The sequence below is a fragment of the Ovis aries genome, chromosome 22 (assembly GCF_016772045.2).
Source record: "Ovis aries strain OAR_USU_Benz2616 breed Rambouillet chromosome 22, ARS-UI_Ramb_v3.0, whole genome shotgun sequence".
In the NCBI taxonomy this organism is placed as follows: domain Eukaryota; kingdom Metazoa; phylum Chordata; class Mammalia; order Artiodactyla; family Bovidae; genus Ovis; species Ovis aries.
Window position 1 is genome coordinate 21,655,794 of NC_056075.1, and position 69,789 is coordinate 21,725,582.

A 69,789-nucleotide genomic window follows, 5' to 3' on the forward strand; every position below is an offset into this window, starting at 1 on the left:
CCGCGCAGCTTCTGTAGGCTGCTGGGAGCAGGCCGGGGCGGGGTCTGGCAGACCCCGGGTACCGCGGGCAGGCCTCCAGGAATGCTCTCTTCCCCGCCCCCAGCCCAAAGTGCCACGTTGGCGCTAGTGGCGGCCTCGAGACCGAATGCCTCTGGGGCTGCCTGCCTCGCAAGCATAACCTGTAATTCCGACCCGGAGCGCTGCCCATTGGGGTGTTGCCCCGCCCACCTCTCCCTGCAGCCGCTAGTCGGCTGGAACTTCTAATCACCCGGCTCCTGGGGTTGAAGCACCTGCCGGATGTGGGGAGGGAGGAGGCGGCCAGATGTGAGGAAGCAGAATTAAGCCCCGAGTCTCTTGGTGACTTGGTAGGATAGTGGAGTAGACAGGCCTGCAATCTCCCTTGGACGGCGGGGAGACGTTAGTTGGCTTTGCCCTGCAGGAGCGCTCGACTTGGCACCAGAATTCCTACTGCTTTGCCATTATGCAACTCTTCTAGCGGATGGGACTGTAAAGTCAGATGCTACAGGGCCTAGCCTTTCAACCAACTCTAGCTTCTCAACTACTGTCTTCTCCCATCCTACCCGCCAGTCCCTACGCCCAGCCCAGCCCAGCCCACCCCACCCCAACTCTAGTCCTTTCCCAGCTTGGGTGTCCGGTTACTGCTCTTCTGTTTTGTGACTTTGGCCCAGGCTAGGGGAAGTGGCCCAGGAGGGTCCCGTGCGGCTGCATAAAATTGGCAGCTTCAGAACAAGGGGAGGGGGTGGGGTGAGCGACGTCGAGGGGGCGGGGAGAGGGGGCGGAGGAGCTGATCTCCGAGTGCAAGTCCGTGGGCTCTGTCAGAGATTCTCAAGTCGGAGCAGAGGTGGCTGACCGGCCCTTTCCACTGCCTGCTTTTTTTGGACAGAAGTCTCGGCTGCTCTGAGGAGCGCAGTCCCGGACACTAGGTGAGCCGCTCTGGGCCCCAGGGCATCACCCCCCGCAACACACACCCCTCAGCCCTACTTCCTTTCCACCCTTGTTAACAACTCCTCCTGGGACCATCCGTCCGCATCCACCCCTGGGGCAGGAAGCTTCAGAGTTGGATGGGTGGTGGTGGTGATGCCTGTGTGTGCTTGAGCTTTACCACTCCCTCCTCTCACCTCTCCCTAACCCTCAATTACCACCCAGCATAACTGACGACCCCTTCAGGGTCACTCTGCCTCCGTGTCCAGGGTCTACTTGATTCCCAGGTAGCAGAGGAGGGGACAGTGCCAGGGTTCAAGTTGGTAAGAGAAACAGGGAGGTTGCTTCTGACCTTCCTGACCTGGCTTTCCTTCCCGGCAGGGTGCCACTCACGCGCTGATGCCCCGAGTGCTCTCGGCTTCCAGCTAATCATGCCACAGCCGCCCGCCGCTGCCTTGGCGCTGCCCGTGCTGCTGCTTCTGTTACTGCTGGTGGTGCGGACGCCGCCTCCGACTGGCGCGCGGCCACCCCCAGTTCCTGATTACCTGCGGCGCGGCTGGCTGCGGCTGCTGGCGGAAGGCGAGGGCTGCGCTCCCTGCCGGCCAGAAGAGTGCGCCGCGCCGCGGGGCTGCCTGGCCGGCCGGGTGCGCGACGCGTGCGGCTGCTGTTGGGAATGCGCCAACCTCGAGGGCCAGCTCTGCGACCTGGACCCCAGCGCCCATTTCTACGGGCGCTGCGGCGAGCAGCTTGAGTGCCGGTTGGACGCAGGTGGCGACCTGAGTCGCGGAGAGGTGCCCGAGCCGTTGTGTGTCTGCCGCTCGCAGCGCCCGCTCTGCGGTTCCGACGGCCGCACCTACGCCCAGATTTGCCGCCTCCAGGAGGCGGCCCGTGCTCGGCCGGACGCCAACCTCACCGTGGCGCATCCTGGGCCCTGCGAATCGGGTACGCACGGCTCAGGGCCCCGACCCCCGGCACTTGGGGCTCCTTGTGGCGTTGCTCCCGGGCCCCGGACGGCGTGGATGTCTGGCCAGCGGAGTGAAAAAGATGAGGCCAGGGAGGCCTCGAGTCCATTATGAGTTTACTCTCGGGGGTGGTCCGCGGAGACCGCCGCCTGAAGGTGCGGGTCCGGGGCTTTGTCAGCAAGCGGCGTGCGCTGGGGTGCGTGCAAGCTCTAGAGCCGGCTGGCAGAGACCAGCCCTCTGAGAGAGCAGGCACATAGTTGACGCTTGGCCTCAACTTTGAGCTAGTGAAGGGAGACTCAGACTGCCCAGGCCTCCGGAATCCAGGCAGGGAGACGGGTTCCTGTGAGATGCAATCAAATTTCGTTTGAGCAGCTTCCTAAAGCCAGTGCTTACTTAACCTAGGCTCCGAGCCTCTCGTTTAGGGATTAGTGTAGAAGGGGGGCTCTCCCAGCTTCTCCTCCCCCATCCCAGGGGGCTGAGGGCCATTCAAGCCTCAAGTTTTCTTTGGCTGCTTTAGTAACCTTCACTTCCTGAGGGGTCTGGTTTGGCTGGGGCTGCTGGGAAAACAAACGCTCCGCAGGAGCTTCCCCCCACAACTCTAGGCTTTCTGCCTGCTGCCCAAATTGGTTTCAGTGTCTTTGCCTCTGCCATGTGGCTGCCCCACCTCCCAGGGGGTGGGGGTGGGGAAAGGGCTGCTTCTCGGGCCTTTGGCAGCTGGCACCTGGTAGGGAAGGGGAGGATGTGGGGGAGGGAGGTGTTGGTTACAACACATTAGGATAGGGGCCTGGAGGGTAGAATGAGGACAGGGGAGCAATCAGGGACAGCCTGTGGCTGCCAGGCTGAGGTGTGGGTCTCTGTGCTTGTTCATGCGTTCTGTGTCCCTGTACATTTCCATCTCTGCGTTCCTACCCTTGTGTGTATCTGCAGTTACATTTGTATGTACTACCTGTGTGTACCTGTCATGTTTATGCATGTGTATTTACCTCAGCACATATTGTGTTCCTTCACAAACACATTCAAAATGGTTTGTTATATGGGGTCCTTGCTGGGCTGGGTGTGCCATTCTATTCTTAGGCCTCCCATCTCTACCTCCAGCACCCCAGATCCTGTTGCACCCATATGACATTTGGAATGTGACAGGGCAGGATGTGATCTTCGGGTGTGAAGTGTTTGCCTATCCCATGGCCTCCATAGAGTGGAGAAAGGACGGCTTGGACATTCAGCTGCCAGGGGATGACCCCCACATCTCCGTGCAGGTAGGGGCAGGGAGCTGAGGCCTCCCCAGGGCAGCCCAGGGTCCTCCTAGAAGAATACTGCTGACTCCTCCTGGCTCCAGTTTAGGGGTGGACCGCAGAGGTTTGAGGTGACGGGCTGGCTGCAGATCCAGGCTGTGCGTCCCAGTGATGAGGGCACCTACCGCTGCCTGGCCCGCAATGCCCTAGGCCAGGTTGAGGCCCCAGCTAGCCTGACAGTCCTCACACCAGGTAAGGGAAAGCCCTGAGCTCTGGGGGCTGGGGGATGGTGGTGGATTCAGGCCCTTGACTGTGTGTCCAGGTGTGATGTGCATGTGGGTACACACACAAGCATGGCTTTCCCACAGACTGGGATACGTGGGCACTGACAGCACCTCTCTCCTGTTCTCTCCCCTTTGTCTATATGTGTTTGCAGACCAGCTGAACTCCACAGGCATCCCCCAGCTCTCATCCCTGCACCTGGCTCCTGAGGAGGAGGCTGGGAGTGAAGAGGGCGAAGATTACTACTAGGTGCAGAGCTGTGGCCCGTGGGGGTGGGTGAGTGGGGGTAGTTTTCATTCCCGCTCTTGAAAAGATCTGGAAAGGCAGAGCACGGCCCCTTCACAGATTGATTTAATGCCTTTAGTGGGAGAGATGTGATGATGATGGGAGAGACAAAAATTGAAGGATGGTAAGAGAATCAGAGACTAGGGGAGGTGGGATGCAAAGGGGCCCATGCAGGAGATGCTCTGACCAGGACAGTCTTGTGTGGACCAACTGGGCAGAACGTAACAGTTGCCTGCTGGTCTGTAGGCTAAGTGGGTGGGTGGCTGGCTGGGTGGGGAGGAGCAGAGCTGAGACAAAGGCGTGGAAACACCAGGATCGTCTACTTCTTTTTAGCAGCCCTCCCTCCAACCCTGCTCAACCAGTCTTCTGACTGCTTTTCTGCATAGATCCTGGTCTTATTTTCCTAGAGCATAATCTTTGCCTAACCTCAGTTTACGCTTCCTCAAAACTCACCTTCTAGAAAATTTCCCTCTCATAAATCCCAGTTCACTTACTAAGTGTTTGGCATTTGCTATCTGCTGTCCAGGAGAGCCTGATAGAGCATAGTTTATTTAGCTCAGTGCAGTAAGATGGGCATTTGGTCATGTCTAATTTTTCTGTCATTCTAGAAACTCTGTGAGGGCAGCACCATATCTTATACCACTTTGTACTGGACAGTGCCTAGCACAGAACTAGGCACAGTAGGCATACAATAAAGACTTATGAAACAAACTGAGCCACACAGATGGTTCATGCAGATCTGCACACAGAGACCACATTTCTTTAAGAGGCCTTCCAGGGTACTAGGAATCTGGCTTCCAGAAGTTGTAGGTCCTGCTCTCTAAGCACGTGCCTGCCAGATGTAGAGGAAGCTTGAGCTGCACACCCCCTCACCCTCCTGCAGGGGCAGGAAGGCTGGAGCCATCAGATTGGGAGGGAGGGTATCCTCCCATTCTGCACTCCACTGGGGCTGATCTAGAGACAGATTGCCTGTGCCTCTGTCCCCTCCCCAGGCAGTGCGGGGAACCAGATCTATGTGGGTAAGACCGAGTATGAAAGCATAAATTGGATGGAGGAGGGGAGAAATTTGGTCACATGTATGAGCCGCACCCTAGGACTTCCCTATGAATCCGCCCATTTTCCAGCTGAACTCAGACAAAGTCATATAAAGTCTGTTTTCTTATCTGCCCCAATTGACATGTCCTCTCTCTGGAGGTCCCTCACAGAGCCGTACTCTTTCGCTCCCGAAAGCTCTCTCCATCCTTTCCAGGGACACTGGTGAGGCGCAGTGTTTACTGACTGCTTGAAGGAGAAAATGAAAGCTTAAGTTCGAGAGGCCAAGACCCTGTGTGTGGATGTCAAGGGCCTCCTACGCGCCTGGGCTCCGCCCGAAGCCTGGCGCCACAACGGGAGAAGTCGTGGTTGGCTCGGTGTCTGAGCTTGTCCTCTGAGGCCCAACACAGGGAGCCCGGCCTCTTGGGAGGGGTGTGGCCCAGACCCCAACCCAAGGGCTTGGCTGCACCTCCCGTGGAACCACATTGCCGAGTCCTGACTAGAGTCCGGCGTTTCCTGGAGCTGTGCTCAACAGCTCGAGCGGGTTGAATGCATACTTGGGGCAAATTCTAAGTTGACAGCGAAATCAGGAATAGGGATGTTAGCGGCGTGGCGGCGATTGAGGGGAGGAGCAGGCCGTTAAGAGTCTGGACCAGAAGGAGGTCTGCTCTGCGATGGAAGAGGGGACGGGGGTCTGGGTCCCCGAAATCCGCCTGGGAATCCGCCCCTGACTTGTTCTTCGCTACCGACTTCTGGGCCAGCTGGGCTCAAAGACGCCCCCTGGCGGGCCCATCAATCCTACTGAGCCCGCTTGGAGACCACAGGCTCTACTAGATCCTGGAAGGGCACACGCGTCCGCAGAACCTGTACTCCCGGATTGGTTTTGCAGACTTTACAGGATGTTCAGGTGCAGTCTCCTTCCAGCCTCAGTTTTCCCCTCCGCGGCGCTGCAGGTTCAGGCCCCACAGCCTTGACTAGGAGGAACCCCTGCTGCCTCCCCCGCCACCTCCAACCCCCTTCCCCCGCCTCTGCTCCAGCGGACCGGCTTTAATAACGTCGCTGGAAAGTGACACGCGATTTATTATTAAAGTAATGCTGGGATGGGAAAGGTTTAATAAACGCGCTGCATTGCTGAGGATTATTCTCCGCAAATAAATGAGAGCGCGGGAGGCGTTTTAATAAATAATTTCCCGCCGCTCCCAGGGGAGAAGAGGGAATGGGGAGGAGGAAGGGGAAGCCGAGCTGCTGTCAGAACTCCCGGCTTCGCTTCCCCACGGGTTTCCAAGCCTTTCTCGCGGCTTTCGTCCTAGGTTGCTCACACCCGACATGTGAGGTTCCAGGAGAGCTGACTCTCAGTGGTCTAGGTCTGAGGCGGGAGAGGCTCTGTCCCTTCCTCCCCCCTCCCCCCTCCCCCCATCCCTGGGATTTTAAGTAGTTTGCCTAAGATGTGGAATGCACTTCTATTCAGCCCTCAACCAGAGGTCTGGAGTCAAGACTGGACCAGAGCAGGAAGGGTTAAACCGAGACCCGCCCCTCCGTCGGTGAGGGTACTAAGTCTCAGGGCCTGGCTACTCCCCTCCCGGCTTTCGGCTGACCCGGGCTGGGTGTCCAAGCAGGATATGGGAGTAACCTGTGGAAGGCAGTTGTGTGTACAGGTGTGTAGGTGCTACACGTGTTCAAATGACCCTGGCTCACTCCTTAGACCATCTGGGGAATAGAGCCACTGAAACCAGTTGCTGGTTGTTAGCTCCAAGGCTTCAAGGAAGTGTCCTTGAGCCGAGCTGGTCTGAACAGAGGGAGTCCAGGTGAAGCCCAACTCTAAGCTCTCTGGTGAACTCGTGTGTGTGTGTGTGTGTGTGTGTGTGTGTGTGTGTGTACACTCGAGGGCTGAGCAGAACTGGAGCCCCAAGGGGGAATCCACTTCTCCAACAGAAGCCTGGAGGCACGAGAGGATGAATCTGATTTCAAAGAGGGCCTAGACTGCAGACCTTGGAGACCAAGGACAAGTCCTTGGCGTTGGTAGGTAGGGGACACCTTGGAAAGACGTCTCTGGCGACACCTCTGGCAACCCGGCGGGGGTCGGGAGGGGGGGGCCGGGGGTGGTTGGGGGGGATGACGGGTACAGGAAGTAGTGAAAGAGTGCCATCTGGTGGTTACTTCTGGTTGCGGCAGCCAAACTTGGGTCTAGGGTCTTGAGACAGTTAATTTGGAAAAATTTGAGTAAAAAGGTGCTTGGATTTGTGTTTATATATGTCTGTGAAGGTGCACATGTATATGTGGTATATATATGATATCTATAATATGGTTGTAGTAGTTATGTGTATATGTGTGTCTACATGTACACATGTGTATACATATATGTATGTACCAGCTTCCTTTTGTGGCTCAGCTGGTAAAGGATCCACCTGCAGTGTGGGAGACCTGGATTTGATCCCTGGGTTGGGAAGGTCCCCTGGAGAAGCGAAAGGATACCCACTCCAGTGTTCTGGCCTGGAGAATTCCATGGACTGTATAGTCCATGGGGTCGCAGAGTCAGACATGACTGAGCAAGTTTCACTTTGATATGTGTGTACATCACAGTATGTTATGTATGTAGATTATATAAAGACATATATATGTATTCGATAACCATGTAGGTGCATATATGTATATCTGTATATAAGCACTGTATATATGGATGTGCTATTATATGTGTTTTTGTTGCTTTTTAGTTGCTAAGTCATGTCTGACTCTTTTTGTGACCTGCCAGGCTTCTCTGTCCATGGAGTTTCCTAGGAAAGAATACTGGAGTGGATTGCCATTTTGTCCTCCAGAGGACCTTCCCAACCTAGGAATCAAACTCTTATCTCCTGCATTGGCAGGCAAATTCTTTACCACTGCGCCACCTGAGAAGCCCCTTGTTATATGTATATAGCTGTATACATACATGTATTGGCAAATACATATTCCATTATATGCCATTCTTTCACCAAATATTTATGTGCCAACACTGTTCTTAGGGCTGCAGATACACCACAAAAAAGCACATTGTCCTTGCCCTCATGGAACTTAACATTCTATTCTAAGATGTGCATGTGAATTAATTACATACACGTATGTTTACAGGATTGCATGTGCATGTTTGTGTAGCTATGCTTACATATATATGTGTGAGGAATAGACGGTCTTAAATTCTCTGGTGGGCTTGGAGATTCCCTGTTTTTTCGCTTAAACATTCAGGGCCCGTTGCCTAGGACTCTCAAGTATGTAGGCAGTTGAAGGCAAAGGGAAAGAGGCTGGAGACACAGGCTGATAACCTTCTAGGATAAGTTTTGGATAGTTCCTCTGAATGACTAGGTTCTTTTAAATAGGGAACAGCTATGTAAGTTCACTTAGAGTGATGGAATGTCAATGAAGATCAAGTCTCACCTCTACGCAAAGCAGAGCAACTTAGGAGGAAGGAAGATGGGTTGGGAGGGTGGGTGAGAATGGAGTCTGGGAGACTAGAGGTAGGAATAGATTCTTGGAGGACAGAGGGAGGGGCATTTAGAGACTGGAAGGGATCTGATCTGGGAGGTAGTGATGGGAGCTCTGGGACTCAGTTGTAGATAATGAGGGTGGTTTGAGAACTCTTGAGGAGGGATGAGCTGGTGGACAGAGATGGCGTCTGAGGGGAGTAATGAGGTCAGGATAAGGGATGGGCTTGGGGAAGGGTACAGAAGCAGAGGCTCTGGTGGCAGGGAAAACCAGTCTTGGGGTGGAATTTGGAGGCCAGTTCTGATGGAGTCATCCTTTCCTTTCTCCCACCCCTTCCTTTTCTATGTGGGAGTCCCTAATATTCTTCTCTAGTCCTCTCTTCTCAAGCTGAGTCCCAGACACGCTGTACAGAGGAGAAGAGCTCAGGCTCCAGAACTCTGCCTGCCTTAGGTAACTCCCTCGTGGCTGAAGGAGGCAGAGCTCACAGCACCACTGTCCCATGAAGCTCCATCCCTGCCCTCTGGGCCATTGCCTGCCCCACTGCCATTACCAGCTTCCAGACTGGGCTCAGCCCAGGGGTTTCAAACAACTGTGACCTGGCAAGGTCACAGAACCTCCCCTCGCCACACACACATTCTGAGACTGAACTAGGAAAGGTACTTCCGAATCATTCCTTCCTTCCCTCCTTTTGCTGGATGTTATCCAGACACAGTCGAGGCCAGAAGTCTTCAGGTGCCATCCTCACTCTTGGTCTGTGGTAACACCTCATGCCTGATCCTTACTTCTAAGCCTCCTGTGCTTGCCTACTTCATCCTAAAGCCAGAGTTTATGTCCCTTCATTGCCTCTCCTCCCCTTCTTCAGCCCTTTTCTCCCCCAGAGTTGAGATCTTAGGTCCCTAGATTGTGACCCCAGGGACTAAGACACAGGCTGGTTCCTGGCCTGGCTTTATTTTCAGTATTTTCTCTGCCATCTGGGCAACTGAGAGCTCTCAGAACAGGGTGAACAATTATGAAAATCAGTTTTGGTGACAAGTGCTACCCCACAATCAAGGTCTACCCTGTCCTGATGGGCAGCATCATGGGAGGCGGGATGGACTTGAGGGTGCTGAAATGGGGTCATGAGAAGTGAAGAGGTCTGCCAGGATGAAGGTCGGGGGCTCTAGGGACGATTACTTCCTGCTTCCCCTCAGATCCCCCTTCCCCAACCCCAGATCATTAGGGCAGAGCTGGAGAAGGCCCCGTAGGTCTTCTGGATGCAGTTGGCTCTCACAGGGGCCCAGGTTCCAACTCTGGCTTCCCTGCTTCCCATGCCCCTCCCCTGGTACCAGAAGGGGTTAAATTCTTGGGGCAGTAGTGAGGATCTCTAGTGGAAGTGATCTCTGAAGGGTAATGATGATATCGTTTCTTAGCCTTTGGGCTAAGATCAAGTGAAGGGTAATTTTAGGTCTTTGGAACAGAAATGGGGCTCTGTGGGCAAGGACAGGCTAGCGAGGGAACATGAGGTATGTGGTACTGCTTTTTAAGTGCATACCTTGAGCAAGTTTCTAAGTTTCCCTTCTTCCCAGTCCTTTGCAAAATACTGATAAAATGTCCCCTATAAGTGCTGTGATGAGATTAGAGATCTTGTAAGTAATATCTGAATCACAATAGGTATTCAACAAATGGTCAATTTTACTATCACTTTTTCTGGGTGGGGGAGTTGCATGGAGGTGGAGCAAAGTACCTAGTACAGAGATCCCTGCTGAGGTGTGTGGGTGATCACAGTCCCGTGCCTGCCCATAGGAGGCCTGAGGAATTTGGTCTTAGGAGGAGGGGAAGGGCTATGACAAGGTGGGGATGGGTAGGGACTGGGCTTCCAGAGAGCTTGGCAGTCTTCACCCTCACCCCCACCCCCTCAGGGACCCCCTGTCAGAACCCAGGGCTCTAGATCTGTGCTTGGAGGGAGGGGCACCCTGGAAACTCACTTCCATCCATCTCTTTTATCAGGGTTGCTGAAGGGCTGGAGCTCCAGTGGGGCCTTTGATGGGGAACAGATACAGACCAGGCGGAAGCAGCCGGAACAGTGCTGAGTTGGAGCTGAGGACCAGGCCAGGGGGTCAGTGAAGACAGATAAAGCTCAGAGCAGCTGGGGACTCAGGAGACCTGTGGGGAGGGGCAGCAGGGGCTTAGGGCAGGCTATGTCCTGTCCTGGGAGGAGGCAAGGTCCGGAAGCTTCTGATGAGGGAGATGTCTATTAAGGACTTCAAATGGCCAGCGGAGGCCCTTAATAACTCTTTGGGAGGAGGGAAGGGACCCCCTGCCCTAGATGTGGCTGCAGGAAAGCCAGGGTGCTTGTCCAGGATGAGGGTCGGTCCCAGAAGAAACAGCCTGGGAACAGGGTCCAGCCCAGAGGCAGGGCTTCTGGGGGCTGTCTTCCCCTTAAGGCGAAGATGGGGAAAAGGTTAGTAAGCAATCCTGTGATTTTAGTTCCTGGTTTAATTAACTTTGAAGGGCTTGGGGCCTCCCTGAACACCAGGGAAAGGAGCAGAGTAGACGTTTATTTTCCTCCTTCCCTTTTAAAGACAATTTTATTAAATCACTTTGTTTTCATTCTGGCTCAAACATGGGGCATTTAAATGGAAAAGTAATTATTTTACCTTGTTTGCTTATGGTGAGAAGAGAGTCAGGAAAGGGAGGGATGCCGATAAGAGGAAGAGGTTGGCAGCTTCGGGCTGGCACACATGTGCGTGTGCACACAAATACCCTACAGACAGGCCTGCACAATCAGGCTCCCACTCACAGCAGCCTCGATCACCACCCAGAGCCCCTCACACTGACACACATTGTGTACCTACAGAAAGACATGCCTTGCCCACATACCCTCCCGAATGTAGGCAGCTCAGTACTTGCAAGCTTGGAGCATCCACCCTCCTGAAGATAAATTCCTTTACCACCTCCAGAGCTACAGGCGAACGCTCTCTGTCCTACACAAACACTCCTGACACATCAGGCTCACAGCACAGGCCCCCTCACACCTCACAGGTACCCCCACGTACCCCTTACAGGCATCAGGGGGTATGCACACATGTGCACACACACACACCAAACATATCTAGACCTTTTCAAGACAGCTGAGTGGTCTCATCATCAGTACCTAGATTGAGACACACAATTCTCAAACACACAAGCCCGGCATTTCCCTGGTGCCCTAGTCCTGCCAGCCTTGTGAGGCTGAAACAAACAAACCGAAACCCAAGGACACCTGGCAACAAAGCTGGGGGTGAGGTGGGATGCTGTCATAGAGAAAGAGGGCCCCCAAATCGACCTACCCGCTGGGCGACTCCGTGTGCCCGCTTCTCTGTGCCTGTAGCATTCTTGGACGGATCTCTCCTTCTCTCCTGACCTGGATTCTGCAGCCTCTGAGACAGTTCCCCCTGCCTCTCACCCGTTCTCCACCCCAGGCGTGTGAGAAGGCCAACAGGTCTCTTGGGCTCAGCTGCCCTGGCCAGGACCGGGTTCTAACTCAGGTTTCCCCACCTCCTGCCTCCCTCCCCCACTGTGTGGACCGGCGTCAGAGGGGTTAAAACTTGGGTAGCGCACCCCCTCTCCACTCCCACCCCTGGCTGATACTTCGAGGGCCGGGTTCGCGGGAGGGAGCCGTACCTGTACTTTGTCTTCATCTGTCACCGCTTCTGACAGTCAGATACATCTTGTGGGGGGGCGTGGGGGGCGGGGGAGCAATAATTAACCTCTCCCGCCTCATACCCAAACGCGGCTGCCTGCCTGCCTGCCTGCCTGCCTGGCCGGCTGGCCGGCGGAGATGACTGCAGGGTCTGAAGAGTGAAGAAAGGGGGAGCGTGGAGGAGAGGGAGGGGGCGAAGGGAGAGCGCGGGAGAAGCTGGAGAAGCTGCTGAGAGGAGGGACCCTGACGTTTTTATTGCCCCGCCAGCCTCTCTTCTGCACCCTTCTCTCCATTCTCTTCCTGGGGAACTGCGGGAAGTTGGGAGAAGTGATCAGAGGGAGAGGAGAGGGAGAAAGCCACGTGCACGCGCCTCTTCCCGCTGGGGAGTTCAGGAGCCTCTTGAAGGCCTGGGGGGTGGTTTGGGAGCACAGCAGTGTGAGCGGGAGTCCTTTATACACTAGTGTTGCACAGGGACAAGGAAGGAAGAGAGTGCTGGGTGGTGTAGGGGGGAGCAGAGGATGCCACGCTGGTTTTTCTCATTTGTGGCAGGTGACTCATGCTTGTGTTAAGGATGAATTATTCTTCCAATCAGTAAACAGGGATCAGTCTCATAGGGGCTACCGTTGAAAAGGATTCCAGATTCGGAGTGAGGGGTAGAGGATGCTTCTTAAGTCAAGTAAGGCTGTGGGGGTGGGGATGGGGGTGGCTGGACTCAGAGCTTGTACAGGAAGAAGACAAATTTGGGCTGGGTCCTTGGGTGGAGCAAGTGGGACTCAGGGTCAGGCAAGAATCACCTGCAGCCAAGGAGGCGAACGTGACTACAGCATTCCCAGCAGCCAGATTGCCAAGCGCTGGGGTCTGTCCAGGGAGTAGGGAGGAGACCGGAAGGAGGGGTGTTGTTGTCACTGCTGGACTCCCAGGGGTGGGGTGCAGAGGGAAAGGGCTCTGCCTGTCCCCTGAGCAGCCTGAAGGCCAAGAGATTCTAGCTTTCTCTATCTCTTCGAGACGATGTTACTCAGTCTGTCATCTGCAGTGTCTGAGAAACAGGACCTTTGCTCTAAGGTCCCTGACTGAGTCGTGGGCACAGTGTTGTTCAAGAGTCAGGATCCCTGGTTCTCACCCTGATTCTGCCATTGGCTAGCTGTGTGACCGAAGATAAGTCATTTAACTTCTCTGGACCTCAGCTTTCTCATTTATAAAGTGGCAGGGGTAGGGGTTGAGGGGGGACTGATGAGAAAAACTCTATAGACATTGTCAAGACTCATGTCCCATAATCTAGTAAGATCTGAGGAACCTTAGCAGGCTCAGCTGTGCCCCCACTGCCTCTCACACGTGCTGTGGACCCCTCCCACCCTGGAGCAGCGCAGACACAGCCCCAGAGTGCATTTCTCTCTCTTTCTCTCTCTCTCACACACACACAGCCTCCTTGCCCCTTGTACTGTGCATCCCTGGACTTCCAATCATCTATGAAATGTGCTGTCGTTGGGCAGGAGCCCAGAGCCAGGGCACCCCACCAGAAAAGCTGACTCTATACATTTCTGTTGAAAGGAAAACGGACATGCCTCTGCAGAGAGTGGAGAGTGAAGCACTGGAGGCAGAAAGCTAGCTCCGGAAAGGACTTGCAAGTGGGGAGAGGGATTGCTGGGAGAGGGAAGAGAGCCCTGGAGAGATGAGGAGAGATAAAGAAGCAGAAGCCTCGGCTCAGCTGCAGGGACTCACGCTGAGAGTGTGGAGTGAGACGCTGACAGCCCTGTCAGGAAATCACCTCGAAGCGTCCCACACCCTGGTCTGCCAGGCTCCATCTCCCCAGGGGAGGAACCCCAGTGAGTCACGCTGCTGTCTGTCCCCTTGATTCTCCTCCCTGCCCCCAAACACACAGCCCTGCTTCAAAAGAAAGAATTCATTTCTGGCTATTATTTTCTTCACCTGACGAAACGCTGTGCATTTTGACAGCACCAGGGGAGAGGAGAGAAGCAGGAAGAAGCCAAGACCGCCTGCGTTGGGGTCACCTAGGATGGCTCTGTGTTACCCAGAGCAATGTGGTGCCTAGGATGGAGCTGATCTCCTAGGCAAGTGTGGCATTTAAGAAAGAAATGGACTTTTCTCTAACAGCATGGAGTCTGGAGCAGCAGTGGGTCACCTGGGACCCATTGCTGCTGCTGCTGCTAAGTCACTTCAGTCGTGTCCGACTCTGTGACCCCATAGATGGCAGCCCACCAGGCTCCCCCGTCCCTGGGATTCTCCAGGCAAGTACACCGGAGTGGGGTGCCATTGCCTTCTCTGGGGACCCGTTAGGGGCCCTGGAACAAATCTAGGCTCTTGCATAGGCTCAGCCCTGGTGACGGAGAGGCTTGGAGTTTGGAGAGAATGGTTCAAGCAGCCTTATTTGTGGAGTGGAGAGTCTATCTCAGCCTTGGAGGTCAGAAATGAGTTCCAGTCATTTGGGGAATATTCCAGGCTTTCTTCTCTAGCCCTGCCTCCTTTCTCCCAGCTCCCCTTCTGTGGGAATAGGTCTCAAATTCCAGCCCCAACCCTCACTTCCCCCACTCATCCCCTTCATAACTCCCTAGTCTGTTTTTCAAGAATTCTTTTTCTTGTTCTTTACTTTTAAAATATAGTACATGAATATATGCTTATGAAAATTTCAAACAATCCAGAAATGTGTAGACAAGAAGCAAAAGCCCGTCTTCCCTCCTTGCCACTAATTCTACTCTCTTCTCCGTAAGTTACTGGGGTTAACAATATGGTATGTATTCTTCTAGGTCTTTTACATATTCACTACACACAAACACACACAAATTAGATTTTAAAACAATTATTGCATTGATTTATGTCATACAACTATTTTACTATTTGCTCATTTCACTTAAAAAATGTCAGACATATTAGCCAGGTCAGCACATAAGGATATATCTTGATCCATATAGGTATATTTCACATAGTACTCCATAATAGATTTAACCAATTCCTTAGTGCTTGGCTTATATGCTGTTTTGAAGTTTTTTTCTTACAAACAATGCCACAGTAAACCTCCATAAACCTATGTCATTTTGCACAAGAATGAGCATACCTGTGATTCAGATTTCTTAAAGTGGCACTGTTGGGTCAAGAGATATGTAGTGTGTGTATATCTAACCCTGACTTTCTCTTTGAAGCTTGAAACCCACATTTCCAAGCAAGAGTCCACAGATGCTTGACAGACAGGCCTGCTGAGTATTTACAGGTGAATGTCTCCCAGCACTTCAAATGCAGAAAGCCCAGTCCCAAGCTCCTGATCCCTTCCTCTTCCATCCTGCTCCCTGCCTCCCCGCCTCCTTGCTTTGGTCAGCATCACCCTACACAGGCTATTGCCCAAGCCCCACACCTTGGATCATCTTCACCAAGGTGTCTGTGTGTCCAGATTTGCCCAGAGTTGTCCACCATATGTGTACTGCCCAGGTAAAATGATTGATAGTATCTCCTTGTACTCAAAACTGTTCTGGACTGGGCAATAAATTAAATCACCACTCTATTCCTCTTTGGGCTTCCCATGTAGCTCAGCTGGTAAAGAATCTGCCTGTAATGTGGGAGACCTGGGTTCAATCCCCGGGTTGGGAAGATCCCCTGGAGAAGGGAAAGGCTACCCACTCTAGTATTCTGGCCTGGAGAAGTCCATGGACTCTATGGTCCATGGGGTCTCAAAGAGTTGGACACAACTAAGCGACTTTCACTTTCATTCCTCTTTATCTCTGATTCCTATTCAATCCATCACCAACTCCCACCAACTCTCCCCTCATTCTTCTTTCTGTTGCATGGCTGTGGACCCCATCATCAGGCTTGAGTAAAAACAGCTTCCTAACTAGCTTCCCCACTCTTCATCTCTCCTCCCTTCAACCCATCCTTTCACTCCATTGACCATCATGTCTTTTTAGGCCACTTCTTGTATCACAGAACGCTCTTGCTTCCCATTGCCTACAAGACTGAGTCCACTCAAGATCCATCATCGCGCTATAGTCCACCAGAACAGGTATCTCCCATCTCCATAGGTCAGGAATCTGTATCACCTTAGCTGGAGGAGGAGCAGGAGTCAGGCACTGGAAAAACTGTTCCATACCCCCACAAAATGATGAAGAGAAAGACTCCTTGTGGTTGGGATGAAGTCTAGAAGGTGACTTGGTGTCTCTCTGAATTCAGATCTGGGGTTGTCCAAAGAGGGAAGCCCTCTTGGGCATTCTGTCTCTCCCTGCTCACCTGCTTTGTTCCCTTGTGCCTCAAAAACTCCAGCCAGTTTCTCCTCCGTCTCTTGTTCCAGGCCTGGAGTCTTCAGGGACGTCTTTTCATGTTTGGCTCTCATCCAGCTGCCACCTGCTTGCTGCACTCCATGCCACCTCTGAGCAGTGTCATATGTGATCAGAGATCATGGGAACTTGCAGTCCTTGAGTGAGAGTGGTGATGTGTATATGTAGTGTTGTTAATACACTTTAAAGCTACTTTAAACCCCACCCTGGGGAGAGGACTCTCAGGAACCTTCAGGGCACACCCGGTTGGAACTCCCTATTCCTCCCCCACCATGTTAACTCCCTCTCACCTGAGCCTTTGGGATAAACCTCTGGAGTGCTTAACCAAACTTCAGGGCACCTGCAGCCTCCCCACTCCCTTTCCTGGCATCCCTCCCCTCACTCAGATGTTGCCAAATGGATGGCGAGCTTGGATGGGTCCTGGTGGCCAAACTCCAAGCAGAGGGGGAGGCATCCTGGCCCCCTGCCAGCATTCCGTCCGCAGTAATTTGGCAGGAAAGCACCAGCTGCATATATCTGCACATCTGTTTATGCCTCTGGCTTGTTATTTATTCTCTGCCTTTCATGGGCAGCGGAGCCAGAGCACACCTCAACTCTTCCCAAGTTAGATTAACCAAGAAAGAAGGCTGAGACACTCAGTCACGACAATTGCTGATGTTCATTGAAGGGTATGCCTTCTCTGGCAGCTGCTGCCACTTTTAGTAGAGACAGAGGAGCGGAGCAGAGAGTAAGGGAGGGGGAGGGAAAGGGTGGAAGGAGAAGAGAGGGGAAAGCTGTGGAGTTAGAGCCTTAGTCATGCTGGAGTACTTAAATCAGGTGGGCTGATCCCTGACTGCACTGGGGAGAGGGAGAGTTGGCCATTCTTTCAAACACAATCTCTGCTGTTCCTTCCTGCTAGACACCAGACTTCAGCGTGTGTGTATGTCTTCTTGGATGGTGTGGCTGAGAGTCAGTCATGGGGATAAGGTCTTTAATAGAGGTTAGGTAGGGTGGTCTTCTTTGAGGTACTTAAATAACTCTTCTTGAGGGATTTCTAGGGCACAGACCTGGTGGTGGAGAACCACAAGCCAGGCTCTGTCCCTGGGCTTAATAAGGAGAAGGAGTGAGAAGAGGAGGAGGAGGAGGAGGAGGAGAAGGAAGAGAAGGACAAATAAGAGAAAGGGGAGGAGAAGGAGAAGGAAAGAGAATGGTAAAGAATGGAGAAACATGATTGGCAGGGAAGAAAGAGAAGTGAGTGGAGGGACCTGGAACTTTGGAGATCCTTGAAATGACTGGGGTGCTATCCTTGGTCCTGACCAATAAAGGACCCAGGAATTGCCCAGAGTCTCTGTCCTGGATGGGGCTCCAAACTCCCTACACTTTCTTTTGAAGGCAACTGGATAATTCTGGTGTAAGGACAAACAGCTTGAGCCTCATGTGGTGGTGAGAACTGAATCCATAGGTCTGACTTCTCCCCCTCTAACCCCTTCTCCCTCTCCTGCCTTTACCCAAAGCAACTGCCTGTGCAGCCAGTGCTCCTTGCAGGGGCCAGATAGATGTGGGCTCAGAGAATCCTGGGCAGGGTTCATGGGTAAGGGTGCAGGCACCTGAACCCATGGCATAAGTAGGGGAAAGTAAGTGTGCTCTGGGGGAAGGGAGTGCTTGCTTGATCAGATTAAAAGCAACTAGACCTTGCCAAAGCTCTAGACAAACACTTTTTTTTCCTGCTCCTTTGCAGAACTCAAACACCAACATCATTCCCAACCCCCTCTCAAAAATTTTATGTAACGAGCTGTTCATAATCAGGCCTTGCACAGATGGGGGTTTAATCAGTTAGAGTCTAAGCACACGGGCACTCCAACCTAATCCAGTTCCCATCAGTTCATTAGGGGAAATATTCATCACCCAGAGATTATAGTGGGGCCAAAACTGTGAAAGGATTCTAAAAAGCTGTCAGTGGAGCAGTAACCGAACCAGCCAAGACAGGAGGCCAGGCTGTGTGGAGGGTGCTTGTCAACCCCTGACTGTGTTCTGAGACCCCTGGTCCTTACCAGACTATGTCATAGTTTTTTTTGTTGTTGTTGTTAAGAATCACTGTTTATTAACCTTGGGGCCAGACTCTGGTCCCCTGTGTCTAGGGAACCTCCAGTCTGATGGGAGGGACATGGCTCCCACCCCTGTGGACTGCTTTCTGAGCTCTCTGAAGAGTGCTAATTTGTAAGTGATCATGCATTTTTGTCCTAAAATCTCTAGCAAGAGGCAAGAAATTGCCACCTCATGAAGGCACAGGTAGGAACACGACTTCTAACAGTTCCCACAACAAATGAGAAACAGAAGTTGGGAATACAAGGCAGGGTACAGACTCCAGACCAAGGGACACTGTTACTTTCCTTCTGTCATGGGGGGCTGGGCAGAGTGAAACAAGGGAGAAGAGGTAAGGGCTTTCTCCAAGGTTGACTTCTCCCAAATAGACAGGACCCTCACTGATATTAAGGGATCTTCACTGCCTGCATTGAGAATCTTGAGCATTTCCCTGTAGTTCCTGCCCACATCCTCATGTGAAGTTTGGGAAGCATGTTTGTTTACCACCTCTGGCTTTCCTGATGCCATCCTCTGCCTACCATTTTCCCTCTCATCCTCCCTGGTGGTGGTGGAGGAGGTCTGTCTTAGGTGGTTCACACTCATCCCAGGGTGTTTCTGACCCAAGGGCAAGGCATTTACAGGGCTAGACTTTGGTCTCAAAGCCTCTAGTGCTTCCTACCACCTTTAGTCCTAGATACGGTCCTGTGGGCTGAGGAGAGCTGCTCCTCTGCAAAGTCTATCTCCTCTTCCCGGGCCCTCTGCCTCCCTGCTCACCTGGCCCAGAGCAGAAGTATAGGAGAGGGAGATCATGGGGCATGAGGCCAGCCCTCCTCTAGGGACAAGGAAGAGCTTCTTTGAGGAAGTACACTGAAGCTGAGACCTGAAGGGAAGAGGGAGGTACCCAAGTGTGGAGAGGGTAAGGATTCTCACCCTTGTTGGTCCCTTCTGCTCCCTTCACCTCTTATTTCCCAGGCTCCTGGGACCCGTTCTTGGCTCACCGCCCTTCAGTCCAGTCTCCAGAAGTCATCCTCCCCTTACTCATACTCCATCCAGCATCCAGACTTTGGAGGTGAACTCTCAGCTCTGGGACCACCAGGACACTATCCTCCAGGGATTCAGTTGAAAGATTTCCGACCTGGAGGAGGAGGGCTCAGAGGCAGTGGAGTCTAGATGTATCTCAAAAAGAACAACCAGAGCCTCAAAGACACATAGGTGCTACCACTCTCAGACTCGTGGGCTTAGGTAGGAATCAGACAGCATCAAGAATCTGGGACAAAGAGCCTGGAGCTGAGGTAGAGAATAAGATTCAGATAAGACATGAAAACTCAGCTTAACCACAGTGATACCTGTGAGTTATAAAGTGGGGGATACATGAATACTGTCTCACTTGCGCACAGGTATAAGCTAATTGAGACTTAGGACCTCAGGCCAGGTCTATGGGGGTCCAGGTTCAAACCTTGTTTTCCCATTTAACAGCTATCACATCTTTGGTCAGCCACTGTTTTGTGTCTGATTCCAGTTTCCCAACCTCTGAAAAGGGGTGTATCGCTCAGGTTGAGGATGGATTGTCTGGTGTGATTATGGGGGTTGACATCCTGGGTTCTTTATTGCTCTGACTCTTTCCTAAGGAGGTAGGCCTGAGAGGGGCAAGCCCAAAATCTGTAGGTCAGACAATCAGGAAGGAAAGATCAGGAACAAGCTGGACACCACCACCCCTCCGCCCCGAGCACTGACAAGTCTGTTGTCCCCAGACAGTAGGGAAGGGAAGATATAGTGATTGTACAGCGAGCAGGTGTCAGCCCAGCTGCTGTTTGCAGTCTCCTCCATTAAGAATAGTCAGTCCCTTCTAAGGACTCACCTGATTAGGTCAAGCCCACAAAGGATCTCTCTAGTTTAAAGGCAACTGCTTAGGGACTTTAATTACATCTTCACAACCCCTTTTCAGCAGGACCTAGATTACCCTTTGGTTGAATAACTGGGGGAAGGTGTGTGTTTGCTACCAAATAACAGCAGCCTTCTCTTCCATTCTCATAGCCTAGTTGACACATCAAAAATCCATCACATGGTGAAAATGATTTTTATGAAGATTATCTTTTAGATACTCTTTGGGAAAGTCCCCAACATCTAGGAATCTCAGTATAGGTTAGTCAAACCCACCTAACAAGAATTTATACATCGAGGAGCTGGGGCTCCTCTTCCTAAGCAAAGGGAAGCTAAAGAGGTTCTGTCCTTAGTTGTTCTTGGTCAGAAGGAAGGGCAGCTCTTTAAGGTCCTGGGATTTGTGGATGTGGTACAGAGTGGAAAGATGTCAAGATCAACAAGCACTCTAGGGATGTCCTTCCCTGGCTGTTTGGGCCACCAGAGCCAGAGTCACAGCAGCAGGTGATGGGAACCTTCTCAGTGACCAGTGAGGTTTCAGCAGGTAATTACCCGGCAGAAGCAAGGAACTGACAGGGTAATTATTAGCTTCTAATTGCAGGGCAAACCCAGGCCGAGATCCTCTTCTCCAAAGCAGAGGGCATTACTATTTGCATAGCAATTAATTACTTTGGGATCTACGGAATTTAATTACCCACTAGTCCATGGGAGCCAATAATTAAATTACTCTCAGAAACAGGGTATTTATTTCCCAGTTAGGCTGAGCAGGTAGCTTCTACCTTGGGGAGTGAGCCTGGGTGGTGACCCCTGAACCAATGGTTGGCCCTCGGCCTAAGCAGACGTGAGTGGCAAGCTCAGTGTCCCAAGGAGGGAGTGTCCACGCTCCAAGGCGGACAGATGCCTGACACTCACAGAAGCGAGCCCTTGCAGAACACTCAGGCCCATGGCATGCTCAGCCCCAGGGCAGGCGGTTAGACATGGGGTAGCCCATGGAGCTAGGCACACTTGCCCACATGGAATCACAAACACAGTAAAGAGCAGTGCCAAGAGACCAGCCAGGGCATTTGGAGCTCACTTTGCCATAACTGTTCAGCCTAACTTGCGTCAAAATATGGAGTTCCCAAGGTGGCTCAGGGGTAAAAACCCTGCCTGCCAGTGTAGGACCCACAGGAGATTTGAATTCTATCACTGGGTCGGGAAGATCCCCTGAAAGAGGAAACGCACCCCACTCCAGTGTCCTTGCCTGGAAAATCCCATGGACAGAGGAGCCTGGCAGGCTCCAATCCATGGGGTCATGAGGAGTCAGACATGACTGAGTGACTGAGCGGGCATGCAAGCGTCAAAATCTTTTTTAGTACCATGTATTTTGGTCAACAGAATATTTGGGTTCTGAGCCCATCCTGGAGTCTCTTTTCATCCCTGGTTCTTCTCATGGATAGGATCGGGCTGGTAGAGGCTCAGGACAGAGTGGGGCTTAGGGAGGGGCTGCGGAGTGGCTGTTTTGAACACTGTTTGATAATAATTAGTGAAAGTTTAATGTTCCTGTGTCAAAATGGCCATGTTGAAGAGTCATATACTTCAACATGAAGAGATCCTTCAATAGAAAGGGGGCCCTTGGAGCAGAGCTGTGCCACGTCCAGCCTTCTCCCTCCTCAGAGAAAGCAAGGCGGGGGCTGGGGCATGGAGGTAAGAAGTTGCTGAGAGTAGGAAGCCACCTGGGAAACCAGGACGCTGGATAGTGTTGGCCTCCCAGCCCCCACTGCTCTCCCCGGAGTCCTCCCCCCACTACTCCCACTGCTCCCCACTGGCTGCCTGGGAGGTCAGCAACTGCCAGGTAGTTGAGGCAGTGTGGCTTTCTCCTCCACTCTGTCTTCAGAGTGCGGGGTGGTATCTGGCTCCAGCACCGAGGATTCTAGAGTTAGAGAAGCATGCAGCCCAGGGGTGGTGGGCCAGTCCTTGGGGCTGGTGAACCAGGGGTCTTTGGACATGTCCCACTCTGAGGGACGATGGAAGGAATAGCGCTCACTTTCCTTGCTCTTCCCTCCCTTCATCGTGGGCAGATCAAGCGGATCCTGGTTTTCTGTTCTCTTAGCTTCCTCCCTCCCTTTCCTCCAGGTGACATTAAGGAGCCCTGATGTGTGCAGATCTGGAGTCAGGCCACCTCCCTGCCCTGTTGCCTTTGGAGTTCCCAGCTGATAAGAGCTGCCAGCTCCCCAGCCCTTGGAATTCCCTCCCAAAGCCTAGAGTTGAGCCCCTGCCCTCACCCCTCCAGGCTCACCTCAGGCCTCCCTAGGTGGGACCCCATAGGCTCCTCTAATGAAGTTCTCTCTGACTGTTCCGGGCACCCACCACCGAGGGTAGAGCGGCCGGCCCTCAGCCCAGGCTGCTGACAGCAGCAATCCATCTCCATCACAGTAATGGCGTCCCCATTAATCGGCCATAAACTAATAAAGCAAGCACTTTCCACCCCTCACCCCCCCCCCCAACTTCATTAAGTCTTTAGTACATTAATATGTCTTACTTAGTGTCAGCTAAGCCTCTTTCTCCATTTGGGGTGGAGCATGGTGGGGTGGGCGCATTGCCCAGTGGGTGGGTGAACATGACCCCTCCCCTGGCCTGGGTAGAGGGGCTGCTGACTCAGGGCCACCCACTCCCATCTCCCTCCTCCACCACTGCCCCCGGGAGGGGCCTGAGAGGTGGAGAGAGAAGCAGAGGCAGGAGAACAGGAAACGGTGGAGAAGTGGAAGAAAGAGGAGAAGGGGAGGCTGGAAGGAAGGAGGAGATGGGATGGGGGAGGAGCTGTACACCTCCAAATTAAATTTGTGATTCAGGCATCAGATGGGCCGACAGCCAGAGATTAATTCGACTGATCGAGTTATAAAGAGCGAGAGGTCTGAGTAATCAATCTTGGAGCTGTCAGGCCGACAGGCAGGAGTATTAACCTGGCTAGACGGCACATACCGAGGACTTTTTCATTTCATTCACCCAACCACATCCCTGACCACCTCTGGCCCGTCTCTCCAAATAATAATAATTGTGACTGTTAACGATGACAGAGACAGGTTGAGAGGACTGCCGGGCCCTTCTCTCCCAGACTTCCCACCCCTCGCTCGGTTTGACCACTCCTAGAAAGCAGAGCAAGTAACAGCTCTTGGCCCTCTTTAAGAGGTGGGGAAATAGAGGCAGGGACTGCAATGAGATCTTCAGACAGGCCAGCGGTGGGGCTGTCATGGAGATCATCGTCCTAGACTCCTCCTGCCTCCTGGAAAAGAGTCGCTCCCCAACCAGCTGGCTCATCCCCTGGCGCTTCTGGCTCTGCTCAAGGAAGCTGTGATCCGGAAGGTCATCCTGATCAGGGCCTCTTCTGGCCCTGGCCACAAATCTGAGTCCTGGTGGGGGTTGTGTGGGGGCCCCAGCTCTGGCTCAAGCCCCTGGGCTGGGTAGCTGCTCTTCCTGGCAAGCTACCTCCTCTCCTGCTCACTCTCCTCCTCGCCTGACAGTGTCAGTCCACACCTGGGGGTGGGGTTGGGGGTCTCCCTGCAGAGACTTGTGGAAACACCCTCCCTTGGGCAGAGAAGGGGTAGGGGTGGGGGTGCTACCTTGACGTTGACACCTCCCTCAGCTAATTTTCACCCTTCAAACCTTTATATCTCTTTCTTCCTCCTTGCTTCAGGGAAAGGAAGGAACATTGTGTGTGTGTGTGTGTGTGTGTGTGTGTGTGTGTGTGTGAGAGAGAGAGAGCACGTGAGCATGCATAAGAAGATGTGATGGGGGGGCGCCTTTAGGGCTTACTGGAAGTGAGCCAGGATGAAGTCAGCCCTCTGAAGTTGTCATGCCAGGGTGGGCTCTAGGAAGTAGAGACCTTGGAGGGCCGAGGTGAGGAGACACAAGCTCACTCCTCCTTTCTCAGTAAGGATCAGGCGCAGTGTCGGAATAGGCGGGGTGGGGTGGGGCAGGGGGCAGGGGTTTGGGGGGGGGGGGGGGAGCGGAGCTGGTCCCTGTAATGCTCTAACAGCACTGGTTATTATTATTGTTACCACTCTAGGTACCACCTCATCCCTGACAGTAACACAGCTCTCATTCATTGGATTTGAAGTATAAGCATTTTATATGTTACAACTTTAATGCTTATTAAGAAAGCACTGTGAAGTAGGTTCTATTTTCAGCTCCACTTACAGATGAAAAATTGAGGTTCAGAGAGGTTGGGAGACTTGCTGAAGTTCACACAGCCAGGAAACTATAAAGCCATTTCCTGCACCCTACCCAGAGCCTCAGCACAAGCTGACGTTCCCCCAAGGCCCCCAGACTTCACATGGCCTCCACCAAGGTTCCCTAGAGCCCCTATCAGCTTGTTCTGGATGTTTCCAGCTGAGGCTCCCTGGGAAGCAGACCCCTCTGGGTACAAGGAAGGCGGGGAGGGTGGTGCTGTTTGTTCAGAGGGTGGGGATGGGGGCTTGGTGTCAAAGAACACTCATCCTGGGCCAAGGGAAGAATAGGGGCCTCACCCAGGGTTCTGCCCTGCAATAACCCCAGGGAGGAGGATTTGCCCCCCTCCCCAGTTCCCAGAGTCTTTTGGGAGAGGAGAGGGCTTACTTGCCCGCATCACCCGCCCTCCCTCCCCAGGGATGAACCAGTTGGAGGGGTGCCATGCTGAGCGTGTGGTGGTGGTTGGGGATTGTAGATCCTGACTTGGTTGAGAGAGAGAGAGAAAGCTCTCCCTCTCACCTCCTGACCCCATTTGGGGCTGGACCTGAGGGGGGCTGGGGAAGGGGGCCTGGCTGAGGCGTTGGGAGTTGGAGGCTGGAGCCAGGCCAGCCCCTCTCCCAGGCTCCCTGGGACCCATTTCAAGTGGCTGCTTCCAGGCTGGGCCATCCAGGGGGAGGGGGGAAGGGAACAGGGAGCCTGTTTCCAAGCAAAGGTTCAAGGGTCTCCCTTCCTGAGCCCCCGCCCCCTTGCTCAGGGCAGCCATTGATTCCACCCTGTCAGTCTTGCGGTGTTTACTCCCTACCCGTTTTCCGGGGCCAAGGCCAGTGGAGGGACCTAAGGCCACAGGACCTTCTGTGCCCCCCACAACCCCATCTTGAGGCCATTCTTGTGCTTGGGGTGGGGGTGGATGGAAGCCCTGGCATAGACCCTCAGGACCAGAATCCCCAAGTCTTAAGGTTTTGATCACTGGGGTGGCTGAGGACTTACCTGCTGTGGCTGTTTTCATGTACTCTTTACTCCCCACCCCCACCAGTCTTTGCATTCACGCCAGATCCTGGATCTGCAGCTGGGATCTAGTAATTCAGGGGCCTCTTTTTTTTTATTTAATGAATTTATTTATAACTGCACTGGGTCTTCCTTGTTGTGCACGGGCTTTCTCTGGTTGGGGCCAGCAGGGACTGCTCTCTCACTGCGGTGCAAGGGCTCTTCATTGTGGTGGCTTCTCTCGCTGCAGAGCACGGGCTCTAGAGGGTACAGGCTTCAGCAGTTGCAGCTCAGGGGCTCTAGACCACAGGCTCAGTTGTTGATGCACACAGACTTAGTTTTCCTGAGGCATGAGGAATATTCCTGGGCCAAGGAGTCAAACTCGTCCCCTGCCTTGCCAGGCAGATTCTCAACCACTGGGCCACCAGGGAAATCCAATTCAGGGGCCTTTTGTGTCAGAATGGGGATGCTCTCTGATTTCTAATTCTCTCACCCTATCGAGGTGACTGCGGGATCAGATCCCCAAGGGCTGTCTTGCTGTGATTACCACAATGGTCCTTCGAACATTCTCTGTGCCATAGTTTTCCATCCGAAGGTAACAGAGAATTATCTCCATGATCTCTGCTCCTTCTGCCTTAGGCTGGGGAAAGGTGGGGTGCTGGGCAAGGAGAGGAGAGATCTTTTAAGGCAAATCATGTAGAAGATCTGTTTCAAAAAACTGGCTGTCTTTCTGGGCCTCCACTTCCTCATCTGTAAAATGGGAGAAATAATGCCTACTTCCTTGGTTTGGGGTGATGCTTAAGAGAGATGGCAGAGAGGGCCCCAGACTGTGTCTGGCACATTGTAGGTGCTGAATAAACATTTGAAACCATCAGCCAAAGGAGGGGAAGGGCCTGGGGCGTGGCGAAGGTGTGGCTTCGTTGGGGAGATGTTGTCTTCCCTGATTCCTGGCTCTCCCATCCCTCACTCTGGACAAGCTTGGGCAGAGGCCCTCGACTTGGACATCCCGCTCTGAGGGCCTCTTGGACAGGCTGAAAGACTGTCTGTGTCCTGGACAGGGCTGTGTTTGAGGGCTGTGTGTGTTTCCACATCCCTGCTTTGAGAAAGGAGTTGTTTGGACATCAGCCAGGCTGGGTGTGTATGTGTGCATGCGTGTGTGTAGACCCAATGGCTGGCATCAAAATACTTGCTGATTAATCTCTGTCTTCCCACACCCAGCCCTGGTCCCTGGGAAACTCTGGGCCTGAGCTGGTGTCCAATGGGCCTGAGGGGGCAGAATCAGGCCCAGGAAGATGGATTTCCCCGTCCCCTCGGCCCCCACCCCTGAGGGGTGGGGGGGATGGTTGCTTCATTATGTTTAATGGGATTATTGGGGGGGACAGTAGTCATGGGGCATTAGCTGCTAATTGGGTCCGTAATAAAGTTAATAAAGCTCTTATGGTCTTTGCCATTAAGTGTAATTACGGGGGTGCTCTATGGAGGGTGTTGTTGGCGGGGAAAGAGTACTGAGCTCTCCCTGGTAGAAGGAGCCAGGACAGGAGCAGGTGATAGGGAAGCTGGCAGCCATGCAAAGGCAGGGAGCTGCACCCACTTCTGGAACCCATGCCCAGCTGGGCTCATCAGTGGGTCCTCAGGGGGCTGGAGGGAGTGAGGTAGACAGGAGGGAAAGAGGGTTCACCATGTGGAGAAGGCAAGAGTCCAGGGGATGTTATTAACCCAGGCTCAGTGTGCACACACCCTTGAAGAGGCTCAGAATATGGACGAAACATCACCTCTGGGGAGTGATGGTATGGACAAGCTATGAGCTTTGGGGCCTGATTGTGCTGGTGTCTGCTGTGTGACCTCGGGGGAGCTGCGTAATCTCTCTCAGCCTCAGCTGTCCCTTTGTAACATGAGAATTGCAATGTCACGGTCACAAAGGGTCTGAAAGCTGATATGGGAGGAAACTGAAAGAGTGACTGTGGTGCTGTTTTTATTTTTACAAGCTTTCATCTTATTTTGTAATTATATAAGAAATGCTTGAAGTCTTGTTGTGTTGATATATACAGAGATATACAGAGAGAACCTCTTCATCTCATTTTCTCCCTGTCATCAACTGGAGTTTATCTTGGGGGACAGGGTTTTCGGGGATACATTTATGTAACATGTATTTACACGGAGAGACAGTCTTGTTTCTCAGTTTCTTTTACTTTTTCATAAATGGATTGGCATTTGTGTGTTGTCTTGCCAGTGTGCTTTTCCCCCTAACACTTGTCTCTCTGGTGTTTCCCTGCTAGTACTCGTAGGTCTGCTTCATTTTTGTATGGCCCCTCAATGATTATAACTGGGACATACCATCATTGCTTTAAACAATTGCCTGTTTTAAAAATTATTTATTTTTGTTTTTTTTGGTTGGGTCAGGTCTCAGTTGTAGCAAGTGGGATCTTTGATTTTCACTGTGGCAGGTGGGATCTAGTTCCCTGGCCAGAGATTGAACCCAGGCCCCCTGCGCCGGGAGCACAGAGTCTTAGCTGCTTGACCACCAGAGAAGTCCCCCTAAAAGGTATTTTCAAAGGTATGTGAATGCTTATTTTTGTTTTCCCCTTACTCCCTGTCCCCCACAATGATGGCATCTTCTATATTCTGTTCTACACCTTGCTATCTGTTTACCTTGAAGATTATTCTCAATGGGAACATGCAGATTATTCTCTCGAATGGCTGCATACTGTTCCACCTTAGGACCATGGCTTCATTGTTATAGCTTGTCCTCTAGGTGGACACTGAGAATGTCGTTAGTCTTCAGCTTCTACAGTGCCTCTGAGCACAAGTGCAGACATACATAGACAAATTCCTAGAAGCAGAATTGGTGGGTCAAATGAGATTTCTAGTGAAAGTTTTTTACAGATGTTGCCAGATTGCACATCGAGATGATTGTACATCCGGTCTCACTCCCAAATAGGTGTAGGTGCCGCCTCCCAGGCCTTAGCTGCAGCCACGTAAGTTGTACTCAGGCACACTTGTGGACAACGGGTTCTGCTGGCAGCTGCTGGGTCAGGGAGTCGGAGGAGAGTACAGCTTTCCCCAGGAGAGGTGGGCAGGAGAGGAAAGGCACAAGTCCTCTCTTTGCTCCCAAGAAAGTCATGGGGTAAACACAGTTGTCAGAGGGGAGGAAGAGTTACAGTCAGGGTCAGGGGTTAATGCGGATGGAGCTACCGGACACGCTGCACAGAGCAAACAAAACAAGTTAGGGTGAGGGAGGGGCTGGCCCTGGCGGTGGGCGCCAGCCAGCCTGGACTTGGCTCTTCCCTGGGCAGCTGCTGTCATGGGCATGGGTTCTGGGCAGCTAAGGACCTGATGGCCAGCTGCTGGGCTCTGAAACCACGGAGCAGTCCTCACCTTCCATACGGCCTCTCAGCCCAGAGCTGACAGGGTGGGCCTGCTGCACAGTCCTACTGGACTTTGGGCCCCTCCATGGGGTAATCCCCCTGGAGTCCCGTCTGGGAGGCTTTGTGAGGCATTAGAGGTGAGCCAGACGGCGGGCCCTGGAGCCAAGTACAGCTTTTAGAGCATTCCTGGGCATTAGGCTCCTTGTCCCAGCCCAGCCTTGCCCTCACCCCACTGAGCCCCAGGGCCTTCTCTGCCTCAGCCACTCCTGGCCTAATTACAGGTGTCCATGTCGGGGTCAGCAGTGGGGTTAATTTGGAGCTTGTCCTGGGGCGTCCAGGGCTCATTAATGGAGTCCCAAGGAGTCCGGGGGATGAGCCAGGCAAACAGGGGATTAGGGGCCAAGGAAGACTGCTGTTGGGGAACGATGGGTTGGCTAAACAGGGCTGTGAGTGGGGCCCCAGGTGGGGCTCAGCGTCAAGTATGTGTGTGTGTGTTCACCACACAGATGCTCAGGGACTCAGCAGGTGCTCAGATGTACAGACACACGCCACCTTGGAGCCAGATACTCACCAGACACACAGGTTTCATACTCACGCAGGCTCACACACAGAGGCTCATGCTGTTGTGACTCAGAACTGCTTCCCTGAAAGCTGCAGGTTCTGCAAGGGTGGGGACTTGGGGGAGATGAACCAGAGACTCTCCAGCCAGAAACCCTGGTCTGCCCCTGCCAGCCTCCCCTGATGCCCGTCCACCTTGACCAGGGCAATGATGTTCCTTTTCCCTTCTCTTTGAGCAACTCCTCCTGCCCCAGGACTGAGATTTGGAAGCTTTGGCCTGTGGGTAGAATGACTTACAGCAGGCTCCCAGCCAGGCTGGGGAAGAGAGGGGAGTTCTCACTCCACAGCCCCTAGTCCCCCAGAAGGTCTCTGTGCCCAGCCATCAGCTCAGCTCCCCGAAGAACCCCTACCCCCACCCTGGGCCTCCTGACAAGCCCTTGGGTTCTGAGGGGAGGGATGTCCACAAGCACAGAGGTCGCTGAAGAGGAGGAGGAGGAAAGGGAGGAAGGGGCTGATAGGAGCCAGGGCTGGAAGGGGCAGGGCAGGGCGAAATCACTTAACCCCGAAGCCGCCACTGGTACTTGGAACCCCCGGTACTGATGGGGGCCAGCTGGAGCTGGCTGAGGACGAGAGGCCCCAGTGTGGGAATCCAAGGAGGGGGTGTCCTAGGGCTTCCTGGGGTCAGCTTGGAGGGGGACACCCCGAGCCTCCGTCCCCTGCCTGCCTGGCTGCCACCATCACTGCGGAGGATCTGGAGCCAGAACCTGGCTCCCCAGCTCTGTTGCTGACAGGAAACTTTTTCTAGCCTTCGCCACTGCCCACCCGCCCCAGACTGGCTGGCTGGATGTTACCCGACTCCTAGCATGGTGGTGGTGGCAACAGGGGTGGGAGTGGGGAGGGCAAATGGGGGCTCAGAAACCCAACCTTTGATGCCAGAAGAGTCTGATTTTCCCAAGGATGCCACCTTCCATCTCTGTCCCCTTCCCAGGGCATCCCCTTGACGAAGTATTTAGAGGTGATCCCAGAGGCACTGTGACTTCCATTGCAGAAATAGCCACTATTTCATCCCACTAACTGAAACTTCTCATCAGTAAGGGTGCCCACAGGGCTAGGCTGCCACCTGTTGTCATCTCACCTTGGTCCTAGGAATCTATGGTTCCCTCCCTGGACTCCCTGTCTGCCCCATGCCATCCCCAGGACCCCCCATATACTCTAGGACCATAATTGAATATAAAGGCCCAGAAGCCAGGGCAAACAGCAGCATTAATCACCAGCCTCCTGCCATAGATCTTTCTCACACATAAAATAGCTCATGTTAATCATTGCAGCTGATTTATTGTCTTCTCAGCCTTGTACATAAATTATTCACCATTGCCGGCCTCGTGGAGGAATCCTGTAATGAGGGCTTCCATCCTTCCTTCTCCAGCGTGGATCCTCAGACCTCCGGGTCTGCATGGCAGCCATGCCATTCACTAGTTTGGTCTAGACATGGAGCCCCAGGCAGGGGGATCAAGGGGGATTGATCCCCTTGAGAAAGGGGCCACATTCACGCGTATCTGTCCTACCCAAGAGCACTCGGAGGAAATTTTCAGCTCCAGGAAATAGAACTAAGCCTTCAGGCACCTCTGCAGTTTTGGATGGAAGAAACAGGGTTTAGAATGGGGCTTGTTGGTGGCCCCTGGGTTTCCTAAGACTGGGCTGGGTGGAGCAGTGAGACTTTACCTGGAGGTTCCTGCTCAACACCTGAGTCTCTGCTGCCAATCAAGCCCAGCTCTTGGGAGTTCCCGGTCCCAGGAAGCAGGATGTGGGTGTGTCCACGGGACTTAGAGTCCTGCCTCCCCCAGCGCTCTGTGGGTCTGTGCCGCTGCCTCTGGCCTCAGCCTCGGAAGGTGGTGGCAGTAGTTACGGCAATGTCCACCAGATGGCAGACCTAAAATCCAGGATGGCAGCTCCCGGAGGCAGGGAAACAGCACCTGGGTGAGGAAGCGCCTTTGGAAAGGTAGGTTTCCCCAGGAGAAGAGTGTTGGGGAGTGAGCGGAGATAGAGGAATCTCACTTAAGGCAAGGGCCCTGAACCTTGGCGGGACCAAAAGACAGGGCCCATTTCACATCAAAACCATTTGGTGGCATTTCCAAGTGAGATGCTCTCAGGAGAAGAATTGGGAGCCCAGGAGGTACATGTGGGCAGTGGGACCCCTGCAGGGAAGCAAGTAGCCAGTCCTGGCTTCACTGGCCCTGGCCCACTCTCCTGAAATGACCAGCCTTCCCACACTCAAGTCCATCAGTTCTCACTCCTTCTCTCTTGGCTGGGAGACCCTTGGTAGCATCCAAGATAGGAGTTCCTGGTATAATATGGTCAGCAGGTATCCAGCAAAGCCCAGCTCTCAGCATCAGCAGCAAACCGATTACAGGCCTGTGATCTGCTTGGACTCATTCCTCTCAAGGACCTCTGTTCCCCTACAGACCCACTCCTCTTTCCTCCTTCATGTAGAGTGGTCAGCTGCTCAAAGATGCAAATGCTTCCTAAGGTTCAAGAGACTTGTGGCTTAAACACTAGGCTTTCCAGAGACCCCCAGTCTAACCCTTCCCCAAGTCACTCAGCCCACACATGTGCCTCAACGGTATGGCCATAGGCCATCTACTGAGGCTGGGTTGACACTGCAGCGTGATGGTGTGCACAGCATGCGTGGTACTGTGCGGCTTCCTAGCCACTGAGATACCTCCACCGGACATGCTGGGCTGCGGCCCTCTAGACTTTCCAGGTGGCTCAGGGGTTAAGAATCCACCTGCCAAAGCAGGACATGCAGGAGACTCAAGTTCAGTCCCCTGGGTCAGGAAGATCCTCTGGAGGGGGAAATGGCAAGCCACTCAAATATTCTTGCCTGGGAAATCCCATGGGCAGAGGAACCTGGAGGGCTGCAGTCCATGGGGTCACAAAGGGTCGGACACTACCGAGCATACATACCCGCAACATAGGCCCTTTAAACGTCCTGAGCCCTGAGGGTGGAGCTGGCAGGACAGCCAGGCCTCCTTCAAGCCCAGCTGCCTCAACTGGAGTCCTAGGAAAACAACTGGAATGACTGTCCCCTCTGCGGTTCTCCTGCTGTAAACCCCTCCCCGCTGTCTCTCAGCAGGTGTTAGCTGTGATCCTGGGGTGCCCCTCCTGGCTCCTACCAGGGCCTTTGTGTCCTGATGGAATCTCCCAACCCAGTCAGTCAGTCAGTCAGTTCAGTTGCTCAGTTGTGTCCGACTCTTTGCGACCCCATGAATCGCAGCACGCCAGGCCTCCCTGTGTATCACCAACTCCCGGAGTTCACTCAGACTCGCGTCCATCAAGTCAGTGATGCCATCCAGCCAATCTCATCCTCTGTCGTCCCCTTCTTCTCCTGCCCTCAATCTCTCCCAGCATCAAAGTCTTTTCCAATGAGTCAGCTCTGCATGAGGTGGCCAAAGTACTGGAGTTTCAGCTTTAGCATCATTCCTTCCAAAGAAATTCCAGGGTTGATCTCCTTCAGAATGGACTGTTTGGATCTCCTTGCAGTCCAAGGGACTCTCCAGAGTCTTCTCCAGCACCACAGTTCAAAAGCATCAATTCTTCGGCGCTCAGCCTTCTTCACAGTCTAACTCTCACATCCATACATGACTACTGGAAAAACCATAGCCTTGACTAGATGGACCTTAGCCGGCAAAGTAATGTCTCTGCTTTTCAATATGCTATCTAGGTTGGTCATAACCTTTCTTCCAAGGAGTAAGAGTCTTTTAATTTCATGGCTGCAGTCACCATCTGCAGTGATTTTGGAGCCCCAAAAAATAAAGTCTGACACTGTTTCCACTGTTTCCCCATCTATTTCCCATGAAGTGATGGGACCGGATGCCATGATCTTCGTTTTCTGAATGTTGAGCTTTAAGCCAACTTTTTCACTCTCTTTCACTTTCGTCAAGAGGCTTTTTAGTTCCTCTTCACTCTCTGCCATAAGGGTGGTGTCATCTGCATATCTGAGATTATTGATATTTCTCCCGGCAATCTTGATTCCAGCTTGTGTTTCCTCCAGCCCATCGTTTCTCATGATGTACTCTGCATATAAGTTAAATAAGCAGGGTGACAATATACAGCCTCGACCTACTCCTTTTCCTATTTGGAACCAGTCTGTTGTTCCATGTCCAGTCCTAGGCAGGGCCCTATTTCCTGCTCTTAGGCTCCTTGAAGACAAGGTCAGGAAGTCCCCATCAATGAACACATGTTTCTCCAGATGTGACTCCTAGGCCTACTGACCAAGCTGTGGGGATGGGGTCCAAGGGATGGAACTGTCTCCAAGCCTCCTAAAGTCTACACCAGAGACCACCCTGGAGCTAGAGGAAAGCCCTCTTAAAACCAAAGCTTCCTGAAGGCAGCCACAGGCCAGGGCAGCTAGGGAGCTGGCCTCCATGGCTGACTTCCCTACAGCAGCTGCCCTGGCAGCAGGCACACTGTTGGCCTCTTCACCCCCCGCTGCCTTCCCAGCCAGCCTGCCACACCCGGCTCGCCTGGCTTCCTCAGACTGCTGTCTTCATGTCTTTCTTCGCACTAGTTCCAGGGCTGCCCCAGCCCAGCTTGTTTATCCTTCAGAGGGTCCGAGTGGGCATTTCAACCCCAATTACGCTCTAACCACAGTCACCACAGATTCCAAAACAAATGTCCCAGGTGACAGAGATGGGAGAGGCTCAGACAGGCTGGTGCCAGGGGGGCTGATAAAGGGGGATGCACTTGGGCTTAGAGGCGATGAGAGCCGCTTCTAGTGATGGGGCCCTGGGGAGCGGGGACTCCTGAGTAACTGACCTCCTCAGCCAGGCCCAGGCTGCCAAGAGAGGGCAGTCTTGGTCTCCAGGCCCTGCCCTCCCACATCTAGCTTCCCTACATTCTCATCTAATAGAGCCCTGGGAGTGGTTTGGAAATTCTTGTCTTGCCCCAGTTCGGTTCAGTTCAGTCCAGTCGCTTAATTGTGTCCTACTCTTTGTGACCCCATGGACTGCAGCATGCCAGGCTCCTCTGTCCATCACCAACTCCCAGAGCTTGCTCAAACTCATGTCCATTGAGTCAGTGATGCCATCCAACCATCTCCATCCTCTGTCATCCCCTTCTCCTCCTGCCTTCAATCTTTCTGAGCATCAGGGTCTTTTCCAATGAGTCACTTCTTCGCATCAGGTGGCCAAAGTAAGTCTGGCCCCAGCCACTGGCCAAGTAAGTCTGGCCTTCCTCTCCAGAAGAGGCAGGTCTGGACTCCTCAGGCTGGCTCTCACAGACCTGGTGCTCAGCGTCTGAGGACAGGGGTCACAGCCGGGCTTCGGGGTCCAGCTCTGCAGGATGCGTTCTCTGGATTGGATTGGGGTCCCGAACCTCATTTTCCCATCTCAGGGTAAATTAGCAGAAAACGCTTCCTAGTCTGACTGTCCATGAGGAAGAAAGTCTCTGATCCTTCAAGCCTTCCTGGGGTGCCTGGAGAATGCTGCAAAGCTTCTGGGGGAGTGACAGTGAGAAGGCGGTAGTGCCAGCTGGGGCTCTGGGGCCAGAGATAAAGATGATGATGGCAGGTACTGCTGAGGGACAGGCCTTGATTTCTGTCTGTTGCTTCGGAGGGATGGGATGCCAGGCAGCCAAGACTAGGGAAAGGCCCCCAGCTCTCATGGGCCTCCGTGATGGGGCAGGAACTGCCTTCCAAACCAGCTGTGCCTGCCCCCAGCTGGGAGGAGCCCCTGACTCACTGTTCTCTGGTTTCTCACCCCAGTGCCTGCTTTTACCCCTACCCTTGCCCTTCTGCTTTACCCAGGAAAAGTCACCACATATGCCCATTGGATGATCTCTACAATAGGCCATAGCTGGGACATGTTCAATAACAACCATAATATCAAAGGTTCTGAGCACTGAAGAATTGATGCCTTCCAATTGTGGTGCTAGAGAAGACTCTTGAGAGTCCCTCGGACAGCAAGGAGATTACTTAATCCTAAAGGAAATCAACCCTGAATGTTCATTGGAAGGACTGATGCTGAAGCTCCAATACTTTGGCCACCTAATGCAAAGACCTGACTTGTTGGAAAAGACCCTGATGCTGGGATAGACTGAGGGCAGGAGGAGAAGGGGACGAGAGAAGATGAGATGGTTAGATGGCATCACTGACTCAGTGGACATGAGTTTGAGCAGACTCTGGGAGAAAGTGAAGGACAGGGGAGCCTGGCGTGCTGCAGTCCTTGGGGTCACAGAGAGTCAGACATGACTTGGCAACTGAACAACAATGATAGCAAGGGTAACAAAACCAGCTCCTATTTATTGAGTATTTTCCATGTGTTGTGCAAAATGCTTTTGTAATTTGACATTCATATCGGTCCTTTCAGGCAGGCAGACGTAGCAGCCCTGATTTACAGATGAGTAAGTGGAGACTTGTAGTGGGGTCAAGGTTATGATTAGAGACTTGGCCTCTGGGAAGGAAGGTGAGCCACCAGGGCTTCATGAGAGTGAGTATGGGTACGCTTGTGTCTGTGCAAGTATGTATGCGGGCCACTGGGAGTGTGTGTGTCTATGAGGCTGTGTTTTCATCAGTGTGAGAGTGTGAATGTGTGGGTCTCAGAGCAAGTGTGACCAGGCATGTGCACATGTGGGTGCTTCTGAATGTAAATGACTGTGCAAGGGTGTGGGGGAACCAACATGAGTGGGAAAGACAGTTCCCAGAAGATCCAGGATCCAATCACTGCTATGCTATTGACCAGCTCTGTGGCTTGGACGTATCACTTCTCTAAGTTTCCATACATACAAACGTGGAGAAAACCTCTCACAGGGTAACTGCGAGCACCAAATGCAGTTATAGGGCAGAGAGCATTTTGTAATCCATCAGCTGTAGGTTCTTGGGAAGTCAGTGAACTCTCTCCATCTTCTGCCTCCCTCCCCTGACTCCCACCTCCAAGACAGGCTCATACCCCAGCCAGGTTCCAAGCTGGGGTGAGGTAGCATGCCTGAGCCGCAGCCCACCTGACAAGGCTCCAGACCCAGGTTCAGGAGGGTTGGTTAGATGAGAGAGTGAGCAGGTAGAGCTGCAGAGTCTGTCCATCTTGGCTATGCGTGCTGAACTCAGGTTCCCATCTGCACCGTCCTCTGCTCTGCTCCAGGGAACGCCCATCTTGCCACAACCCATCACACTCTGGAAACTACTGCTGCTTTCCTCTATGGAGGTGAAAGCCCCAGGGTAGAGGCTCTCTCCCTGGGTCTCTCACTCAACTTTCTGCAGACCATTCCCCACTAAGACCACAGGGTTCTACGTCTGTGGCAGCCCTGGTCCTTCATTGAGCTTCTCAGGTGATTCTGGTGCTACTAGTCCACACACCTGCCTTGGGAAACCATCTACTGAGTGTAGTGATTCTCAGCCCTACCTCTACATCTCACACAGATCACCTGGGGATGATCTGAACCAGCCTGGTGCCTGGCTGCATGCGGACCAGCCTCTCTAATCATGGAAATATTTTTAATCCCCACCCCGCCACCCCACCCCCTCCCAGCCCCGCTTCCCAGGGGATTCTAATGTGCAGTTGAAATTGAGAAGCACTGATAATGATTGCCAAACTTTCCTGGTGAAAAAGAATCGGTTGCGTATTAGTAAATACACAGCTTCCCAGGCCCCTGCCCTGAAAATTCTGACTTGGTGGAGCTAGGATGGTGCCCAGGAACAAGCATTTGCAATTCTAACTCTCAGGGAATTTTGGAGAATTAGCCTAGAGCTGTGCTTCTCAAACTTTAATATGTAGGCAACTCATCTAGGGATCAGGTTAAAATGCAGATTCTGTTTCAGGAGTTCTGAGGAGAGAGCCTGAGGAACTTTAAGTAGTTCTGTCCAGCCAGAGCATAAATTATGAGATAGTGAATGATCAGAGATGAGACTAGGGAGGAAAGCAGGGACCTTGAAAACCTGACAAAGAGTTTGAACTTGAATTTGACATCCAAGGCAATAAGGAACCCCAGAGTGTATTTAACAGAAGGGTAGCTTGTTCAGACACATAGTTTAGAAAGATTGTTCTTGTGGCCATGTGGGCAGTGGGTCAGAGAATTAGGTTTCAGCCAGGAGGTTGTTGGGCTTCCCTGGTGGCTCAGACAGTAAAGAATCCACCTGCAATGTGGGAGACCTGCATTTGATCTATGGGTTGGGAAGATCCCCTGGAGAAGGGACTGGCAACCCACTCCAGTATGCTTGCCTGGAGAGTCCCATGGACAGAGGAGCCTGGCAGGCTCCAGTCCATGGGGTTGCAAAGAGTTGGACACGACTGAGCGCTTAAGCACAGCACAGCACAGGAGGTTGTTGCCTTGGTCCAGGTGGAAGGTGCTGGCCTAGGCGAAGGAGGTGGTGAGGAGGGAGAGAGAAGTTAGTAATCCTGGGGAGGGCTTGGTGATCAGTTGGATGTGGGGTGAGCTGGAGGGTAAGGAGGCTTAAGAGTGGCCCCTGAGTCAGCTGCTGACTTGGCAACTAGTGAAGAGGAATGGCCCATGCCTTGGCAAGGTGGACATTTCCTTCCACACCTGATGCCCCATGATCCAGTAACTGTTAGGCCTTAGGCTCCTGCAGGACTAGGGTGAGGAGAGGCAAGAGAAGCAGCCTTGTAGAAATGATGTTGCGGAATTGATGTCTTAGAGAGCCCCTCTCCTTGACCTCGGGAAGCTCTGGATGCTCCCTGTCAGTAGTTGCCAAGACTTGGAGGCTGCTTTGGGGATGAAGTCTTCTGAATACCTTGTTCTCTTTATCCCTCTCTGGCTTCCTTCCAGACACAGACACCCAGATGAAGAGAAATCCAGATCCACAAAGCACCTGGGCCCATGGTTCCTATCCGGCAGAGTCTCTTTTGGACCTGAAGTATCACAAGACCTCTCCAGTCCATGCCTCCTGGCAACTCTGCTTGGCATACTGGCCCATCCTGCTTTTGACCATGGCCCTCCCCCATCCCCTACTGTGAGCTCAGACTGCCTCTTGGACGGTCCACTCCAAGAACCTGTTTTCTTGTGTGGGGACTCATCTTTGTGGGGACTCACCTCCTGTTTGCAGCTGGATGCCTACTCAGCATCGCCTAGAGCCAGGCGCTCCTCTACAGTTTCCAAGCTGCTCGGTCATCAGAGAAAGATACAGCTTCTTCTATGGCACAAGCGTGTGCTAAAACTGACATCCAGGGCTTTCCTGGTGGTTCAGTGGTAAAGAACCCACCTGCCAATGCAGGAGACATGGGTTGGATTCCAGGGCCAGGAGGATCCCACGTGCCACAGAGCAACCAAGCCCGTACAGCACAGCTACTGAGCCTGTGCTCTGGAGCCCATGCTCCACAACAAGAGAAGCCACCGAAGCGAGGAGCCTGGGCACCACAGCTAGAGGAAAGCCTACTTGTAGCAATGAAGACGAAGCACAGCCAAATAAAGAAATAAAATTATTTTTAAAAAAAAATTAAAAAACTTAAAATTCAAGTCGTGCTGACCAGAGTGGGCGTGCCATCCAGCATGAATATGTGCCATAGCATCTTCAGCATATTTGTACTGGACACTGAACTAAGGCTTTGACGTGTGTTATCTCTGTGCATGTTCAATACAACCCTGAGAGAGTCTCATATTATTCCTGTTCTATGGATGAGGAAATAGGCAAAGATGTTAAGTAACTTTCTAATTAAGGTCACCAGGCTAGAAACTGGGACTGGAGCCCTGTTGCATCTAATGCCAAATGCCTGCTCTTAACCACCACTCGATACTGCCTCTCGTGGTCTTCATCAGCATCCCAAGGCCTCAGTTAAGTCCTCTGCCTGGGATCAGCCTCAGAGTCTGGATTATTCCCAGAGCAAATATCAGGCCAGGACTAAATCTTGGGCCCAGAAAAACTAGGTGGGAAACAGATGGGAACCCTGGAAGGGATTTTGCTGCAGCCGAAGGAGTTGGGGATTAGGATTCAAAAGGATTGAGGTGGTCTTGCTCGGCCCCTTGTTGTCTGAGTGGACCTGGTCAAATCTTGAATCTCTCTGAGCATCAGTTTCTCCATTGGTGACATAAGGGTAGCAGCAGAAGCTACCTCTCAGAGATGGACTGAGGAACAAGTGAGGAAATGCGCCAACATGAGGCAGGATCCTATCGACTACAGAGGGCTGTCTGATGGAATGACCGTTAGTGCCAGCCACTACTCAGCATTTGTTGTGGGACAAACAATCTGCTTTGGCAAATGTCACAAAGGCTTGCCTTCCATTCCACTCCTGAAAAGTGAAAATTAGGGAGCTCCCTAATAGGGGTTCCCAGAACCACTGGCAGTCCAGTGGTTAAGACTCTGTGCTTCCAATGCAGGGGGCGTGGGTTGCATCCTTGGTCAGGGAGCTAAGATCCCACATGCTGCAAGGCATAGCCAATAAATACATAAATATAACATAAAAGGAATTTTTAAAAATTTGATTGCTGGGGCAGAATTTGGAGGCTGTGGGTACACCCAGGAGCCCTTGGGCCTGGACGTATATCTAAGATGACAAGTGTGAAGTGACAAGTCGTGTCCAACTCTATACAGTCCATGGAATTCTCCAGGCCAGAATACTGGAGTGGGCAGCCTTTCCCTTCTCCAGGGGATCTTCCCAGCCTAGGGATCAAACCCAGGTCTCCCATATCTAGATGACAAATTTTAGGTCAACTCGCCACGCTCCCCCTTCCATTAACTTTTTGTGATCTTTCGGCAGCTGTGTTTTGAGCTCTGGCCATCTTTCCTTACTTCTGTAAAACAAGGGATCCGAGCCAGTTCGTCTGGACAGCTCCCTAATTTTCACTTTTCAGGAGTGGAATGGAAGGCAAACCTTTGTGACATTTGCCAAAGCAGGATTGTTGCCAAAGAGGCCTCCCTCTGCAGTCAGTGGCCAAGACTCTGGGTGTCTTATGTGTATGACAAGTCTCACTGCTGATGCTGTTATTAATTAATTCAGTAAACTTTTATTAAAACTTAAATTTCAAAATTCTTGCTGTAAGAAATATAGATGAAGCACGCTTTCCAATTCCAGAATTTCCCCCCCAGAGTTCACAGCTGTGGTCAGTTTACTGGGTATCCTTCCAGACCATTTCTTATGCATTTATCTGTATGTTATATATACAAAGAAACACACCATTTGGGGGTATGTTTTTATCTTTGCAGACAAGTATTCTTATTTTTCTGCAACTTGCTTTTCTAATTAAAAATATGGCTGGGAAAAAATATGTCTTTGAGATTTTCCTGAATCAATACCTAGAGATCTACTTCATAGTTTTTAACTGTGACATATTAAATATTCTGTAGCATGGGGTTTCACTGTTTATTTAGCCACCAGTGGACTGTTAGGTTGCTTCTAATTTTTCATTGTTATACACAATGCTCAGTAAATTCTCTGGTATATGGTTCTGTGGGCAGACGTGAATATTTCGTTAGGATAATGAGGATCTAGAAATAAAGTTGCTAAGACAAAGGCGGCCATTGTTGATTTTAATAGAAACTGCCATAGTACCCTCTAAGAAGACTGGATCTGTTTACAGTGCTTCCAATTACCGATGAGACCACCCAGTTATGGATGCTTTCTCCAACACTGGATACTATCAGTTTTCTGAATTTTTGCTAATCTATTGGATTAAGCAAAAATGAATCTGGTGTTTGTTTTAATTTGCATTTCTATGATTAGAATTGTGCATCTGTAATGCTGAGCATGTTTTCCTAAGTTTATTGGACATTTTGTATTTCTGAAGTGAAGTGAAGGACCTGAAGTGAAATCGCTCAGTCGTGTCTGACGCTTTGCGACCCCATGGACAGTAGCCTGCACCAGGCTCCTCCATCCATAGGATTTTCTAGGCAAGAGTACTGGAGTGGGTTGCCATTTCCTTCACCAGGGAATCTTACCGACCCAGGAATCGAATCCAGGTCTCCCACATTGATAGACAGACGCTTTACCATCTGAGCCACCAGGGGACCTAAATTGCCTGTTCGTATACTTTGCCCATCTTTCTAGAGCATTTTTTTTTGGCAGCACCATGCTGCTTGCTTCGGTTCCCCTGACCAGGGATCGAACTCAGGCCATGACAGTGAAAGCACCGTATCCTAACCAACTCCCACCTAATGTGCTTTTAAATATCTCTTTCTTAGTGTGTTAGCATTCTTTATTCTGGACGTTAACATCTGCTATGCTTCGGTTGCCTGTCTTTCTATGCAATTTCTGACCTTTTATCACATAGCAGTTTAAAATTTAGTTGTATATTTGTCAGTGTTCTTCTTTATGGCTTTTATAGCTTGTGTCTTAAACAGCCTTCTTTAATCCAAAATTATTTAATTTTGACGTGTCTTCTAGCATTTTTAGGGCCTAACATTTACTTCCTCTGGAGTCTACTTTGTGAGTGGTGCAAGATAGGAAGAAATACGTAGTTTGGAGACCTCCTCCATCATCACTGGGGTCCCTGGACTAGGAATCTGATTTGCCAAAATCAGGGCTTGCCCAGTAGTGTCGTCACAATTGGAAGTGAGAAACTGTAAGCAATGGCAGGCATCTGGTGTGGGGAAGGTGTGGTGGAGATGGGTGGGACATGAAGGGTGCCCTCACAGGATTCAGCTGAGTGAAGAGGAGTCGGGGCTGCAGGCCTCGGTTCTCACTCCCTGCTCCTCAGTCTGAACGTGGCTCCAGGCGAGGAGACCTGCAGGTGACCCCCTCATGGTCTTTACAGGTGCATCTACGGCACAGCATGTGTCACAGCACATGAGTGGTCTATTTCCTTAGCGCTGCCCCCACTAAACGTCAGCGCCTGGAGCAGGGACTCTTCATTTGTATCTCCCTTGCACCAGACTCAGCGCCGTCATCCTTGGGTGAACGCACACGTACGTTCTCGTGGGCACAGGTGCCGAGGGGCATGTCCAGGGTGAGCACATGGCCCGCTGCGTGCACGGGTGCGTATTGAGGGTGTGCGATATGCAGTGTGTGTCCTCGTGTCTCTAGACTGAGTGCAGGCCGGTCTGCCTGTGTGTGGGGCAGAAACCCTTGGGGCCCCCTTTCCCTCCCCCACCGGTTCTCCATCTCCACTTCTCTGGTCAAAGAGCTTGTTCTCCTCGCAGGTGGGAGGGTTTATTAACCAGGACAGCGTTGGAGACATGTCAAGTCTTCTAGTTTCTTCTGGGAAAGTGCTACTCTTCCCCCTTCCTTATCCCATCTTTTTTGCTCTCTTTTCTCCTCCTCCTCCTAGTTCACATCTCTCCCCCTCCCGCCTCCGGGAGGAAGCTCATCTGAGCTCAGCCTTTGCTGACACGGCCATTTGGGCCCATTAGCTGCCTCCTAATGAGTGGCTGCCTTCTTGGCCCTTCCCCCACCCCAACTGGGAGGGAGGGATCAATTAGCCTCACACACACACACACACACACACACACACACACACACACACACACACACACACACCCTTACACATAAGTCCGTGCCCCTGTGTACACATGTGCACATCACATATACATTCATGAAAACACTCATAACAAACAGACATGCTTCCTTTCTCCTTGACCAATGATGTCTTTTTAGGGGCCCCTGCCTTCCACAGTATTCCCCCTGGAGAGAGATCCTGCTCAATTCCACAAGTAGAACCCCCACTGCCAACTTCACTCACCCCAGCTCATTCCCAGATTCCCATGATTCTAAATTTAGTGCAAATCACATTTTACTGACGGGCAAACTGAGGCTCAAGGTGGGAAACTGACTAGCCCAGAGTCGAGCCAAGCTGGAAAGAGACTTGTGTCCTTGGATTTCAGATCCTGCGCTAGTGCTATCAACAGATAGAAATGGGGTGTCCCACAAACACCCATCCTGTACTCAGCAGAGCCGTGAGCTTTCAAAAACAGTCCATGCTCAGGTGTGTGGGCGTGATCCTGGGAGTGACAGGGATCTGGGGAGGCCCTGCCATGTGCAGAGGAGGGAGAGGGTGAGCTCTTGAGGAGCCGCCTTGTCCCATGGAGTCAGCGTGGCCCAGAGTGATTGAGCAATGGGTAAAGCCTCAGTGCCTCCCGTGGCCCTCGAGAGCCTGGCCTTGGCTTTCTCTCCCTCCCCTGAGAACAGACCTCGGGCATTCCTGATGGACACTCCCTCTTGTTCACATAGGAAGGGGGCAACTCGCTGAGGATTCTATCCCAAAGAGTCTCCCCTGAGGACTGGGGAAGGGTGGTCCCATCCCGGCCCTGGCCCATTCTCTAGATTATATATAAGGACAGGAAATGTGGGTCCTGGGTGGTAACTCCAAGGCACAAAGGACCATCAGGGAGAACCTGGGCCACCTGTGTCAGAATGCCCACTGGGAGTCAGAACAGCCACTTGGGAGTCCTGAAAGCTTCAGCAGTTGCTGCTACTGCTGCTGCTGCTAAGTCGCTTCAGTTGTGTCCGACTCTGTGTAACCCCATAGATGGCAGCCCACCAGGCTCCCCCGTCCCTGGGATTCTCCAGGCAAGAATACTGGAGTGGGTTGCCATTTCCTTCTCCAATGCTGGAAAGTGAAAAGTGAAAGTGAAGTTGCTCAGTCATGTCCGGACTCTTAGCGACCCCATGAACTGCAGCCCACCAGGCTCCTCTGTCCATGGGATTTTCCAGGCAAGAGTACTGGAGTGGGGTGCCATTGGGTTACAGCCAAACCCTGGAAGCTCACACCTGCCCAGGTCCCACCCTTGCAGGCTCTGTAGGAAGAGAAGTTGAAGACAGGTCAGGGGGAGGTCCTTCTGAAAGCTGACCCAGGAGCAGTCACAGAATGCTTACCCAGAGGGCAGGGTGTTTCCAGAGCCTCTTACACCCAGGAGCTAGGAATAGTCCTTGCCGTGTCCATGGTCAGCCTCTCCTAGAGGCAGAGCAGAGGGTTGAAGTTCGTATCTAAAGACTGACATTATATCTAACATCCCTCTTCTTCCTGGGAGCCCTGGACTCACCCCGCTCCCTGATCCTGTGTCCTGCCTGGGAGGCATTGTGAAGACAAGGCCTGTCTCCTGCAGCACTCCCTAATCCTCAAGGCCTTGGGGAGCCTAATGTGGACTCGAGAGGGGCACCCTGGGACGCGTCCCTCTGGTGACGTGGACCCTGCAGGGATCTCAGTCAGGTTCCCAGGCCTGCTCCCTACCCTCCTTTTAGCAGGGATCAGCCCAGCTACTTGTCCCCTGGACTGAGTTGATGGAGGAAATGAACTTCTCCAGACATGCTCCCCACCCTGCCCTAGAGTGCAGAGCAGCAGGGGCCAGACGTGTTTATGGGGGTGATGGAGCCTCTCACCTGGGCTGGACATCACAGTTCCAGCGTGTGAAAGAGGATGCAACGGGCCTGGGGAGCAGAGGGAAGGAGAACACAGGTTTCAGGCCAGGTGGGTGGTTCACAACCACATTTGCTCGACGACGTAGCTGAGCAACCTTGGAGAGCTGCCCCACCTTTAAGAAATTTTCATCTGTAAAAGAGGAGAAGCAAAGCTTCTTCCCAAGGGTTAGATCCACATATAATCTCTAATACTATTTGCTTCTGTGTGCATTGACAATTTCTGGAATGATATACAAGGAAACTGTTAACAATGGTTACCTCTGCAAGTGGGAATATCAGGAGGAAGAAGGTGGACCTTTACTTTTCGCTTTATTCTTATTTGTACAGTTTTAATTTTACTGCTAAAATTTATTTACTAAAATCATATTTTACCTTAATTTAAAGAGAGAAAGGAAGAGAAGATAAACCACTTCCAGCAAATAGTTGAACCTCAGTTGAGTCAGTAAATGGCAGCTTTAATTGCTGTCTGTTTACGGGATAACAATCCCTTCTTCGGTAGGTATTGTGTCCAGGTGTGAAAGTGATTTGTAAATGAATTGCTGTATGAATGTTAGGTATGATTAACATCTGGGTAATGATGTATTTCTATGCTGTGTATATGAGATGGCTTGTCCTAAGTATGAGTGGTGGTGGTTTAGTTGCTAAGTCGTGTCCGACTCTCGAGATCCCATGGACGGTAGCCCACCAAGCTCCCTGTTCGTGGGATTCTCCAGGCAAGAATACTGGAGTGGGTTGCCATTTCCTTCTCCAGGGGATCTTCCCGTCCCAGGGATCAAACCCAGGTCTCCTGCAGTGCAGGCAGACTCTTTACCAACTGAGCTACAAGGGAAGATAATGATGTATTTCTATGTATTTCTATGCTGTGTATATGAGATGGCTTGTCTAGGTGTGTGTATCTTTAAGGGTAATTATGCAAATATCGTAGAGTGGCAGTTAAGAGTGCAGTTTGTGTTGCCTGGGTTTGAACCCACTATTTACTGGAGATATGATCTTAAACAAATCTTCCTGTCTTTAAAATGGGCATAATGAATGTACCTTTGCCCTAGGATTGCTGTCAAGTGAAAAGATCTAGTAAAAGTGAAAGTTGCTCAGTCATGTCCAACTTTTGGGGACCCCATGGACTATACGGTCCATGGAATTCTCCAGGCCAGAATACTGGAGTGGGTAGCCTTTCCCTTCTCCAGGAGATCTTCCCAATCCCTCTATCGAACCCAGGTCTCCCGCACTGCAGGAGGATTCTTTACCAGCTGAGCTATCAAGGAAGCCCCAAAAGAGCTAAGTTGTGGAAAACTCTTAGAACAGTCCCTGGCACATAATGAGCACTCAACAAATGGTTCTTTATTTTGTGTATCTGTGTATACACGTTAATGTTTCTCATCCCCTCACAGGGAGGAACACTATCTTATCCTGTCTTCCAGCAAGGAGGGGGAGATGGCTGGGTGGGTCTGTCCACACTTTGTGACCTAAGGTGCTTCAGGAAATTGGGGTCACTATTCCAAGAGTCTGGAGCCAGGCAACCATCCTCAAAGGGAGCCCTGGGACAAAGGGGTGTGGCAACTCCAGCTGTCTCTCATCCCTCCCATGCTTCCAGGACACTCCGGGGCATGGCAAGTCCCGTTGGCCCCTCTGGGTCACTTAGATAGAATGTCAGCTGAGCCTGCAGGGTAGAGCCACTGAGGGTGGGGGTGGGAAAAAAGAGGTTGCTATCAGAGTCCTGACTGGCAGGAGAGACCTGGGCAGTGGGGCAGGGGGTACTATAGCTAAGATCTGAGAGAAGCATCAGGACAGCTCTGGAAACGGCAAGCCCAATCTCCCCACCCCTTCTGAGGGGTCAGCCCGCCCTCCACCTACCCTGCTCCCAGCTCTCACTGTCTCTCCTGGTTCTGTGTGATGGCTGTTCCCCTGAAGAGGGGTGCAGGAGGCACCTCTGGGAGATGCTGGGCCGCCGGGCGGGTTGAGCAGGTTTGGGAGAGGGTGGGAGGGGCCCTGGTTCAGGGAGGGACGGGGGTGGGGGGGTGAGGGGGTGGGTGTGGTGGGAGGGGGGCCTGGGATGTAGCTGACAGAGCCAGGTTCCTCAGGGTGCCAGGGCAGGCGCCAGCCTGTGGAAGGGAGTGAATGAGTCTGCCTGGAGGAGGATGGGAGGGCTGAGCCAAGCTGACCCTCCTGCCTCAGAGGCACAGCCCCCTTCCCAGGGTAGACCCCAGGTCCTGGAGACCTGCAGAAATCTGAAGGTCTGAACCTCCAAGTGGGATGTGTGGCAGGCCAGTGTTGCGGGACTCACAAGGTAAAGTAATTTGAAAGGAAGTGTGCTTACTCTGTCCCCCGTGTGGAGCACAAGCACTCTTGTGCCCCTTGGAATCACAGGGGCTCACGTGCGTGTCCTAACATACAGCCACAAGCACACGCGTGGCCACATACATCACCCACGGGCACGTGCACACAGTCATGTATACCCATAATCACAGGGACGGTGCGGGAGCCCAGAACGCCTTCTTTCACTTTAAGAAACCAGATCCCAGGACCTTTAATAGTGCGGCCAAGCTCTGTCTTTGGGGGTTTCCAAAGAGAGACCCTCTTGAGATTTTTTTCTTCTAAAAACCCACAGTGAACACACACTTGCAGTACCTGCTCCCTCCCGTGTGCATTCTGTCTCCCTTGAGAGTGACTGGACTTCTAACATTGTCACATCCGTGTGTACACCTGGGGTCTGGCCCAGTGCAGAATTCCAATGTGAGGGCTCCTAGAGGGTGGACCCAAATCTCCCCTCATCTGAGCTCTACCCTTAGGACGCTGTCTCAGATGGGGTCGCTGAGCTTTAAGGAGAGGCCAAGGAAGGTGAGATGGAGGTAGGGAGGAGGGCCATGAAGCTGGGGAGGACCCCAGACTCAGCGACCCTGATATACATGCCTCTTAAACACCGGGACACCCCCGCCTTCAGGGGGTGTGAGGAGGGGAAGGAAGAGAATGCGGAGCAAGTGGCCAGAAGGATCGACGGGGCACGTGTGAGGCATGTGGGTGGAGATTCAGGAGACAGTCTTCACGTTCATTTTGGGGGTAAATGTTTTGTTGACTTACAACATATATTCAGACAATATCTAAATTATACACCTTATGGTTTATTATTACATATGTGAATAGAACTCAGGGAGTTTCCACAAGGTAGACACCCCATGTAGACAGTATCCTGATCAAAATGAAGAATATTCTCAGTATCCCAGGGATTCCCTCATGCCCCCTTTCCAGGCACAATACCCTAGTCTGACTTCTCATAGGATGGATTAGTTTTGCCTATTTTTATCCTTCATATAAGGGCTTCCCATGTGGCGCTGGTAGTAAAGAACCCGCCTGCGAATTCAGGAGACAAAAGAGATGCGGGTTTGATACCTGGCTTGGGAAGATCCCCTGGAGAAGAGCATGGCAATCCTCTCCAGTATTCTTGCCTGGAGAATCCCATGGACAGAGAAGCCTGGTGGGCTACAGCCCATAGGGTCGCAAAGAGTCGGACACGACTGAAGTGACTTAGCACGCACGCACAGATCCTTCATACACACGGCATCGCAAAGCACGTTAACTTCTGTGTCTGTCTTTGCTTTAACATTACAGTTCTGAGACCTTTCTAGGTTGTGCTGACACGGCCTTAAACACTATTCATACCTGGAGATGCACACAAACTTCTATGTGTGCTCACACACAGGCAGGCAGGCACACGTGTACATGTTCTGCCACAAGCCTGCACACAAACTCACACATAAGCACATGCACACACACCCAACTTCTCATGCACGCGTGCACATTCTCTTACACTCACATATGTGACTCTCAAGCACACATAGAAATACTCACACCCAGATACTCATGCTTATACACACTCACAGGGGTTCTCACACACACAAACATGTTTTCAAGACAGATGTGTTATACTTACCTTGGTTTTCCCACACAAATGCACCCTCACACCATGCACCCCCAGGCTCATGCACGACACCCGTTTCTCACAATGTTGTGCCCACTTTCACAGGCTGAGGCCAACCCCCAGCCTCTCTGGTTCAGGCTCTAAACAGACAGAGGAATGTGATCAAATCGACAGCTGAGAACTGTCCTGAGAGCAAAGCTGTACTTTGTTGAGAAATCTGAGCCCTTATTGGAGGGATACAAGTGTCTGTGTGTCTGGAGGCTGCGGGGAGAAGGGAGGTAGTGGGGTGGTCTCCCAGGGCGCCTGTGGCCACTGGGCTGTTTCCATTATAAAAAATGATGAAAGGACTGGAGCAGTGAGAGCATGGCTGTGAGTAAATAAAGCTGCCACCTTTGACCCTTGGAGGCCAGGGCTCATCCCAGAACGAATGCTCATTAGTTGGGGAGGGGGTGCTCAGGCCCAGCCCAAGTTCTGCAGCACCCCAGGCTCAAGGCCAGACTCCCAAGGGGGAGGAGGAGGGGACCTGAGCCCCTGTGTGATACTAGGGGACATGTCAGGGAGCAGGGGGAGAAGAAAGGAGCAGAGGATATGAGGGGGAGGCTGGGGACATTCGTGGGGGAGTGGTGGGGACAGGGAGGAGGCTCTGACTTCTCTCTCTCTCTGTACCTCTCCAGCTCTCCACTGCTCCTGAGCTCTGAAATAAGCATATGTCCCCCTTCTCGTGTTTAAGGCTTGCTTTGCTTGTTTTTCTAATCATCAGGAACTACAGGCAAACAGGGGTTAGCAAAAATAACAAACACAGGCGAACTACAAAGTCACCAGGAATTCCAGAAAGGTTGAGAAGTGGTTGTTTCCTGCTTTGACAGAAATGAGAGTGTTTCTGGGCCTGCCTGCTGTGAACTCCCCCCAGGAGGTCTGTCCAGCTCAGTCACTGGTTTGGAGGAAACGTTGTTTGGATCGGTGGCATTGAAATGGTCATCAACGGTGGTCACCCAGCTGCTGTCCTCATATGCGTTTGTCTGCAAAGAGCACAGAGTTGGCTGAATGGATAAATAAGTGAATGGATGAATGAAAGAAGGTTTCATTCCGTGGGTCTGGCTTCAAAAGTCTTTCAACACGTTTGTGGGATTAGCCTCACTATGGAGTTAGGAAGGACCCTTGGCCGTTTTCAGGCTTCCTCCTTCTCTTCTATCTGCAGCTGACCCTCCGGATGCCCCTCCTCAGGGCTGACATTCACTTTATTCTATAATCACATTGGTTCCTAGAGGGTCCCCTGGTCCGGTTTCCAGGAGAAGAAAGTGTTTTGCAATCTGGTTCTTAAAGAGCCCTGCCCTGCATGTCTCTCCATCCTGAATGGACCCAGTAGTCACTCTCTTTGCCCCTCCTGGAGGACACTAAATAGGGGTCCTAGGAAGTCCTGCCTTGGCTAATTATAATAAAGGTAATAATGACAATGCTGTATAGCAATAAACACAAAAGTGTTCATCAAAGGATAAGGGTACTCCCAGGTTTATGTGCGAGGAGTGTACAGAGAAACAGACCATCGTATCCCTACCCTTACCAATCATCTATGCCTGATTTAGTAAGAGAAGCAGGGGAAGACAGTACAAGAAAAGCATCTCCATTTTCCTGTAAGCCTGAAGACTTGTGGCTGGAATTGAACAGGAGGGAGGGATCGCTGAAGGACACAAGCATACCCCAAGCGGGACAGAGCTCGCTGGGGTCGGGGGGAGTGCCCAGTTCTTGGCTGGGAGAGCTGCCTCTGGCCAGTGAGACATGGCCTGCAGCCAAGCTCCCAGAGCCTGGCCGCTTTTTATCCCCCAGGCACAAAGCCTATTTCCCCCAAATCCCTGATGGTGACTTGGCTTGGTCTTTGTCCCTGGGTGGAGAGGGGAGGCAGAACCCCCATGGAGGGAGGAAGAATCTGAGGCAGCTGAGCCCTGTGTGTCAGCACTGGATTCTTAGTCTGCACTGGAGGGCCCCTCTTGGCCCAGTCTCTCTTGCCTCATCAGTCGAAATGAGGGAGAGAGCCAGGTGGGCTCAGCTTCACAACCAGCTGGAGACCCAGAAGACATAGGTATCGCAGAAATCAAATGCTGTTTCTGACTTCTCCCTTAGCATTCTGTCAACTTTCAATTCCCCCAAATCATGACTGACTTTTACTGAGAAGTTACTGGGGGGCCACACACTATTATGTGGAGTTACATGAATTAAATGATTTAATCTTCACAATGATTCTAAGAATAGGTGCTACTGCTATCCCCATTTTACAGATGAGAAAATTGAGATCCTGAGAGGTTAATTTACAGTTTTTAGATGAATGACTGAAATTGGAACCCAGTCATCTAGCCTCTAGGGAGCTGGTGAGTATAACCAGCTGTAGGAGCTGGCTTGGGGACACGGAAGCCCAAGTTCAGGAGTCAGATTTGGAAGGTAGTGAGTATCCTGTTAGCTGTCCTGAATCTATGTTGCTGGGGTCCCCTCATCTGAGCTAGAGCAGACGTAGTCCTGCCCCTTCTACAAGTAGCCCCAACTTCTCTGTGTTAATGGAAAGGTGGGATGACTCACACCCTCTCCTTTCCCTATTTTATCAGACTCCTATCTTCTCAACAATAAAAAATTTGAAACATCAACTGTTACAGCAATTGTAATGTTCCATCCTTTGATCCTTATCAAGGTTATGACCTGTACTTTTTCAGCACTGTAGTCAGTAAGTGTGTGTGTTAGTCACTCAGTCATGTCCCACCAGGCTCCTCAGTCCATAGGATTTTCCAGGCAAGAATACTGGAGTGGATAGCCTATCCCTTCTCTAGGGGATCTTCTCAACCTGGGATCGAACCCGGGTCTCCTGCTTTGCAGGCAGATTCTCTACTGTCTGAGCCACCAGGGAAGCCCCTGTAGTCAGTAAGAATATACATTCTTTTGTGAATTTTTAAAATTTAACATTACATTGTACGTCATCTCCCTGCATCCTCTTAGTCATCATTTTGATTATTTAGTCCCTCTTGTGTTAAATTTTATGATATAAAATAACTTATTGTTCAAGTGGTAAATCTTTCCCAACCCTGTTTATTGAGTTACGCTCCCTTCTCCCGTGCGTTCAAACATCTATATTCATTTCTTAGGTGTGACTGGCTCTGTTTCTGGGCTCTCTTCTGTCCCACTGATTTCAGTGTCTATCTTGGCGCCTATACCACACTGTTTCCGTTTAGTTGCTCTATAACAAAATGTTTGAACATCTAGTCAAAACTGCTCTTGTTTAGAAAAATTATCTGATATATTCACCTATTTACTCTTTCACGTGAAACTTGGAATAATGTTTTTCTGAGGTCAAGAAAATTTCTAGGGTGATTTTGATTAGTAAATCCAGTCTGTAAATTTTCTTGGGGAGTATTGATATTTCTACACTGCTCAGCATCTTCACCAAGGAAGGTGTTATGTTCTGCTGCTTGTCTGTGTCATAGTTAGCAATTTGAATTTGTTGCTGTTCTGCTGCTAAGTCATGTCCAACTCTTTGCGAACCCATGGACTGCAGCATGTCAGGCTCCTCTGTCTTCCACTATCTCCTGGAATATGCTCAAACTCAGATCTATTGAATCAGTGATGCTATCTAACCATCTTATCCTCTGCCACCCCCATCTCCTCAATCTTTCCCAGCATTAGTCTTTTCCAATGAGCTGGCTCTTCGCATCAGGTGGCCCAAGAATTGGAGCTTCAGCATCAGTCCTTCCAATAAATATTCAGGGTTGATTTCATTTAGGATTGACTGGCTGTATACTATTCCTTTGTGCTGATGTTCCCTGGCTGGTTTAATCATTTCCCTAGTGTAGGGTATTTGGGTTGCTTCCAAGGCTAAGGCACTGTGAACAGTGACGCTATAAACATCTTTGTACAAATCGCTTTTTTATTTCCTTGGGAATGTGATCCCCAAAGTGGGACTATCTGATTAAAGGATATGAACAGTATCATGGTTTTTGTTATATAACCCAGGGAGGACGGGACCAATTTACAGCGCCACCAGCAACGTATAAAGAAATGTCTACTCTTCCCTTAAAAAAGCCTTGAGCAGCTTGAACACTTAAAAAGGTAACTTGTTCCTAAGGTAAACAAACCACAGACAAAAGAGGGAGTCTGAGTGCAGGGTTCTGAAGAGAGCTGATCCTGCAGCCAGAGGCAGCCTGTGCCTGGCCCATGGCTGCTGTGCCGCCTATGAATCCTTCTCAGAGCCAGATTCCCCATCAGCATGAGAGCCTGGCTTTATTTTTATTTACTTAGCTTATGTTTGTACAGCGTTTGTTATGTGTCAGAAAGTACTCTAAGCACTTTACAAATATTAAGCCATTTACTTCTCATAATAAGCTCATGAGAGAGATCCTATTATTATTATCATGTCCATTTTACAGAGGAGGAAACCAAGTCATAGAGTAGTTAGCTGTAGGTCCCACAGTTAGTAGGATTTGAACTCAGGCCATCTGGCGTTAGATTCTTAACCACTGTGCACTGCATCTTTGATGAGAAACAGGCATTTCAGCTTGTAGCTCCCCTTCTTTTTCTGGGTCCTGCAGGAAAGGAAGACCCTGAATCTTCCTGTCCTGGGTTTCAGGCCATCTTACACTGGCCTTGTAATTACTTCCTTCTCATGTACAGCCATCATCTGTTGGATCTTGCACACACCAGCCACTGGGCTTAGTACTTTTATGTCTTTTTGTCTCTTTTAATCCTCACTACAATCACACAAGGAAGGCAGCATACCTTTATTTAGTAAAGGAGGAAACTAAGGATCAGAGAGGTTAAGTATGTCTCTCAAGACCACACAGCTACTAGAGCGGCAGGAGAATTTGAATCAATGCCTTTGATCTTTCCATTATACTTGACTCCTTGAAACCCCACTCTTTACCCTAGTCCATTTCTTTTTGGCCTGATTGGTGTTCTTGAAACACACCGAAACGGAAACCAATCCTGGTGGTGTAGCCTTGCTGCTCCTCCTGGCCACTGTCAGTCCTGGCTTCACCAGAGCCCAAGTAGCCACCCCCAAGGGAAATGCCATTTTTACCTTCTGCTTTTTGGAATTAGAGGCCCCAATAGCTCCTTCCTTTCCCGTTTTGAAGTCCACACCCCTTTGGCGTTACCCACTGGCTCCTACTTCCTGCCTCAGGATCTCCTGCTGGTTTACAGAGCACAGGTGATGGGCAGGTGCTGATTCCAACGACTGGACCACACCCCTCCACTCGGATCTCTGCTCCTCCTCCTTCTCCAGGTTCTCTGGGATGACTCAGAGCTCAGGGACCTTCCGGGGAGTGGTTCGTCCATCCTGTCGTACAACTGTTCCAGCCCCAAACATGCTGCGCACACATTACACAGATGTATACGGAATTCCCAACAGGAATAAAATACGGCAATTCCCTGGCAAACTCTGGAAGATTCGGTGGCAGCATAAACTGTGATAACCACGCTTGGCATGTTGAGTGGATGTATATTTGTGTTTGTGCGTCCTTTGGTGTGAACAGACCAATGTGTATGGTTGGATACATCTCTGAGTGCATGCTCTTTGGGTGGGAGATAGCAGAGATGCATGTGTGCGTAGGTGAACCCGGGGCTTCAATGACAGCCTGATGTCTTAAGCGCAAAGGTGTGTGTTTGTGTTTTTGAGAGTGAACATCTACATGTACCCCTGAATTTGTGTGTGTGTTTGTGTGCACACATGTACAAAGTGGGCAAAAGGTCTGCTGAGGGAGATTTCCTGTACCGAGAACACTAAGAAAAGAAGCAGCAGGGAGGTGGGACAAGTGGTAGGGTGGACAGAAAGTGAAAAGAGGAAAGACAATCAAGTCTGATGCTTTGTAACCAAGTGAAGGGATGCTGTGGGAAGTCCGAAGTGCTCCAGATTCAGACCAATTTGCAGAATTCAGCAAAGTCACTTGTAGCCCAGGGCAGGAATGGCAGGTCAGAGTTGGCGATAAGTATGTGCTGGTAGGCCAGGTGTAAGGGGACTGGAGAATATGGTTAAGCACGGCTCCCCTCCCCCATCCTTCAGGCCCTGGGCCCATAGACCTAATGGCCTTTTGAGCTAAAGACTACTAGGCCTTGGTGGAGAGATTGGGGGAGGGGAGAGAGGCTCCAGGAGGCCTAGGAGGAGGTCTTGCCAGCTCCCCTCACCCTTCTGCCTTCTCCAAAGGCAAAGGAACCGCCTTCTACCAGAAGCTGCTCAATGGTTTCGCTGAATTCAGGGGGATGGTGGAGGAGGGAGAAAGGAGGGGAGGCGTCTGAGGCAGGGAAACTTGTGCTGAGCCTGCAGGCTGCCCAGCCCCTCCCTGGTTCCTCATTACTGAAGTCCTCGGGCATGAAATGTCTTTTGAGTTGAAGGCCAAGAAGAATCCAGGGCTGTGTTAATGACCAGCCTGTACCAGGGCAAGGCCTGAAGCAAGGGGCTGCCTCTCTTCTGTTTTATTTATCTATTTATTGGCTGTGTTGGGTCTTAGCTGCCACATGTGGAGTCTTCATCGAGGTGCACAGGCTTCTCTCTAGTTGTGGCACCCGGGCTCCAGAGCACGTGGCTCAGTAGTTGCAGCAAACTGACTCAGCTGCCCTGTGGCCGGTGGAATCTTAGCTCCCTGAACAGGGATCAAACCCCTGCACTGGAAGGCAGATTTTTAACCACTGGACCACCAGGGAAGTCCCGGGTTTGCCTCACCTGAAACCCTGGCCACACTTTCTGCTGTGTCGATGTTCTATTTTTCCAGAACTTACCTCTAATGCCTCGGTCATACCCTCTCAGTTGGACTCTGAAGAAGCCTCAAGAGGAGGGGAGTTAGGGAGGCAAGGAGAAGGCATCCAGTATGTCTGAGGAGTTCACCTGCTGGGTCTGGGAAACTGAGGAGGGCTTGACAAATATTCGGTTTCAATGACTCCCAGACCCGTAGGGATGACAAACACTTCATGTAAGTGTCAATGCAATAAGAAAGATGGTAAAGCAGAGATACACTGGATGAATTAGGACACTTACAATGTTTCATCTTTATACTAACTCTGACAGTAGCTTGTTGAAATTGAAGGCAGAGTCCACTGTGCCTGAAAAAAGCATGGGCCAGAGAAGTTAATGAATCTGTTCCAATTCACATTTGTAAAGCAGTGCAGATGAGACTTCAATCCATGCCTCCGTGACTCCAAGTGAATAACAACAACAGAAAAGGTAATTTTTTTAAAGACACATACTATCGATCCCACAAGGGCCTCATGAATTATGCCTGGAGAATGTCACGGGAGCCAGAACTTCAAAGTAGGACTGGGAATTTCCTTCCCTTTTATTATTATCATTTTCAGTGGGGGAGATGGGTGTTGTCAGAGCATAGCACCCAACAGCTGGGTGCAAGCAGGAAGGTGAGATAATATTTATCTCTCTTAACGTTTATGAAAAAGGCTAACAGTAGCCAGCAACTGGGGGAGATGCTGGAGTGGAAAGTAAATTAAGGGCCTTGAACGGCGGGGATGAGGGGTTTTGAGTTTCCCATAGACAACAGTAAGAGGTTCCTAAGCCAGGGAAGAACATGCCCTGGACACCCTTTGTGTGTTCTGTCGCTCAGTTGTATCCGACTCTTTGAGACCCCATGGGCCCGCCAGGCCCCTCTGTCCCTGGGATTCTCCAGGCAAGAATACTGGAGTGGATTGCCATTTCCTCCTCCAGGGGATTTTCCTGATTCAGGGATCGAACCTGTGTCTCCTGCATTGGCAGGCAGGTTCTTTACCATTGATGCCACCTGGGAAATTTTGAACACCCTTTAAGGGGAGAGAATTGGGCTCTTCCAACAGTGTGGACTCAGAGGAGAGGGGTGGGGTGCCAGCTGGGACCAAACTTGCTGATAAAGAAATTAAGTGGAAGAAACGAGGGTGTCCAGTGAGGTTCCTGGCTTGTGGGTGGATGTGAGGCTGCCTCCAGACAAGGAGAGCTCCAAGCCAGGAGACCTGGAGAGCAGGATGGTCTTGGTATCCCAGGGAGAGGGGCAGGCTGGCGAAGCCCTCAAGCACGGGCAGCCATACTGCGGCCATTCTTACCAAGCACGGCCGGCAGCCCCTGCGTTCTGAGCCTCAAGCCTCATTGAGAGGTTATTAATAGGGAGTTTGTCTGGTGTCAGAGCGTAGACATAAACGGCATTAGCATTACCCCATAATCGTATTTAGTAAACGCTCATGCCGCTCTGTCTCCCGTAATTGCATTGGGAAGATGCAATATTTATGAAAGGGGAGAAGGGGACGTCACTGCTCATCTTGGTGCTGCAGTAAAAGTCCCGGGAAACACGGCGTGGGCTGCTGAGGCCTGGCCAAGGGCTGTGGGAGTGAGCAATGTGGTGCCGAGGTCTCTCAAGGTGGCCCACCAGAGCCCCCCACCTCCACCATCTTTCCCTAGCCTCAGGCAGCAGGGCAGGGGGGTGTGAACAGAGGTGACAACTGCTGATCCCCTTAGTGACACTCCTCTAGAAGGTCCTAGTCGCTGCCCTGCTGGACACACCGAAACTTCTGCTGGGCCCAAGGCTCCCAGATGTGGCTCCCCTCACCCCTAGTTGGATACCTGGGAACTCTACCTTCACTGCATAGCCTTGGGTATTTGTCAAAGCTCAGCAGGCAGCAGTGGAAGGCAGCAGGAGGTGGGAGTCCTGGCGGGGGTGGGGGTCCTGGCTGCGGCAGAGTCTCAGGGGCAGTGTTGGCCACTGGATGATCCCCAACACCAGCTGCAGACCTAGGTTCCCAGGGCGGTGGCTCTCTTCTGCTTTCCTTGGGTCCCACGGCTCAATCCCTAGGACACACACACCCCCAACATGTGGGGCCAGCCCCAGGTCTCCTATTTCCGGGTGGAGGAGGCAAGGGTGCAGACTTTCCCCAAAGGGACTTGGAAGCATGGCCGTGTGCCCCCACCCCTGAACATCCAGTCTCCACAGCTCTTGAGCTCACAAGACGAGGAAGTCTTGCTGGTGTTGGAGCACCAGTAGATGAGTGTGTGCCAGCGCTGGGGGGCAAGCTGGGACCCTGCCCACTGTACAGTTAAGGTGCAGGAGGCACGGGGCAGTTTAGGACAGACACAGAGACCTGATTCCAGTCCCAGGAACCCCAGGCTAGGGAAGCAGTTATTTCTCAGGCACCTGTGTGGAGGGCACTGGGAGTCAGACTTCAAAAGGCTGCGTGTGGGTACTGGATCAGCTGAGATGTAGAGTATGTCAGGGTAGGAGAAAAGCTGAACAAAAAGAGATGTAGAGTAGGTCAGGGTAGGAGAAAAGCTGAACAAAAAGATGCCGGTGCTTGGAAATGGTTGTCCAGAAAGCCCCCGTGAGACTCCCTGGAAGTCTAGGAGGAGAGGAAGGCAGATCCCTAGGCAGGCGCTTCCAGATGGGGCCTTGGGGTCTGCGTGGCTCCCAGTAGTGGGGGCTGGGTGTCCTTACACACCCCACTCACACCTCACTCACACACAGCTCCACACTCTACCCTTAAGCCCCGCCCCCCGCCCCCCTACATGGCCCGCACTGCACCTACGGGGCAGGGAGGTGCTCACAGCTCTCCATGCTCTTTCGCACTTGGGGTGGGCTGCAACCCTCCACCCACTCATTCACCCCACACCCACGCAGGCTGCACACACCTCCCTCACTGAAGCATCCAACTGGTCTCATTTCCAGCGGCAGCTTCCCTCCCTCCCTCTCCTGCCCTCACTTTGAGGTGGAAGGGGCACAGAGGAAGGCAGCTGAGCACCGGGAAAAGAGTAGACGGAGGAGGGCCGCGGCCCCTCCCTGTGTCCGCTCCCTCGCCGCCATCCCATTCATCACAGCGTCGCAGTCCAGTTGGGGATCCCTGCACCCAGCACCCCACGTAGCCCGCGGGACAATGGGATTATTTCCAGGGGGAGAGGCTGCCTGGGGCAGCGGCTCAGGCGGGAGTGCCTCCCTCCCTCAATCCGTCCCTTGGCACCCGACGAGCGCCTGCGGCGGCTGGGGCGGGTGGCAGAGCGGACACGGGTGGCGCGGGTGGCAGGGCTTGGCCGGCCTAATTCAATTAGCTGGGTCGCCGCCGCCTGCCCGCAACTCTGGGCCCGCTGGGGCTCAGCTTCGGGCAGCTGCTCTTCGAGCGCAGAGCCCATGCATATGGATACCATCCCTCCCGCTTCGACGTGGCTCCCCCACCCCCCTTGCCGGCACCTGCGGCTCCGTATCCCGCCCTCCCTGAGAGAGGGAGACCCTGGCCTCCCCGCAAAAGTTGGAAAACAGTCGGCTGCTGGTGGGCCCAAAATGGGGGTGCGGTGAAGGGAGGGAGGTGGGTCTTAACCTGGGCAGGAGGGTCTGCGAGGAAGAGAGTGTACCTGCAGGTTTGCAGCCTCTCTGCCTTCTGGCGTCCGCGTGACCTGTGGGGTTGTGTACACGAAGGGAGAGGTTTGGTTTGGTTTTTAATCTGCCCAAAGTGTGTCCTGTATCTGTGGGCACCTGAATACGAATGGGAGGAGGCGGCTTTGTGAGCATCTGCAGGGACTGCGCACAGGAGTGTCTGTGTTTTGTGCGCAAGAGTGAGTGTGGGTCTGTAAGTCTGGGCACCAGAGGGTGTTGTGTCTGCGCCACGGAGTTATCTGGAAAGCCTCGGGTGGTGGGCGTTCGAAGTCTGTGCGTGACCATCGGTGTATATGCGGGGGTCCAAGTACAGTCAGGACAGTGTGGAACGCATCACCCCACTGCCGCCACCACTAGCACCAGCGCCAACAGCGGGAGCAGCTGGGTCTTCCAGGCCAAATTCATGTCCCCCTTACCCTACCCCGCGTTTTTCTGATGGAGGAAGAGCTTGGAGAATTAACTTCAAACCTGAACTCCATTTGCTCAGAGGACGCTTCCCAAACCACCAGGCTGGCACGGAGGCTACAGCCGAGGTAGTCAGACCCTCTCACTGAAGGCAGGCCTCCAGCCGTCCAGGTTTTCCTTTCCAGAGCATCGTGGTGGGATCCACAGATGCGTGCAGCTTCTGACAACAGGCCCTGAGCGCCTTCAGAATTCCCAGACCTGCTCCTGCCAAAGCAGCCCTAGCTCCTGGGGTGATCATGAGACCTTCAACTGGCCTCCCCTCTGCAGCCGGGGATGAACCCAACCCCCGCAGGGAGTCTGGGTTTTCAGGCACTTGGAGATCTCCATCCACTCTTCCTCTGAAGCCAACCCTCTGCTCCAGGAGTGGACAGGAATTTTGGCAATGAGTCTGGGCAGATCTGGCCATGGTGGTCCTCAGAGCCTGCCAGCCCTGAGCAGGGAGGAGGTTCTTAGAAGGCAGCAGTGGTCCTCAGACGGCCGACCTGTAGGGACCTTGTGCCCTCTCTGCTCTGACTCCCTCCTGGGCACCTCAGCTGAGGGTCTGGCTAAGGGGATGCCCTCTGCCACAGGAAATTCCTCAGATCCAGAGGGACTCACCTGGTCAATGAATAGGGCCAAGGGCAGAGGCCAAAGGTGAGGGAGGCTGGCATGTTCCCGTGGCCCTGGGCCCTTGTTACTGGGATCCACTGGTGGGAAGCCCTCCTAAGCTGTGCTTCTGGAGCTTTCCCACCAGGCGATGGCAGGGCCACAAATATCTGTCTTCCCCTGAATTTTCTCTCACACCACCTTTACCCCCACCCTATGCCCTCCCACCTCCATACCACCCTTTCCTCCTGAGAGCACACTTAGCATGGAACACATACCCAGTCAAGGGCACCAGTGCTGGATGGTGAGACCTGAGGGTCTCTGGGCTTTCCTTGGGATAGATTTGGTCAGAGAGAGATGAGGCCCTAGCTCACTGCCCAGAGGTGATGGGGCCAACAGCTTCCTTTTGGTCAGAAGCTGAGAGGGGTGAGTGTAAGAGGGAAGGCTTTGGGTTGGGGGTAGGAAGAGGAGAAAGGTGGTCACCCCTTAATCAGGTGACAGCTGAGATTGTCTAATATCAAGGAAGGTCTGTCCCCTGTCCCTCTGTCTTTGATCCACTTGGGATTCCTCCACTGATAGGGAAACGTGTGCCTGTCCTTCCATGCTGGAGAGGTCCTTGGGCTTCACTCTGTAAGGACTGGGTGGGGGCACCTGGAGCTGACCCTGGACAACCCTCACTCCCTGCCCTGAAAAATCATTGAATTGTGTGACTGGAACCAGCCTGACCTGCTGGGATCCCTCCTCCTCCATCCCAAAGACAATACCACCTCCCCCACCCCCTCACTCCCAGGTTCCTCAGAGGTGAAGTGCCCTTCACTGGGTTTCTAAATCTCTGAGTCACCAGCTTCACCTGCCTCCTTCATGGATGGTGACATTTTTTGCCCCCTTCCTGAGGCAGGGAAGCAAGGCAGAAGGGACACGTTTGGTATTGGGAATCCAGTCCCCAACCCCCAGGGTCTGCTTTATATTACATGTCCCTTTACATGGTTCCCAGCCTGTTCCATCCTTTACCTTAAAAATGCCTGTTGGGCATACCCTGTCTCCTGCCACCCTCACCTACAGGCCAACACATGGCGATTTCCTTGACAATTACACTAGAAATAAGAAGCCCCTTCCACAGATGCGCACAAACCATCAGCAGCACACATCACTGTTACACTCACACTATCACAGTGGCTGAAGAATAGTCCTGCCCTATCAAATGTGCCCATTATAGAGGAACAGTTACAGAAACGCATTCTTATCCTGTTACAGAAAACACATTTACCTGCCTTCTCACTGACATCCAGCCTCACACAGACAAATCCAGTTGTAAAAATGACCTAGACACCTTTCATCTCTTACAGCACCCTTACTGAAGTGTTTTTCTTGCAGCCTAATAGAGTACTATCCCAACAGTCTAACACTGATACAAAATAGACAATGCGTATTTGTTGGGTAAATTAACAAATTAGTCCTCAAAGACATGCCCGGTATGTCTGCACAGCTACCTTCACTGCCATGCACTTTCATACCCGCTTTCCCCTTGTGGTTGCAGTCCCACAAACACAAAGTAATTAAGTTACCACAAACACCCCTAAGCTAAAGGACAACCTCTGGCCCAGGGGTCTCTCCCTGAGCGGGGAGGGAGCCGGGTGGGATCCAAAGAGGCCTCTGCCTATGACTGAGCCCTCCCTTTTCTCCTCCCCCTGCCCCAGCCTCAGTCCCAGCTGCTCTTCTTTTAATTGGAGGTACTTATTATCCTGCAGGCAAGGGGAGGGGATCTGGGATGGTGGTGGGGTTGGGGGTGGTGTTACCAGGGGGCCTAAGGGCTCAAAGGCACCAAGCTGTGTGCGGGGTACTCCTGCAAGACATGGACCACCTCTGCCAAGTTTGGTGCTGAGAAAGCAGCTCGTAATGAATACAGTCAGAAAAGCAGCATTTGAGTCCGGTCTTAAATGCTTTCCAGGTTTCAGTGAGTCAGTTTTCTCATCTGTAAAATGGAGATAATAAAAGCCACATCACAGGATTATTGAAAGATTAGATGAGGTAATTGTGACTGCAGATGCCTAGGACATCAGCTGTGCTTTGTGGGTCCCTTTCCTAAAAGGACTATTCTGCAAAGTATGGAAAAGCACTGTGGAAACACTGAAGCTGCACTGACTGTAAGCTCTGTGTGAGTCTCCTCCTCCATTTCAGAAAACTTGCCAACCTATAGCATTGTGCTCAGGTAACACTGGGAAGTGTGGTAAGGGGCAAAGCCCAGTGAATCGTCACCCTTTTGTTTCATCTTCCTAGGCAGAGATGGGACTGAGAGAATAACCCTGGCCCCTCCGCAGCTATGTCAGTGGGGGACAAAGGCTGAAGTTAAAGTGGACTCAAAAACTCCAGATGTGGGGAGACCAGCACCTCAGAACTAGATTGGGATAAAAGTTGACTCATAGTAGGAGAGGTGAGTGGGAAGCACTAAAGCCATCAGGCAGGCAGGCACCTGTGAGGGCAGGGGAACGTTAGGATATCCCTGGGTTTCTGGGTTTTGATGAGTCAGTCTTAGTGGGCTACTAGGCGACTGTGACCTCTGCCATCCTTGGGCTGGGCCAGCAAGGTTAAAGTCTCTTCCCAGGTACCTTGGACAACTTGTGCCAGACCTGAGGAGGTAAGTGGGGCAGATGTCCAAAGAGTTGGAACAGGCAGGGTTGAAAAGTCAAAGGGGCTGTAAAGTCCATTGGGAGGGAGGAGAAAGAAGAAAAGAAGAGTGTTAGAAACACTCAAGGGATTTCCAGCACAGATTAGAGAATGGCAAAGAGGAGTTGTTCTGAGGGTAACCTAGAAAGACAGGGTTTTCATTGTAGCAGGCAGAACTGTGGTTAGACCCAAATGTGACTCCTTGATCAAAAGGAGGAACACAGCTGGGACCCAGCCTCATAGGAAGCTGGAGCTCCCTTCTGCATCATTTTCAGCCTCATACAGAGAAAATAGTTCAGATCTGGGGGTCCCAGATCAGTTCTCTTCTGTCTGTGGGACTTTGGGAAAGTTTGTTCATCTCAAGCCTCAGTTATTGTTTCCTTTTCTAATAAATGAGATATAATTTCCTATAACATCATACAGAATATCTTTTAACTCATACAATTTAGTGGCTTTTAAAATTATATTCATAAAGTTGTGTAACCATCACCACTGTTTAATTCTACAATATTTCTATCCCTACGAATAGAAACTTTGTATGCATTTGCAACCAATTCCTACTCCCCCAGCCCCACCAATCCCAGCTCCACTAATCTGCTTTCTGTCTCCAAGGATTTGCCTATTCTGGATGGTTCATATTAATGGAATCACACAACATGTTGCCTTTTGTGCCTGATCTCTTTCACTTAATGTTTTGGAGGATTGTCCATATTGTAGCAGGAATTCCTTTTTATGGCTGAATAATATTCCACTGTATGGATATACCACATTTAATTTATCCATTCATCAGATGATGGATATTTGGGTTGTTTCCACACTTTGGCCATTATGAATAATACTGCTATGAACATTCATTCCGTTTTCTTAATTATTTAAGACTGAGGATGTTTCTATTAATTTCACAAGATTGTTGTGAGTCTTAAATGAGATCAGTGCCTGGCACACTAGTTTCTCAGCAAAATATTTATGTTTATCTCCGCTTTAGTTCCCTCAAGATAAGAGACAAGAGACTCATTCAGGTTCAAACAACTTCCAAAGGAAGTCTGGAACCTCCTGTGTAGAGGTGTAGTATGCCTGCCTGGGAGGGTGGAGAGGAGAGAACTGGCAAGGGAATAGAGTTCTTTCTCATGTTTCTGCTTAATGTTTACAAATGACCACCAGCTTCATACTTGGCTTTTTCTTGAGGGGCCTTTGTCCACCTGCCTGGAGCCCAAGCAAGATTTTTCCCATAGAAATGTGCCACAAACCAGCAGCCAGCTTTCCAGGCCAACCCATAAAAGCAAGTTAAACCCCACTCCTTCATCCTGATCAAGTCATTTAGCCTTGCTGAAATGTGGTTTCCTTGAATCCATAAAATGGGAATAATCCTTGTCTTGAAGACTTGGTGTAGAGTTTACGCCCTACATAACACTTTCCACCATCTGGCTTATTGTGCTTGCTTCTCTGTTTACTGTCTCACTCATGCTGTGGAATATAACCTCCATGAGGACAGGAACTTTGTTTTGTTCACTGCTGTTTTCCCAGTGCCAAGAACAGCGACTGACACGTAGTAGATATTAAATAAAATATGTGTTGAATAAAGAGGTTCTTTCATTCATTATTTACCCAAGATAAGTATATTTCATGGGTTGGGGCTGCACTCCACAGGGAGGAACAGAGATGAAGAAACCATTCCCTGCCTCCATGGAGCTCTCTTCAGGTTACAGTAACACATATGGCCAAAGCAAGTAAATTGCAATGAGACTTGTTAAGCAGAATGTGAGCCACCACATTCTAGCATCTTGTCTGATAGACAGCCCCTCCCTGAAGACCTGTTGAATCTGAACTAGAGCAGAAATAGATCCCAAGTGATCCAACCTGTGCCCTTACTAGGGCTTGGCGCCTAGGAGGGAGCAGACATTTCTCTGCTAAAGAGGAGAAAGAGAGGAAGCAGAAAAAGGGAGTTTCCTTCTTCTCTCCTGGGCTCTAAGCCAGTCAGCCACAGGCAAAACTTTGAAAAGGCCTAAATTTGTCCTGCTGTACTTCCCTGATCTTGGTCCCACCATACCCAGCCCCCACTGCCTTAAGCCCCTAGGCCTCCCTTCCAAGATTCCAAAAGTAAGAAAATAATTCCTTCCCCTTGCTACAATCCAAAGGTTTCTTGCTTGGAATAACCAGCCCTGGTGAAAGCAATCTGATTGAATTCATTCGCATACTGTGGAAACTGCTTCTTGGGACTTCTATTTAAAAGGAAAGGAGGTATCTTGGGCACCTCCGAAGCAGGCCCCAAGCCAATTCCTCTGACTTGTGATTGCCTTTTAGGAAGTTTCTCTTCCTCAGTTTCTCTAAATAGGCTGAGGTGAGGTTGCTGCTGACTTTTTCAACAACACATAGCCACTGTTCATAAGCCCTTGTTTTAAAAGACAATCCTGAACTCACCTTCCTGTCTGGGAGGCATACCCCGGGGAGCAGGCAGCCTTCTACTTTCTAACAAGCCAGACAAAATTGGGAGTAAATCCTCTGGTTGACAGACTGGAGCTTCCCGGCTGAGCCCCTGGGGAGATTCTCCGGTAGCGCTGGGTGCCCCTTCCCCACAGGCCTGGTGGGCGAGCTCCTCCGGCCCAGTTCTAAGCGAGGAGGTGGCTCCCGCCAGGCGGGGAAGAGGGCTCTGACCTCCACCTCCTTGAGGCCATCTGTCTTTCCGTCTCTGGGAATGCCAGCCTCCTATTCTTTCTCCTTTGAAGCCTCTGGTTCGCCTCTTCCCTCTCCTCCCGAGCTACTTCTCTGAGCTTCGGGCTCAGTCCCTCCGTCTCTGGCTCCTAAGTCTGTCTCCGCTCCAGGCTTTCCTCTCGCCTTCTCCGCCCCTCCCCCGCGCTGTCATTCACCCCGCTCCTCTCCGCTCACAGCCAATGGAGAGACCCGGCCGAAACTGAGAGGCTAGCTCGCACCGGGCTTTTTCGCCCGGTGATTGATGTCCCAGAGTCAACAGCGACCGAGCAGCCGGAGAGGGGAAGGAGCAGCCGGAGAGGGGAAGAATACCGCGCCCCCTCTCTCCTTCCCCTCCGCAACCCCCCCCCACTTTAGCCCTTCTGCGCACTTCGCCTCCAAGTCTCCACGCAGCCAGGAGCCGCTGCCGCCTCCGCGCCGCCGCGCGCTGTCCCCGAGCCAAGCACAGAGAGTGCCACCGCCCAGGCCCCCCCCCCCCCGCCGTGGGGCCGGGGTCGGGGGCCAGCATGGAGCACCTGGGTCCGCACCATCTCCACCCGGGCCACGCGGAGCCCATCAGCTTTGGCATCGACCAGATCCTCAACAGCCCAGACCAGGGCGGCTGCATGGGGCCCTCCTCGCGCCTCCAGGACGGAGAATACGGCCTTGGCTGTTTGGTTGGAGGCGCCTACCCTTACGGCGGCGGGGGCCCCGCAGCCGGGCCGGGGGCCGGGGGCGCGGGGGCCTATGGCGCTGGAGGCCCGAGTGGCCCGGGTGGCTCGGCGGGCGGCGGCGGCGGCGCGTGCAGCATGGGCCCGCTGGCCGGCTCCTACAACGTGAACATGGCCTTGGCGGGCGGCCCCGGTCCCGGTGGCGGCGGCGGCGGGGGTGGCGGCGGCGGCGGCGGGGGCGCGCTGAGTGCTGCGGGAGTGATCCGAGTGCCTGCGCACAGGCCGCTAGCTGGAACGGTGGCCCACCCTCAACCTCTGGCTACCGGTTTGCCCACCGTGTCCTCCGTGCCTGCCGTCCCGGGCGTCAATAACCTCACCGGCCTCACCTTCCCCTGGATGGAGAGTAACCGCAGATACACAAAGGACAGGTTCACAGGTGAGTCCGGCCCGCGCGCGCCCCGCCTGGCCGCGGCCCCGGCTCTCCTCTACCCCTCCTCCGCCCCGGGGCTCCCTGCAGCCCCCTCTGCGCCCGGCCGCCCGGCTCTTCTGGGTGCTTCCCCCAAGTTCAGCCGCCCGCCGCCTCTCTCGCGGAATCGACTCGCTGGAAGAGTTCTCCCAGCCTGGGCCCCTCTCCGTCTCTCCCACAGGACCCCCTGCTCTGAGAAGTTCTGCCTGATCCCCTCTTGGAGTCCCTGGGCCGGTCAGGCGAAGGGAAGGGGTTGTAGCTTCGGGACTACCTTCTGCCGGCATTTGGGGCTCAGGGATCTTGGAGAAAGGGGCGCGAGGTGAACAAGCTGTTTCTTCCGTCCTGGCAGACGTTGTCTGGCCGAGGCGGCGAATCCCAGAATCAGACTCAAGGGAAACAGGTTCCCCACCTTCCTTCCCCTACACACACACACACACACACACACACACACACACACACACACACACACGCACGCACATACTCTGCTCTCCGAGGTCCAGTGCCCGTCGCGCTACCCGACCCGATAGAGGCCGTGAGCCGGAGTTAAGACGCAGAGCTGGCCGGCCTTTCTTCCCGGACTGCGGGCCCCGTCCGGGTCAGTGGCAGCGACTAGGCTGAGCCGCCCGCTCCGTTTTCGTTCTGTCCCGGCTCGGCGTCCTCCGCTCTGGGCCCAGCCTCGTTTCCTCTGGCGTGAATAACGCACCGGCCAGGCCCGTGATCGATCGGCAGCCGAAAGAACCCCTGGGACGATAACGCACTCGGCGGTGGCCGTCTGCCCTCCTCTCCGCTGCCTGCTCTGCGCCTTGCTTCTGCCTGCCTCGGCTCCCTCCGCTCCTGCTTCCGCTCACGGCACTCAGCTTTTGCTCCTGCGCGGGTCCTTTTCCACGCCGCCTCACTTCCCGCCGCCCCTAGTGTTCCCTGGATGTGAGACTGCCATCTTCCCGCCAGGCCAGGCCAGGCCCCCAAGTCCGCTGGGAAACAGCCCTGAATTGAGCCTGGGTTCCCGGCGGGGCCTTAGAGAGGAAGCAGGAGGCACAGGCGGCTGCCTAGATCGACCACGACGTGGGATTCCCGTGGGGCTCGGGCTCCAGGGCCCAACGGTAGAAGGGGAATAGGCAGTTAAGAGCTAGACCCTGGGCTAGGGTCGTGTTCCAGCCTTGAAACCTTGGCCCAGATTCTGGGTCAGTGGCAAAGAGGGGTGGAGGAAAGCAGAAGATCCATTCCACTGTGGGCCTCAAGAAGGGCCCCTGTGACCCAGCCCAAGTCCTCTCATTCCTGGGGAGGCAGAGCCTAGTGCCCCGTCCTACTCCCCCAGCCAGGCCAAGCTAATCTTAAAGGGCCCTGATGGAACACCACCACCACTGCCAGCCTGGAACCACTGGGAACCCACTGGTGGAAAGGTGCTCCACATAGCCCACTGAGGGGAGCCACAGCCTGCTCTAACCTTGCTTCAGCCCTAAAGAAGGCTCAGAAGGAGCTTATGGCTGTCACCTTATGCATCTGTCTCTGTGCCTGTGCTTGCCTGTGTGTCAGCTTGTCTGGGTCTGTAGAGCTCTAATTTGTCCCCTGTTGTATGTGATGTGTCTGTATGTTGGTGTGTAATGGAGGCCTCAGGTCAGGATCCAGGATTCCTGGCCTTGACCAAGGATGGTCTCTTACTGTTGAGCAGCTTCTCTGAGGCTGGAGGCCTGGGGCTATGAGGGGAATGCAACCTTTAGCTCGCCTTGGACATGCCCCTCAAAAAGACTGCAGAGCCCATGGCGTCGGCCTGGCGGGCCGCTGGGTGGGGGGCCATTTCAGGCTTGGAGCTGAGGGCTGACAGGAGGACCACAGCCCTGCTTTTGGGGTCTAGCCGCTGGGCTTGCTGACTCGCGGGGTGTCGGGCCTGGGACGCCTCCTGACGCTCTGCCGCTTGCCTCTGCCGTCTGTCTGTCTCTCCCGCTCCAGTGGCCCTCTCACCCTTCACTGTAACACGCCGTATAGGTCACCCCTATCAGAATCGGACGCCCCCCAAGAAGAAGAAGCCGCGCACGTCCTTCACGCGCCTGCAGATCTGCGAGCTGGAGAAGCGCTTCCACCGCCAGAAGTACCTGGCCTCGGCCGAGCGCGCCGCCCTGGCCAAGGCGCTCAAAATGACCGACGCGCAAGTCAAAACCTGGTTCCAGAACCGGCGGACAAAGTGGAGGTGAGCTGGCGGGTTTGGGCGGTACAGTCTCTGGTTCCAGGCCTCTCCTGGGGAGTTCACACTCCTTCGATCCCTGCCTTCCGATGGTTCTGGTTCGGAGGAGCGGACCGCTCTGCTAGGCTCGAGGGGAGTGGGAAGCAACGGTGGCCGATCACCGGATGGGGCCGGAGAGCCCCTGCTGTTTTGCTTTCCGGCTTTCTGGCCTGCACACTCAGTGCGGTTGTAGACGCGGCTGGTCTCTGCCGCTGCTTGGGGTATAAGTCTGGATTTAAGCAGTCTACGCCCGTCTGGGCTTCCGAGATCAGCGAGTCCTGAGGGACTTTTTGTTTGCGCAGACTTACGGGCACAGAGATGCCTCTTCTATCCTGGAAACCAGAGGCAGAATAGCACGCTCCCGGTTCCTGCGCCCCAGCCGGGGCTCCTGCTGGAGCGCCTGGGGCCCCAGGCCGCGAGCCCGGTCCCTGCTGTCTCCCTCCTCCCTAGACGCCTGGCCTGGGCGCAGCGGGTCCCCTACCCGGGAAGGGGAAAATCAATCTGCGCCGCCTGCGGCGGGGTTTCCCAGGGTCCCACTGAAAGGGGGATCAATCAGGAACAGATGGGTATGTGTGTGTAAGAGAGAAACATTTTCTCTTATCCCGTCACACACCCACAGCTACACTCGTTTTCCGCACAAGCAGGCGCTTTCTTCGGTTGAACCCTTTTGCACCCCTGCATCCTCCCGCACATTTGGCCCGCCTGCTGGGTTCCACACACGCCGGGAGTTTCTTGCTAGCTCAGGTCTCAGGCGGGAGAGCAAGAGAGTCTGGGCGAAGTCCCCGGCGCCGGGCAGGGAGGGCCTGGGCCCGGAGGAAGGAATTGGAGTTTCCTCTTTTTCTGAATGAAGGCGAGGAATCTGCCTGAGATTCCGCCACCGTGGCCACAAAGGAAGCCACTGCCCCGCGAGTCTGTGCCCCCTCTCCCCACATTCCTGCTGCTGGGGAAGGGGTGGGGGACGCAGCTCAGACCTCTGGAAAGCTAGGGAGGGAGCAAGGACTAGAGGGGGGAGGAGGCAACGCACTCGGGTTCCCAAGGCCGATCGGAGGCTACGGCCTAGGGGAGGGAGTCAGGCAAGCCCTTGGGGTGGGCGCACAGAGAAAAATAGTATAGCAGGCTTAGAGAAACTGATACACAAGGTGGGGGCAAAGATAAACAACCCACCCAGGGAGAAAATAAAACAGAGAGAGAGTGGACTTCCCTGGTGGCGAAGAAGTCTTATGTATGTATAATAAAGAAAAGCAATAGATGACGGAAACCTTCATTTTCGTTTCAAACAAATTCCCTTAA

At 52.5% G+C, this 69,789-nt stretch overlaps 2 protein-coding genes across 3 annotated transcripts in view; both read left to right on the forward strand.

Annotated features, from left to right (window-relative positions):
• The first annotated feature begins 835 nt into the window (after positions 1-835).
• Positions 836-40,606, forward strand: KAZALD1 (Kazal type serine peptidase inhibitor domain 1). Of its 2 annotated transcripts, XR_006057605.2 has the most exons (7): positions 836-944; positions 1,324-1,884; positions 3,000-3,160; positions 3,241-3,388; positions 3,573-3,667; positions 27,659-27,812; positions 37,957-40,606. XR_006057605.2 is itself a non-coding variant. In XM_027960353.2 (5 exons), exons 2-5 carry the CDS (start codon positions 1,374-1,376, stop codon positions 3,665-3,667), a joined length of 915 nt encoding a protein of 304 aa, XP_027816154.1. In that variant the 5' UTR covers positions 836-944; positions 1,324-1,373; the 3' UTR covers positions 3,668-4,447. The 2 variants fall into 2 exon arrangements, 1 of the variants encoding a protein (XP_027816154.1); XM_027960353.2 differs by lacking the exons at positions 27,659-27,812; positions 37,957-40,606 and having other exon boundaries at positions 3,573-4,447.
• A 24,816-nt stretch (positions 40,607-65,422) lies between these two features.
• TLX1 (T cell leukemia homeobox 1) overlaps positions 65,423-69,789 on the forward strand; it is a 6,306-nt gene continuing 1,939 nt past the window's right edge. Inside the window, exons 1-2 of the mRNA XM_027960454.3 lie at positions 65,423-66,251; positions 68,265-68,466. Of these exons, the coding sequence (XP_027816255.2) occupies positions 65,672-66,251; positions 68,265-68,466 (782 nt within the window). The 5' untranslated portion in view covers positions 65,423-65,671. The remainder of the gene's footprint in view (positions 66,252-68,264; positions 68,467-69,789) is intronic.

Coding starts and splice junctions, on each gene's coding strand:
- KAZALD1 (XM_027960353.2), top strand. CDS start 1,374: ATGCCACAGCCGCCCGCCGCTGCCTTGGCGCTGCCCGTGCTGCTGCTT. Junction 3,161..3,240: donor ACCCCCACATCTCCGTGCAG/GTAGGGGCAGGG, acceptor TCCTGGCTCCAG/TTTAGGGGTGGACCGCAGAG. Junction 3,389..3,572: donor CCTGACAGTCCTCACACCAG/GTAAGGGAAAGC, acceptor ATGTGTTTGCAG/ACCAGCTGAACTCCACAGGC.